General features: G+C 44.0%; 1 protein-coding gene across 1 annotated transcript; it reads left to right on the top strand.

Moving 5' to 3' along the window:
- Positions 1-35,713: 35,713 nt before the first annotated feature.
- Positions 35,714-65,610, top strand: LOC141156647 (pancreatic alpha-amylase-like). Its single transcript, XM_073642849.1, has 10 exons — positions 35,714-35,998; positions 52,502-52,648; positions 57,557-57,754; positions 58,147-58,377; positions 62,069-62,202; positions 62,281-62,403; positions 62,486-62,585; positions 63,614-63,735; positions 64,689-64,814; positions 65,378-65,610. Exons 1-10 carry the CDS (start codon positions 35,831-35,833, stop codon positions 65,565-65,567), a joined length of 1,539 nt encoding a protein of 512 aa, XP_073498950.1. The 5' UTR covers positions 35,714-35,830; the 3' UTR covers positions 65,568-65,610.
- The last annotated feature ends 6,479 nt before the right edge of the window (positions 65,611-72,089 follow it).

The raw sequence follows: 72,089 nt of genomic DNA, 5'->3' as shown, positions 1-72,089 counted from the left end.
TGTGGAAAAGCACATGTACACTGTGTTCCAAATTATTATGCAAAAAGTGTTTAGGAGTGATAAGGGAAGAATTTGTTTGTTTGTCAGTTAAAGTCATTGATGGTGATGTGTGTCAGGGCTCTTTATATCACTGTAAGCAATTGCAGACACCTGTGCTAATTAGTTTGGCAGGTGTGTCCAATGAAAGGCAAGACTACTTAAGAAGGCTGTCTCACATTATTAAGCAGCCTACATTTTCTGCCAAAATGGGAAAGAAAAAGGATGTGTCGGCTGCTGAGAAGCAACAAATTGTGGAGTGTTTAGGTCAAGGCATGACTACAATCAACATTGTGCGATGATCAGGATGAAGTGTCTTGGCAATCAAAAAGTATGTAGCTGATTCACAGTACACACGTGTGCGTGCTGATAAGGGCAAATTGAGGACTCTTTCCTGCAGGCAATTACGTCAGGTTAAAAGAGCAGCGGCAAAAAAGCCTTGTCATAGCAGCAGACAAGTTTTTGAAGCTGCTGGGGCATCCAACGTCCTCCGAACAACAAGATGCAGGGTCCTTCAGAGGTTTGCAGCTGTGCATACGCCATCCTGTCGACCTCCTCTATCCACTTCACACAAGCAGAAACGGCTCCAGTGGGCCAAACATTACATGAAGACTGATTTCAAAACTGTTTTGTTCACGGATGAGTGCCGTGCAGCGCTCGATGGTCCAGATGGATGGAGTGGAGGATGGCTGGTTGATGGACACCCCACGCAAACACGGCTACAGCACCAACAAGGAGGAGGTGGAGTAATGTTTTGGGCTGGAATCATGGGGAGAGAGATTGTCGGCCCCTTTAGGATCCCTGAAGGCGCTAAAGATGAACTCCATAATGTATGTGGATTTTCTCAAACAGCACTTCCTGCCATGGTTCAAGAAGAAGAACCGTGTATTTCACAGCAAGATCATTTTTTTGCATGATAATGCACCATCTCATGCTGCACATAAAACATCTGCATCTCTGGCTGATATGGGCATAAAAGGGGACAAACTTATGGTGTGACCCTCATGCTCCCCTGACCTCTACCCCATTCAGAACCTCTGGAGCATCATCAAAAGGAGTGTCTATGATGGCGGGAGGCAGTTCACATCTAAGCAACAGCTCTGGGAGGGTATTCTGTCCTCATGCAAAACAATTGAAGCAGAAACCATCCAAAACCTGACAAATTCAATGGACGAGAGAGTTCAGAAGCTCCTTTCGAACAAGGGGTCCTATGTGAAAATGTAACATCACCTAGAATAAAGTTTTGAGTTGAAAACTGTTTGATTTCAGTTTCTAATAACCTGCTAATGCTTATAATTTCAAAAATGACCATTTTTTTGGTCTTTAATAAAATGAAAAGGTTGATCGAAAAGTTTGGGGGATCTAAGAGTGTGGCAACCCAGTAGTCATGATTACTTCGAATTCTGACAATATGAGGGTCATGCTGCAGGTAGTGCAGCAAGAAGGCACTTATGTGTCTTGCGCATCTCGGAGCCCCAAAATTATTTTCCGGGCTAGATGCAGCTAAAAATTATTATTAATTTTAAATCTGGTGGAGCTTAGTATAGATGGCCTAATAGGATCAGTGCTGCACACTGCTACAAAGCCCAAATTATTTTCCAGTCAAGATACAGATAAACATGATTAGTAATTTGAAAGCTTAAAACGGTTGGTAGGGTGATTTTAACTAATCATCAAGCATTTACTCTCCCCAGGATGACACAGGGGTAGAAAAGTCGTTTCGGATCCATGATTTGTTCATCTTTATGAACGTGAGTCTGTCTACATTATCAGTGGAGAGCCACATGCGCTTATCTGTCAGCACACCACCAGCAGCGCTGAACACACGTTCAGACAGAACGCTGGCTGCGGGGCATGACAAGATCTCCAAGGCGTAAGTGGCTAGCTCCGGCCATTTATCCAGATTGGAAGCCCAAAAAGAGCAAGGGTCCAGTGACACAGTCATGGCTTCAATGTTTACTTGGAGATACTCCTGTACCATCGTCTCTAGGCGTTGACTATGTGTCAGACTTCTTGTCTCCTGTGGCCTTGCAAAGGATGGGCTAAAAAAGTGGTGAAATGATTCCGCAAAATTGATGTTACCAGCAGATACTGTGGTTCTGTTACGGTTTGAGTGCTGAACACTTGACGGTCCCACGGTTGGCAAGTTGGAACTGTGAGATTCACTACGTGCACCACTGGTGTTTTGTGGAAAAGCACATGTAAGATTCTGCAACAGTCTTTGCTGATACTCCTGCATGCGAGCATCCCTTTCTATGGCAGGAATAATTTGTGCAAATTTACTTTTGTACCGGGGATCTAACAGTGTGGCAACCCAGTAGTCAGGATTATTTCTAATTCTCACAATTCGAGGGTCATGTTGCAGGTAGTGCAGCAAGAAGGCACTCATGTGTGTTGCGCATCCAGGAGCACCAAGTCCCTGTTGTGTTGGTGGCGAGGTAACAATCATGCTTCCTTCCTCTGTCCTCTCCCCCCAACCTCGCACAACAGAAATGTGATCAAGGTCTCCCTCATCTGATGAGTCTTCCATCAGTTCGTCCTCCACTTCTTCCTGGGCTCCTGCACCTTCCTCACTAGTTTGGCTGCTACCATGCGCCCTGGTAAAACCATCTCCCCCACCCTTACATGCCTGCCGCCTTGGTGCTGCCGACCGTCTGGACCTTGCAGATGTTAGCCCTTCCGCATACAACTCCTCCTCCTCTACTTCCTCCACTTCCTCTTGTGCCACCACCTGACTCCGAATTCTGTTTAACATGTGCTCCAGCATGTAAATCACCGGAATAGTCATGCTGATAATGGCATCGTCAGCACTAAACATCTTCGTCGCCATTTCAAAACTGTGCAGAAGGGTGCATAGGTCCCTGATCTGAGACCACTCCTCAAGCGTGATTTGCCCCACCTCTGGATCTCGTTGGCCCAGGCTATACGTCAGAACGTATTGCACCAGGGCTTGTTGGTGCTGCCACAGTCGCTGCAACATGTGCAGAGTTGAATTCCACCGGGTAGGCACATCGCTTTTAGCCGGTGAAGTGGCAGGCCAACGACTTCTGTAGAGATGTAAGTCGCTGAGCTGCGGGATGCGAACGGCGGAAGTGAGCACACAGCGACCGTGCCCTCTGCAGAAGGCCATCTAGTCTGGGATAGTGGGCTAAAAATTGCTGGACAACCAGGTTCAACACCTGTGCCATACAAGGCACGTGTGTGACATTGCCCCGGCGAAGGGCCGCACCCAGGTTTGCAGCATTGTCGCACACGGCCTTCCCTGGTTTCAGGTCCAGTGGAGACAACCATTCATGAAATTGGTTCTCCAGAGCTGACCACAACTCCTCAGCTGTGTGACTCACATTTCCCAGACATTTCAAAGTAAAAACCGCCTGATGACGTTGAGCCCTACTGCCAGCATAGTAAGGAGGTGTGCGGGATCCCTTCTGCGCAGTTAGAAAGCTTGTGACATGACCAGACAGGCTTTGGGTGCAGGTGGAAGACCGAGAGGAGGTTGAGGAGGCAGAAGCAGTGGAGGAACTTTGACATAAAGAGGATTGACGCACAACTCGTGGGGACGGCAAGACTTGGACAGCAGCCCCTTGTCCTGCTGTCACCATAGTTACCCAATGCCCAGTCAGCGACATGTAACGCCCCTGTCCATGCCTACTCGTCCAAGTGTCTGTGGTGAAATGCACCCTGTCACACACAGAGTTTCTCAAAGAAGCGGTGATGTTGTGTGCGACATGCTGGTGGAGCGCAGGCACACCTTTCTTTGAGAAGTAGTGCCGACTGGGCATCTGGTACTGGGGCACTGCGACGGACATAAGGTCTCGAAAATCCTCTGTGTCCACCAGGCGGAAAGGCAGCATTTCTGTAGCCAAGAGCTTGCAGATGGTGAAATTCAACCTCTTAGCTTTCTCATGGCTAGGAGGAAATGGTCTTTTACTTGTCCACATCTGAGGGACCGAGGGCTGGCTATTGTGCTTAGACGGGGTTGATAAGGGTGTCCCCGGCAAACTGCCGGTCTGTGAGGAAGATGCAGGCGGACATGTTAGGTTGCCTTGATCCAAAGGTGGTGCTATCGATGTCGGACAGCGCTCAACACCAGCTGGTGTTACCACCTCCAAAGAAAATGATGACCTGCCAATCATGCTGGCTGTTGCGGGTAAAGAGGTGGCAGGTCTGCGCCCAAAACCAGGTGTGACTGCTGTCCCCCCAGTCACAGAGGATGAAGAGGCCGCGGATGCACAAGATATGGCAGACGGTGGTTGGCCCGACCGGCTAGGCCGCATTGTAGCACACTGAGCTTCCCACTGCAACTTATGCTTCATGTCCATGTGCCGATTCATGCATGAAGTACTCAAACTATGTATTTTTTGGCCTCTACTTAGCTTTTGCTGACAAATGTTACAGATAACACGAGTTGGGTCATCTTTATCGATCTGAAAAAATGCCCAGGCTATGCAAGGCTTAGCACCCATGCGACCTGAAGAGCCACCACGACTTGTGGTGAGAGGCAGAGTTGTGTTTGAGGATGCAGTTGTTGACGTGCTTCCAGTACTACGTCTCTGTCCAGGAAGGCGAAACCTGACCTCGTCGTCACTAGCATCTTCCTCCACCTCCTCTGCTGACCTCATCTCTTGGCTGACTGTGGGTTGACAGTAAGTGGGATCTCCAACCTCATCATCATCACCCTGTGCGTTATCACACCCGTCGTCCTCAGAGCCAACCTGTTCCTGCCCTGACAAAAAACTAAAGTTGTCGCTCCAATCAGGTATTTGAGTCTCATCATCATCTTCCTCATTGTCTCCACCAACAGGAGTTACAGTTTGGGAATGAGGGTCTGTTCTACCTCATACACAGACGGGCAGCTGGAGATTTGGGAGCTGTGAGGAAGCAAGTGCGATTTGGGTGACACCTTTGAGGACTGGAGTATTTGTGCTGTTTTTGTGCCTCATCTGGAATTTGTAGCGATTGGCGTGGCCGTAAGAAAGGGATCTTATCACATTTTCCGCTAAAAGAAGTAGACATTTTAGTTTGGCTGGAAGATGGTCTTTCTTCTGCAGATGTTACTGTTGCTTTAACACCTACCCCACGGACACAACCTTTTTTCCCCTTCCCAACACGCCTATTCCCCTTTCCACCAGCAGCAGGCCTTTTTCCACTCATTTTGGTGGTTAACTAATTCACAACTCTGGAGTTGTTTGCACAAAAAAACAATGGATGGGAACCGAGCAGAGCTGAGTGGCCAAATTGTGGTATTAGGCCAAAACTATTGGCTGGGTTAGATGCAGAAAAAAATTATATTCAATTTGCAACCTGATGGAGGTCAGTATAGATGGACTAATAGAACAAGTCCCACACACAGCTAGAAGCCCAAATATTTTTTCAGAGGTAGATGCAGAAAAAAATTGTATTCAGTTTGCAACCTGATGGAGGTCAGTATAAATGGACTAATAGAACAAGTCCTACACACAGCTAGAAGCCCAAATATTTTTTAAGAGGTAGATGCAGAAAAAAAATATATTCAGTTTGCAACCTGATGGAGGTCAGTATAGATGGACTAATAGAGAAAGTCCCACACACTGCTAGAAGGCCAAATATTTTTTCAGAGCTAGATGCAGACAAAAAATTATTTTTAATTTGCAATTTGATGGAGGTCAGTATAGATGGACTAATAGAGAAAGTCCCACACACTGCTAGAAGGCCAAATATTTTTTCAGAGCTAGATGCAGATATATATTATTTTTAATTTGCAACCTGATGAAGGTCAGTATAGATGGACTAATAGAGAAAGTCCCACACACTGCTAGAAGGCCAAATATTTTTTCAGAGCTAGATGTAGAAAAAAATTATATTCAGTTTGCAACCTGATGGAGGTCAGTATAGATGGACTAATAGAACAAGTCCCACACACAGTTAGAAGTCCAAATATTTTTTCAGAGGTAGATGCAGAAAAAAATTATATTCAGTTTGCAACCTGATGGAGGTCTTTATAGATGGATTAATAGAACAAGTCCCACACACAGCTGGAAGCCCAATATTTTTTCAGAGGTAGATGCAGAAAAAAAATATATTCAGTTTGCAACCTGATGGAGGCCAGTATAGATGGACTAATAGAGAAAGTCCCACACACTGCTAGAAGGCCAAATATTTTTTCAGAGCTAGATGCAGACAAAAAATTATTTTTAATTTGCAATTTGATGGAGGTCAGTATAGATGGACTAATAGAGAAAGTCCCACACACTGCTAGAAGGCCAAATATTTTTTCAGAGCTAGATGCAGATATAAATTAGTTTTAATTTGCAACCTGATGGAGGTCAGTATAGATGGACTAATAGAGAAAGTCCCACACACTGCTAGAAGGCCAAATATTTTTTCAGAGCTAGATGCAGAAAAAAGTTATATTCAGTTTGCAACCTGATGGAGGTCAGTATAGATGGACTAATAGAACAAGTCCCACACACAGCTAGAAGGCCAAATATTTTTTCAGAGGTAGATGCAGATAAAAATTATTTTTAATTTGCAGCCTGATGGAGTTCAGTATAGATGGACTAATAGAGAAAGTCCCACACACTGCTAGAAGGCCAAATATTTTTTCAGAGCTAGATGCAGACAAAAAATTATTTTGAATTTGCAACCTGATGGAGGTCAGTATAGATGGACTAATAGAGAAAATCCCACACACTGCTAGAAGGCCAAATATTTTTTCAGAGCTAGATGCAGACAAAAAATTATTTTTAATTTGCAACCTGATGGAGGTCAGTATATATGGACTAATAGAACAAGTCCCACACACAGCTAGAAGCCCAAATATTTTTTCAGAGGTAGATGCAGATAAAAATTATTTTTAATTTGCAACCTGATGGAGGTCAGTATAGATGGACTAATAGAGAAAGTCCCACACACTGCTAGAAGGCCAAATATTTTTTCAGAGCTAGATGCAGACAAAAAATTATTTTGAATTTGCAGCGTGATGGAGGTCAGTATAGATGGACTAATAGAGAAAGTCCCACACACTGCTAGAAGGCCAAATATTTTTTCAGAGCTAGATGCAGACAAAAAATTATTTTGAATTTGCAGCGTGATGGAGGTCAGTATAGATGGACTAATAGAACAAGTCCCACACACTGCTAGAAGGCCAAATATTTTTTCAGAGCTAGATGCAGAAAAAAATTATATTCAGTTTGCAACCTGATGGAGGTCAGTATAGATGGACTAATAGAACAAGTCCCACACATTGCTAGAAGCCCAAATATTTTTTCAGAGCTAGATGCAGAAAAAAATTATATTCAATTTGCAACCTGATGGAGGTCAGTATAGATGGACTAATAGAATGATGCTATGCCCAAAAGATTTTACTTCACTAGGTGCAGTAAAAAAATTGGTATTCTATACACAGGTGGTATATCTTGCAACACAGATAGGCTACTCCACTGACTAACACACTCTGCAATAGGCCAAAAAGGATTAGCTTTGCTAGATTCAGCCAAATGCTGTGAAAAAAACTTGCACAGCACTGGCATAGACCTGCCTGGTAAAAACTGATAGGAACTGATGTAACCTAGTCCTGAAAAGGACTGCAATTACAATTAGTCTTTACTCCCACAATCTATCTATTTAAGAGCACAGACCTGCCTGATAAAAGTCGTAGGAAATGCTGTAACCTAGTCCTTAAAAGGACTGCAATCACAACTATTCCCTACTCCCAAGCTATCTGTAGATTTGTGTGAAAATTGGCTTGAAATTAACAAGGTATAGCGCACACAGCAACAGCGGTGCCGTCTAACACGCAGCTGCAGCAGTGAGAAAATGGTGGCGACGGGGAAAATGGCTTGGTCTTATAGGGCAAGGACATGTGACATACACTGCCAATGACACATGCCCTTGCTTGTGTGAAAAAAAGCACTTCGCTCCGTGTGTGCGCTGCTGATAGGCTGACAGATTGCACCTCCCCACTGTAAATGCGGGAAAGAGAAAAAAAAATGGAGATCTTCATTATTCCTGCAGAGATCCATCCCCTGCCCCCCCCCCACCCCGCTGTATACTCAAACTGCGTATTAACATTAATTTTCATCATTACTGAGAAAAAATCCAGTTATGATTTTGGTGCACGAACAGTTATCGAACATAACCTCGAACAGCCGAATTTTTCTCAAATCGTTCGTGTTCGCCGAACGGCTCGAACACCGCCCAAAACAGCTCGAATTTGAGATTGGCGAACAGTTCGAGTCGAACAACGCTCATCTCTAGTAATGACTGTCACCCAACATTTTAACAACGCGAGCGTCACGGTTAAGGCAGCGTAACATAAAGTCAGCCATGTGTGCCAGACTGGTAACGGGCAAGACTTCCGTGTCCTCACCAAGATGACGACTGACCATGCTCTCCTCCTCCTCCTCCTCCCCCTCCCCCCTGTCCTCAGGCCACCCACGCTGTACCGACGGTATGACAGTTGTACAGGTACTACCGTCTACAGCGCATGATACCAGCTCCTGTTCTTCCTCCTCCTCCTCTACCTCATTGTCCCCCAATGCACATTGGGATGAGATGAGGCTGGGCTGTGTGTAATCGCCCGTTAAAGCTTCTTGATCCATCTCATCATACTCTGGCTGCAATGCCTCCTTTTTAATTCTCTGCAGAGAGCGTTGCAAAAGACAGACAAGTGGGATGCTGACGCTAATGATGGCATCATCGCCACTCACCATCTTGGTGGACTCCTCAAAGTTTGTCAGGTTGGTACATACATGTTATGTGTGGAGTCTGACCTGAATATCGACGGCCTTGTCGCAGCTGGTACTCCACAACTGCTCTCTTCTGCTCACAAATCCTTTGCAACATGTGGAGGCTAGAGTTCCAACGTGTGGGGACATCACACACCAGTCGATGTACCGGAAGCTGCAAACGGTGCTGCAACACAGCAAGAATGGTGGAAGCTGTAGCCGACTTGCAAAAATGAGCTGAAAGGCGGCGTACTTTGACGAGCAGATCTTGCAACTCGCGGTACGATTTAAGAAACTGCTGAACCATGAGGTTAAGCACATGAGCCAGGCATGGTACGTGTGTGATCTCGCCTCGCCTGAAAGCCGCCACCAGGTTACGGCCATTGTCACACACGACCATGCCTGGATGTAGGTTCAGCGGTCTCAGCCACGGATCTGCCTGCTCTTTCACAGCTGTCCACAACTCACAAGCAGTGTGAGGTTTATCACCTAAGCTTATGAGTTTCAGCACAGCCTGTTGCCGCTTGGCTGAGGCAGTACTACAGTGCTTCCAGCTTGTAACTGATGTGGTGATATCTGAGACGGAGGCTGAACATGAGGAGGAGGATGATGCACAGGAGCTGTACACTGTGGGGGCAACTCTGACTGACATAGGGCCCGCAATCCTTGGCGTGGGGAGGATGTTTTCCGTCCTAAGGTCCGACTGGGTCCCGGCTTCTACTATGTTTACCCAGTGTGCGGTCAGGGAGATGTACCGTACCTTACCACAAGCACTTGTCCACATGTCCGTTGTCAGGTGGACTCTCCCAGTAACTGCGTTTTTGAGGGCATGGCAGATGTTTTGGGACACGTACTTGTGTAGTGCAGGGATGGCACACCGGGCAAAATAGTGTCGGCTGGGGACCGAGTACCGAGGGATGGCCACCGCCATAAGGTTGCGGAAGGATTCCATCTCCACCAGCCTAAAAGGCAGCATTTCCAACGCAAGCAGTTGTGAAATGTGCAAATTTAGGACTGTGGCCTGTGGGGCGTTGGCTGCGAATTTGCGCTTTCGTTCAAAGCTCTGGGATATGGACAATTGAACGCTGCGGTGGGACGTGGACGTGGACGTTGATGCTGTTTCTTGAGAAACTGCATAACAAGTGAAGACTGCGAGGAGGGGGCATCTTTGCATGCAGTATGGACAGGGGATTGCCTTGCACGCTCAACAGGGGTTTCTATTATATGCACAACAGCGAAAGAAGCAGTGGTGACACCCGCTGACACTGGTCGTGGACCCTGGGGTTTGCCCCACAAAGTCGGGTGCTTTTCTGACATGTGCCTGATCATACTGGTGGTGGTCAGGCTGGTAGTTTTGTCACCCCTGCTGATGCTGGCCTGGCAGGTGGTACAAATGGCCTTTTTGAGGTTATCAGCAGAGTCTTTAAAAAAATTCCCGACTCTGAAAGATCTACCGGTTGTACTGGCAACATCCCTCGTGTTGGTGTTACGGGGAACTGTTGCCCGCCTTCTGTGTGCGGCCACCACACTGCTTCTTCCTGCCTCTTGGGGTACTGTGCCTCCCTCCCCCTGTGTGCTGCTGGCCTCGCTCTGCGTGTCCTCCTGCCACGTTGGGTCAGTTACTAGATCATCCACCAGCTCCTCCTCTTCCACTTGCGCACCACGATCCTCCTCCTCACTTCGTGGCAATTGTGTCTCGTCATTGTCCACCTCTTGTGACAAATTGCCAACGTCGCCTTCCTGTGGCCGTGGCTGTTCAAATATTTGGGCATCGCTACATGGGATCTCCTCTTCCACCACTTCAAGCGGAGCAGGCGAGGGGCACAAATATGGAAATGGACCAGTGAACAGCTCTTCAGAGTTTCCAAGTGTGGGATAAGTTGCTGTCTGACTACACTCGGAGTCGAGACTCACGGCTACTAACACTTGACCGTGTGGAAGACAGACCGGAGGTGGTGGTGCCCAGGTAACTGGAAGTATTATCTGCTATCCAATTTATAACCTGTTCACACTGATCAGTTCGCAATACTGGTGTTGTAGTGTGCTACCCTAGTAATTCGGTCAAGAAGTGGGAGCGAGAAGATGTGGCTGCTGGTTGTGGCACATTTTCACCTTGGCCACAGCCCCGTCCTCTACACGCATCATCACCAGAACGTCCAGTTCCACGTCCCTTGCCACGCGCCTTGCCCATTGTAAATGAAATACAATAGCTTACACTCGCACTATCAATGGAAAAAGGGTAATAAAAAGGAGATTAGAACCGTGGAAGAGGAAAACCACAGTTCTATTTCTCTGGCCTACACCAGACTCTTTTAAACAGATATATTGGTGTCTGACCAGTCAGGGAGGCACAATTACAGTTTTTTTTTTACGGCACAAAATGCCAAAAGCAGGATAATACAGAGATTTGACCCGTGGAACTGCAAAACCACAGTTCTATTTCTCTGGCCTACACCAGACTCTTTTAAACAGATATATTGGTGTCTGACCAGTCAGGGAGACACTATTACAGTTTTTTTTTACGGCAAAAAATGCCAAAAGCAGGATAATACAGAGATTTGACCCGTGGAACTGCAAAACCACAGTTCTATTCCTCTGGCCTACACCAGACTCTTTTAAACAGAGATATTGGTGTCTGACCAGTCAGGGAGACACTATTACAGTTTTTTTTTTACGGCAAAAAATGCCAAAAGCAGGATAATACAGAGATTTGACCCGTGGAACTGCAAAACCACAGTTCTATTTCTCTGGCCTACACCAGACTCTTTTAAACAGATATATTGGTGTCTGACCAGTCAGGGAGACACTATTACAGTTTTTTTTACGGCAAAAAATGCCAAAAGCAGGATAATGCAGAGATTTGACCCGTGGAACTGCAAAACCACAGTTCTATTTCTCTGGCCTACACCAGACTCTTTTAAACAGATATATTGGTGTCTGACCAGTCAGGGAGACACAATTACAGTTTTTTTTGACAGCAAAAAATGCCAAAAGCAGGATAATACAGAGATTTGACCCGGGGAACAGCAAAACCACAGTTCTATTTCTCTGGCCTACACCAGACTCTTTTAAACAGATATATTGGTGTCTGACCAGTCAGGGAGACACAATTACAGGTTTTTCTGACAGCAAAAAATGCCAAAAGCAAGATAATACAGAGATTTGACCCGTGGTACTGCAAAACCACAGTAATATTTCTCTGGCCTACACCAGACTCTTTTAAACAGATATAGTGGTGTCTGAACAGTCACAGACACACTCAACTTATTTTTTTGGGGGGGGGGGGGGAATACCAAAAGGTTTATAAGATGCAAATTTGTACAGTCTGACTGAGGAAAAAAGATAAATACAGGATTTAGATGAAAAAAATAAGAATTTTTCCTGGCCTCTGATACCGGGGAATCAGTCTAGCCATTTGACCAACAGGAGTACACCGGACTGTAATGCAGCGTTTGCTGGTATAACCACTGCGTCTCCTATACAGCCTGCCTGCCTGCTCTCTGGGATGGATATTAGTCCTGAGAAGGACTGTTTGTTTGATTTGGCAGGCTTTAGAGACCCTACACCCTACTTCACACTATATATCTCTTATATCTCTTCCTAACTCAGCAGCACTCTCCCTACATTGTCCGATCCCAAGATGGCAGCGCCCAGTTTTAAATACTCGAGGTGGCACTGTGCGGCCAGCCAATCACTGTAATGCCCACAAACAACATGGCTGCGGCATTCCAGTGACTGGCTGGCAATCCCTGCATGTTCATTGGCTCTGTTAAGAGCACCAAACGTGCAGGGCGGAGACCCGAGCTCCCGCCCGAGTAACCCGGAAATGCTCGGTGCTCGCCGAACATCCCGAGTAGTGAGATGCTCGGGTGAGTAGCGAGCAGTGTCGAGCATGCTCGCTCAACAGTAGATCTGACTGATCTTTCAAACTGGACCAATTTTTTTCAAGATGGCTTGTCAGCCAACTTGAGGCGACTGTGATGGCACTTCTGCCTATGGCAACTTTCTTCTCCCTCATGGCTTCGCAAGAGACTTTTTCTTCGTCTTCATGAAAACTTCCAAGTGGTGGGTGGGGGGCCTCTTCCATTTTTAGGGTTGGTCCTTATATTTGACTAGCCCTGGTCTTCAGCGCCAGCAGTTACTGCAGTTTCGCTGCAGGTCACATGAGTTGGTCCGTAACTGGTTATACGGAAGCGTTGCACCACTTGTCCAGCAACTGTCCTTACTTCCATGGATGGGTCTTTCTCTGCAACATGTCTGGGTTGTCCCTGGTCTTCTTCTTTCACTGGAACCGAGGACAACTGAGATGTTACCTGCATGGCTCTGTCAAGAGTATTTTTTGCCACTTTGGGACCCCTAAGGGGCCTCCTCAGCCTCCTTCAATTGAGCCTTTCCTTGGGCCACTTCTACCTCCTTCTGCTCCATATAACTGGCCCTGGGGACCCAGAAAAACCTCTTTGGGGCTTCTTCAGCCCATTTCTTACTGGATCTCTCTAGTTTTCTCTAGGGCCATCTCCTTTTTCCATTATTTCACATCACTGTCCTTAAAGGTGCGGACCAGCGCTGCTGCCTAACACTTTTTATGGCACCAACATTTGATGAATTCAACTACCTCTCCAACTCACCTGCTCAGAGTATTCCGCTGCCACCAATACAGTTCTTCTTAGACACTTCCTCCCTCTCTCTGCTTTCCTGCTTTCTTCATCCACTCACAACTTAAAGATCACCTTAACCAGAGGGTGTCCTTTCTTCTTCCTTCCTCGATCTCAACTAACTACTTCCTGTGTAACTAACCCTGAGATCCTCAATCCTCCACCCCGCTATGGACCGGCCCTACAGTTAACCCTGTAATACCCAACTAAACAAGAACTGCAGCCATGGGAAGATAACATTTGTGCCTTCAGTGGTCATTGCTAATCAAAGTTCACTGCAAAATCAAAACTATGATGTGCATCAACTCTTTAACCCCTTCACCCAAAGCCTGTTATCACCTTCCTTTCCAGGCCAATTTTTTTAATACTGATAAGTGTCACTTTATTAGATAATAACTCTGTAACTCTTCAACGGATCCTGATTATTCTGAGTTAGTTTTTTTGTGACTTTTTTTACTTCATGATAGTGGTAAAATTTCTTTGATATGACATGTTTATTTGTGAAAAAAATCAAGAAATTTGACAAAAATTGTGAAAATTTTGTAATTTTCACATTTTTAATCCTTATGCTCTTAAATCAAAGAGTCATGTTACAGAAAATAGTTCATTCATGTCTACTATACATCAGCACAATTTTGGAAGCATTTTTTTTGTTAGGAAATTATAAGGGTTAAAAATTGACCATCGATTTCTCATTTTTCCAGCAAAATTTTACAAAACCAGTTTTTTAAGGAACCACATCACATTTGAAGTGATTTTGAGGGGTCTATATGACAGAATATACTCAAAAGTGACACCATTCTAAAAACTACACCCCTTAAGGTGCTCAAAACCACATTCAAGAAGTGTATTAACCCTTCAGGTTCTTCACAGGAATTAATGGAATGTGGGAGAAAAAAATAAACATTTAACTTTTTTCACAAAAATTTTACTTTAGACCCCAACATTTTTGTGCAATTTCTCCTGAGCACATCGATACCCAATATGTGGGGGAAAACCACTGTTTGGGTGCACGGCAGGTCACGGATGGGAAGACCCCTCAGGGAACTTATCTAGATATGTGGTGAGCACCTTGAACCCCCAGGTGCTTCACAGAAGTTTATAACGTTGAGCCGTGAAAATAAAGAAATCACATTTTTCCACAAAAATGTTTTTTAGCCAAAAATTTTGCATTTTTACTAGGGTAACAGGAAAAATTGCACCATACAATGCATTTGGCAATTTCTCCTGAGTACGCAGATACCCCATATGTGGTCGAAAACTACTTTTGGGGCATAGTACAAAGTTCAGAAGGGAAGAAGAGCCATATTGGAGTTCAGATTTTGCTGGACTGGTTGAGGGTGCTATGTCACATTGGTAGAGCCCCTAAGGTGCCAGATCAGCTGAACCCCCCATAAGTGACTCCATTTTACAAACTACACTGCTCAATGAATATATCTAGAGGTGGAGTGATCAAATTGACACCAAATGTGTGTCACAGGATTTTATACCATTGGGCAGTGAAAAAAAAATAATTACATTTTTACCCCGAAAATTTTGTTTTAGCCCCAGATTTTAAATTTTCACACTCGGAAATGAGTAAAAATGGCACCCACAATTTCTGCTGAATGTATAAATACCCCATTTGTGGCTGTACAGTACTGCTTAGCCATACAGCGACACTTGGGAGGGATGGAGCGTTTTTTGTCTTCTGGAGTGCAGAGTTTCCTAGAATAGTATGTGGACTCCATATACAGAGCCCCTACATGATAGAAGAGCAGAATACCCCTCAAGTAACCCCATTTTGGAAATTATACCATTTGTGAAAGTATCTACAGGTGTAGTGACTAGAGATGAGCGTTGTTCTACTCGAACTGTTCGCCAATCTCAAATTCGAGCTGTTTTGGGCGGTGTTCGAGCCGTTCAGCGAACACGAACAATTTGAGAAAAATTCGGCTGTTCGAGGTTATGTTCGATAACTGTTCGTGCACCAAAATCATAACTGGATTTTTTCTCAGTAATGATGAAAATTAATGTTAATACGCAGTTTGAGTGTACAGCGGGGTGGGGGGAGCATTTGGCTGAATCTAGCAAAGCTAATCCTTTTTGGCCTATTGCAGAGTGTGTTAGTCAGTGGAGTAGCCTATCTGTGTTGCAAGATATACCACCTGTGTATAGAATACCAATTTTTTTACTGCACCTAGTGAAGTAAAATATTTTCGGCATAGCATCATTCTATTAGTCCATCTATACTGACCTCCATCAGGTTGCAAACTGAATCTAATTTTTTTCTGCATCTAGCTCTGAAAAAATATTTGGCCTTCTAGCAGTGTGTCGGACTTTCTCTATTAGTCCATCTATACTGACCTCCATCAGGTTGCAAATTCAAAATAATTTTTATCTGCATCTACAGTACCTCTGAAAAAATATTTGGGCTTCTAGCTGTGTGTGGGACTTGTTGTATTAGTCCATCTATACTGACCTCCATCAGGTTGCAAACTGAATATATTTTTTTCTGCATCTACCTCTGAAAAAATATTGGGCTTCTAGCTGTGTGTGGGACTTGTTGTATTAGTCCATCTATACTGACCTCCATCAGGTTGCAAACTGAATATATTTTTTTCTGCATCTACCTCTGAAAAAATATTGGGCTTCTAGCTGTGTGTGGGACTTGTTGTATTAGTCCATCTATACTGACCTCCATCAGGTTGCAAACTGAATATAATTTTTTTCTGCATCTAGCTCTGAAAAAATATTTGGCCTTCTAGTAGTGTGTCGGACTTTCTCTATTAGTCCATCTATACTGACCTCCATCAGGTTGCAAATTAAAAATAATTTTTATCTGCATCTACAGTACCTCTGAAAAAATATTTGGCCTTCTAGCAGTGTGTCGGACTTTCTCTATTAGTCCATCTATACTGACCTCCATCAGGTTGCAAATTCAAAATAATTTTTATCTGCATCCACAGTACCTCTGAAAAAATATTTGGCCTTCTAGCTGTGTGTGGGACTTGTTGTATTAGTCCATCTATACTGACCTCCATCAGGTTGCAAACTGAATATATTTTTTTCTGCATCTACCTCTGAAAAAATATTGGGCTTCTAGCTGTGTGTGGGACTTGTTGTATTAGTCCATCTATACTGACCTCCATCAGGTTGCAAACTGAATATATTTTTTTCTGCATCTACCTCTGAAAAAATATTGGGCTTCTAGCTGTGTGTGGGACTTGTTGTATTAGTCCATCTATACTGACCTCCATCAGGTTGCAAACTGAATATAATTTTTTTCTGCATCTAGCTCTGAAAAAATATTTGGCCTTCTAGCAGTGTGTCAGACTTTCTCTATTAGTCCATCTATACTGACCTCCATCAGGTTGCAAATTCAAAATAATTTTTATCTGCATCTACAGTACCTCTGAAAAAATATTTGGGCTTCTAGCTGTGTGTGGGACTTGTTGTATTAGTCCATCTATACTGACCTTCATCAGGTTGCAAACTGAATATATTTTTTTCTGCATCTACCTCTGAAAAAATATTGGGCTTCTAGCTGTGTGTGGGACTTGTTGTATTAGTCCATCTATACTGACCTCCATCAGGTTGAAAATTGAATATAATTTTTTTCTGCATCTAACCCAGCCAATAGTTTTGGCCTAATACCACAGTTTGGCCACTCAGCTCTGCTCGGTTACCATCCATTGTTTTTTTGTGCAAACAACTCCAGAGTTGTGAATTAGTTAACCACCAAAATGAGTGGAAAAAGGCCTGCTGCTGGTGGAAAGGGGAATAGGCGTGTTGGGAAGGGGAAAAAAGGTTGTGTCCGTGGGGTAGGTGTTAAAGCAACAGTAACATCTGCAGAAGAAAGACCATCTTCCAGCCAAACTAAAATGTCTACTTCTTTTAGCGGACAATGTGATAAGATCCCTTTCTTACGGCCACGCCAATCGCTACAAATTCCAGATGAGGCACAAAAACAGCAGGTGCTTCAACGGATATCAAGTGCTCCTTTAAGTGGGCTCTCCTCCACATCAACTTCAAAATCACAAATACTCCAGTCCTCAAAGGTGTCACCCAAATCGCACTTGCTTCCTCACAGCTCCCAAATCTCCAGCTGCCCGTCTGAGTATGAGGTAGAACAGATGGTTGAGTCTGCAGAGCTGTTTACTCATACTATAGCCTGGGAATCAGAGGTCGACTCCAGCGCTTCTGTGAATCCAGACGAGGAAATGATCTGCACTGATGCCCAGAATCTTTATGAGTCGGATCCAGGACCAGACGCAGAAGGTTCTGACCATAATGTAGACCCTCATTCCCAAACTGTAACTCCTGTTGGTGGAGACAATGAGGAAGACGATGATAAGACTCAAATACCTGATTGGAGCGACAACTTTAGTTTTTTGTCAGGGCAGGAACAGGTTGGCTCTGAGGACGACGGGTGTGATAACACACAGGGTGATGATGATGAGGTTGGAGATCCCACTTACTGTCAACCCACAGTCAGCCAAGAGATGAGGTCAGCAGAGGAGGTGGAGGAAGATGCTAGTGACGACGAGGTCAGGTTGCGCCTTCCTGGACAGAGACGTAGTACTGGAAGCACGTCAACAACTGCATCCTCAAACACAACTCTGCCTCTCACCACAAGTCGTGCTGGCTCTTCAGGTCGCATGGGTGCTAAGCCTTGCATAGCCTGGGCATTTTTTCAGATCGATAAATATGACCCAACTTGTGTAATCTGTAACATTTGTCAGCAAAAGCTAAGTAGAGGCCAAAAAATACATAGTTTGAGTACTTCATGCATGAACCGACACATGGACATGAAGCATAAGTTGCAGTGGGAAGCTCAGTGTGCTACAATGCGGCCTAGCCGGCCGGGCCAACCACCGTCTGCCATATCTTGTGCATCCGCGGCCTCTTCATCCTCTGTGACTGGGGGGACAGCAGTCACACCTGTTTTGGGGCGCAGACCTGCCACCTCTTTACCCGCAACAGCCAGCGTGATTGGCAGGTCATCATTTTCTTTGGAGGTGGTAACACCAGCTGGTGTTGAGCGCTGTCCGACATCGATAGCACCACCTTTGGATCAAGGCAACCTAACATGTCCGCCTGCATCTTCCTCACAGACCGGCAGTTTGCCGGGGACACCCTTATTAACCCCGTCTAAGCACAATAGCCAGCCCTCGGTCCCTCAGATGTGGACAAGTAAAAGACCATTTCCTCCTAGCCATGAGAAAGCTAAGAGGTTGAATTTCACCATCTGCAAGCTCTTGGCTACAGAAATGCTGCCTTTCCGCCTGGTGGACACAGAGGATTTTCGAGACCTTATGTCCGTCGCAGTGCCCCAGTACCAGATGCCCAGTCGGCACTACTTCTCAAAGAAAGGTGTGCCTGCGCTCCACCAGCATGTCGCACACAACATCACCGCTTCTTTGAGAAACTCTGTGTGTGACAGGGTGCATTTCACCACAGACACTTGGACGAGTAGGCATGGACAGGGGCGTTACATGTCGCTGACTGGGCACTGGGTAACTATGGTGACAGCAGGACAAGGGGCTGCTGTCCAAGTCTTGCCGTCCCCACGAGTTGTGCGTCAATCCTCTTTATGTCAAAGTTCCTCCACTGCTTCTGCCTCCTCAACCTCCTCTCGGTCTTCCACCTGCACCCAAAGCCTGTCTGGTCATGCCACAAGCTTTCTAACTGCGCAGAAGGGATCCTGCACACCTCCTTACTATGCTGGCAGTAGGGCTCAACGTCATCAGGCGGTTTTTACTTTGAAATGTCTGGGAAATGTCAGTCACACAGCTGAGGAGTTGTGGTCAGCTCTGGAGAACCAATTTCATGAATGGTTGTCTCCACTGGACCTGAAACCAGGGAAGGCCGTGTGCGACAATGCTGCAAACCTGGGTGCGGCCCTTCGCCGGGGCAATGTCACACACGTGCCTTGTATGGCTCACGTGTTGAACCTGGTTGTCCAGCAATTTTTAGCCCACTATCCCAGACTAGATGGCCTTCTGCAGAGGGCACGGTCGCTGTGTGCTCACTTCCGCCGTTCGCATCCCGCAGCTCAGCGACTTACATCTCTACAGAAGTCGTTGGGCCTGCCACTTCACCGGCAAAAATGCGATGTGCCTACCCGGTGGAATTCAACTCTGCACATGTTGCAGCGACTGTGGCAGCACCGACAAGCCCTGGTGCAATACGTTCTGACGTATAGCCTGGGCCAACGAGATTCAGAGGTGGGGCAAATCACGCTGGAGGAGTGGTCTCAGATCAGGGACCTATGCACCCTTCTGCACAGTTTTGAAATGGCGACGAAGATGTTTAGTGCTGACGATGCCATTATCAGCATGACTATTCCGGTGATTTACATGCTGGAGCACATGTTAAACAGAATTCGGAGTCAGGTGGTGGCACAAGAGGAGGTGGAGGAAGTAGAGGAGGAGGAGTTGTATGCGGAAGGGCTAACATCTGCAAGGTCCAGACGGTCAGCAGCACCAAGGCGGCAGGCATGTGAGGGTGGGGGAGATGGTTTTACCAGGGCGCATGGTAGCAGCCAAACTAGTGAGGAAGGTGCAGGAGCCCAGGAAGAAGTGGAGGACGAACTGATGGAAGACTCATCAGATGAGGGAGACCTTGATCACATTTCTGTTGTGCGAGGTTGGGGGGAGAGGACAGAGGAAGGAAGCATGATTGTTACCTCGCCACCAACACAACAGGGACTTGGTGCTCCTGGATGCGCAACACACATGAGTGCCTTCTTGCTGCACTACCTGCAACATGACCCTCGAATTGTGAGAATTAGAAATAATCCTGACTACTGGGTTGCCACACTGTTAGATCCCCGGTACAAAAGTAAATTTGCAGAAATTATTCCTGCCATAGAAAGGGATGCACGCATGCAGGAGTATCAGCAGAGACTGTTGCAGAATCTTACATGTGCTTTTCCACAAAATACCAGTGGTGCACGTAGTGAATCTCACAGTTCCAACTTGCCAACCGTGGGACCGTCAAGTGTTCACCACTCAAACCGTAACAGAACCACAGTATCTGCTGGTAACATCAATTTTGCGGAATCATTTCACCACTTTTTTAGCCCATCCTTTGCAAGGCCACAGGAGACAAGAAGTCTGACACATAGTCAACGCCTAGAGACGATGGTACAGGAGTATCTCCAAGTAAACATTGAAGCCACGACTGTGTCACTGGACCCTTGCTCTTTTTGGGCTTCCAATCTGGATAAATGGCCGGAGCTAGCCACTTACGCCTTGGAGATCTTGTCATGCCCCGCAGCCAGCGTTCTGTCTGAACGTGTGTTCAGCGCTGCTGGTGGTGTGCTGACAGATAAGCGCACGCGGCTCTCCACTGATAATGTAGACAGACTCACGTTCATAAAGATGAACAAATCATGGATCCGAAACGACTTTTCTACCCCTGTGTCATCCTGGGGAGAGTAAAAGCTTGATGATTGGTTAAAATCACCCTACCAACCGTTTTAAGCTTTCAAATTACTAATCATGTTTATCTGTATCTTGACTGGAAAATAATTTGGGCTTTGTAGCAGTGTGCAGCACTGATCCTATTAGGCCATCTTAAATAAGCTCCACCAGATTTAAAATTAAAAATAATTTTTAGCTGCATCTAGCCCGGAAAATAATTTTGGGGCTCCGAGATGCGCAAGACACATAAGTGCCTTCTTGCTGCACTACCTGCAGCATGACCCTCATATTGTCAGAATTCGAAGTAATCATGACTACTGGGTTGCCACACTCTTAGATCCCCCAAACTTTTCGATCAACCTTTTCATTTTAATAAAGACCAAAAAAATGGTCATTTTTGAAATTATAAGCATTAGCAGGTTGTTAGAAACTGAAATCAAACAGTTTTCAACTCAAAACTTTATTGTAGGTGATGTTACATTTTCACATAGGACCCCTTGTTCGAAAGGAGCTTCTGAACTCTCTCGTCCATTGAATTTGTCAGGTTTTGGATGGTTTCTGCTTCAATTGTTTTGCATGAGGACAGAATACCCTCCCAGAGCTGTTGCTTAGATGTGAACTGCCTCCCGCCATCATAGACACTCCTTTTAATGATGCTCCAAAGGTTCTGAATGGTGTAGAGGTCAGGGGAGCATGGGGGTCACACCATAAGTTTGTCCCCTTTTATGCCCATATCAGCCAGAGATGCAGATGTTTTATGTGCAGCATGAGATGGTGCATTATCATGCAGAAAAATGATCTTGCTGTGAAATACACGGTTCTTCTTCTTGAACCATGGCAGGAAGTGCTGTTTGAGAAAATCCACATACATTATGGAGTTCATCTTTAGCGCCTTCAGGGATCCTAAGGGGGCCGACAATCTCTCTCCCCATGATTCCAGCCCAAAACATTACTCCACCTCCTCCTTGTTGGCGCTGTAGCCGTGTTTGCGTGGGGTGTCCATCAACCAGCCATCCTCCACTCCATCCATCTGGACCATCGAGCGCTGCACGGGACTCATCCGTGAACAAAACAGTTTTGAAATCAGTCTTCATGTAATGTTTGGCCCACTGGAGCCGTTTCTGCTTGTGTGAAGTGGATAGAGGAGGTCGACAGGATGGCATATGCACAGCTGCAAACCTCTGAAGGACCCTGCATCTTGTTGTTCGGGGGACGTTGGAGGCACCAGCAGCTTCAAAAACTTGTCTGCTGCTATGACAAGGCTTTCTTGCCGCTGCTCTTTTAACCTGACGTAATTGCCTGTAGGAAAGAGTCCTCAATTTGCCCTTATCAGCACGCACACGTGTGTACTGTGAATCAGCTACATACTTCTTGATTGCCAAGACACTTCATCCTGATCATCGCACAATGTTGATTGTAGTCATGCCTTGACCTAAACACTCCACAATTTGTTGCTTCTCAGCAGCCGACACATCCTTTTTCTTTCCCATTTTGGCAGAAAATGTAGGCTGCTTAATAATGTGAGAGAGCCTTCTTAAGTAGTCTTGCCTTTCATTGGACACACCTGCCAAACTAATTAGCACAGGTGTCTGCAATTGCTTACAGTGATATAAAGAGCCCTGACACACATCACCATCAATGAGTTTAACTGACAAACAAACAAATTCTTCCCTTATCACTCCTAAACACTTTTTGCATAATAATTTGGAACGCAGTGTACATGTGCTTTTCCACAAAACACCAGTGGTTCACGTAGTGAATCTTACAGTTCTAACTTGCCAACCGTGGTCTGTATGGAATTGTTCAATAAAGGGCCCAAAATTAAGATAACATAGATGGGAGAGGTCTCTATGAATAGGAATTCCTAAGTATTTGATACCCTGTGAGGGCCAGGCAAAGGGAAAGTTGGACTGGATGGAATCCTATATGGATTTGGGGAGGGAGACATCGAGGGCCTCAGACTTCGCTGCATTGATTTTAAAATTTTACCATGTAACAAAGTGATCTATTTCAGCCATAACAGCAGGGATGGATATATGTGATTGAGTGATATATACTAGGACATCATCAGCAAATAGAGAGCACTTGTACTCGGTGCCTCCCACCTCAATCCACCTAATATTGGGGTTATGGCGAATTGATGAGAGCAGGTGCTCCGTCACTAGGATGTATAAGAGAGGGGACAGAGGACATCCCTGCCTTGTCCCATTGGTGATTGTGAAAGGTGATGAAAATGTTCTGACGCACCCCCTGGGCCTTGGTACACCGGGAGCCGGACCCTTTTTGGTGGATGCTGGTGGTTGTAGTCTTCGTGGCGGCGACCCGGTTCCGTGGCTCAGGGCGGTCAAACCAGTGGCGGAACTATTTATGTGGTTTTGATGTTTAAATGTCCGACTACGCCACCCGTGGATTGCGGTCAGAGTGAACCGCCGCTACAGGGCAGACCGCTGAGGCTGGTGTTGTGGGTGCAGCAGAGCGTAGCATAACTCCCCACGGGAGGAGTATAGCCTCAGGGCAGTGTATGCGGAGGATGGGGGTGATGGTGCAGGGCAGCAGCAGTAACGACACGGAGTCAGTGATGCAGTCCAGGGCCTTTACTCACAGTTCTTATTATCCAGACCACGTCTCCAGGTAACGGCTGCCCACTTCGTACTGTGCTCACCAGGTGAGGGGCTCAGACAACTCCCAGATAACTTTGGAGCACTTCATAGGACCCCCTTTGTGTGTCCTTTGTCTGGCCTTTCTTACCAACACTTCTGTCCGGCTGCCTCGGGCCTCCTCTTGGTAAACTTGGCGCCAGTTTCCCTGACCCTATGTGGTGCCTTCCTAGCGGGTGTAGCGAGGGGCTGCGCCACATAAAATGTCAGAGCCTCCGGTTTCTAGCTGAGGGTCGTTTCCTGCCTCCACTAGTTCGGGGACCGGTCTCCCCCTTTGGCCTGACCCCTCCACGCAGGTGGATTCGGGCGTGCGGTGGCGACTCGCCCGTCCGCACCCCTGGGATCCCTTCATTCCTCGTTCCTGGAGCCTTCTCCGCTCCTCTTCCTTCCTTCTCCCTCTTCCAGGCCTGGGCCTCTGTTACTAGGCCCGCCTCCGGAGCAGAGCTCATGCAGAGCCCCTGCTCCCTGCCACTTCTGCTCAGACTTCTCTGCACTGAACTAAGATGGTGCCCACCTTTTATACTCCCTTCTCAATGCACCCAGGAACTGCTTCCTCCCTGCTCCTGCACTACAGGGTTCCCCTTCCTCAGTGTTCCCTCCCCCCACTCCAGCCAGGGACAGGGACTGTCGTGCCCATCTCAGGGGCATATTGGTTGCCCTGCCCCACGGCAATGTGGTGTAATGCATGCAGGTGTGGGGGCCTGATCCACACTCCATCCTTACCTGAGAGTGAGATATCACACCTCTGGGTGAGGTGCAATACGTCTGTAGCAACCGAGCCCTCAGGGTGCTACAGTTCCATTTATCTTCAGCCTAGGTGACGTATTGCGATACAGGGCTGTGATTTTGGCTATAAAAGGGTCCCCTAGACCCCTACCCCAAGCTTTTTAAGAGAATCATATATGGCGTGCCAGGAGACTCTATGGAATGCTTTCTCAGCATCCAACGAGAGTATCTAATTACAAATTTTTAACTGCATCTAGCCCAGGAAATACTTTGTGCCTAGTAGCAGTGTCTGCTAGTCAGCGGATTATCCCGGCTGTTAAGCAAGCTACACCACCTGTAGTTTAGACACTTAATTTTTTCAAAGGAAATGCTTCGGGACCATGGGATACTTAGTGAAGAGCATCAGGAGGCACCCCAAGGCATAGGGGCTGGGACTGGCAGTAGGATGCCTTGCGGTGGACAGCCGAGCTCGATCCTTATAAAAGCTTTTTAACTGCAGCAGCTTTAGTGGACGCTACTGGAGCTGGAATTACCGCGGCTGCTGGCATGAGACTTGCCCTCCAATAGATCCTTGTAAATGGATTTAAAGTGTATTCATTCAAATTAGAGAGACAATTTAAATTAAAAAGCTTAGAGCTGCCTCCACCACAGGGGGGCTCGCTCGACCCACCAGCGGACAGGCACCAGTATTGGGAGAGGGGGGCTGGCCGTCAGGGTTCACCGCGGCTCTGGCACAAACCCGGCGACACGGAGGTGGCACGGGCAGGAGCGGACTGGCCGTGTCGGCTTCTCACTTTTTGGATTTTAGAAGGGCATGACATGCCTATATCTGTGTCTCCCCCTCCTTTTACTCCTCCACCTCTTTTATTTTCGCATGACTATATGTACTTGTCACTTTTCCATGTGTTTGTTATGTCTTCTGAGCAGTTTGTCAGCTTTTGGACACCTTTGAAGGTGTTTTCTATGTGTTTCTATGTGTTTTTGTTTGCCTGCCATTGGTTTTAACGGTGTTCGAAGGTGTTCGACGAACAGTTCGACGAACAGTTCGGCGAACACACGGGTGTTCGACGAACCGAACCGAACTCGAACACTACGGGGGGTGGCTCAACACTAGTAGTGACTAGTGATGAGCGAGTATGCTCGTTACTCAAGATTTACGAGCATGCTCGGGTATTTTGCGAGTATCTTCCGAGAGCTCGGGTGTTATGTTTGAGTCACGCCATGCACATGATTTGCGACTATATGACAGCTTTAATACATGTGAGGAATGCCTGTTTCTTAGGCATTCCTCACATGCATTAAAGCTGTCAAACAGTCGCAAATCATGTGCACGGCGTGGCTAAAACATAACACCCGAGCACGCTGAAGATTCTCAGTGAGTACCCGAGCATGCTCGCCAAAAGAGTTAACAGAACATACTCGCTCATCACTAGTAGTGACGATTTTGACTCCATGGTTGTTTTCTAGACACAAGCAGCAGTGGATGTTGCTAAGTGGAGATTGCAAACTGCCGTTGTAGTGACCAGTATGTTATGCCCAGCTCGTTCTTCTTGATACAGGCACCCGTAAATTAGGCAGGCTCTCATCGCTACAGAAATGCCAAACATGTGGATGCTAACTGCGGTTTAGGCACACTGGAGCTCAGAAGGGAGGGTGCATTTGGATTTGGGAGCTCCGAATTCGCTGCATTTCATTTAGAGGGCGAGGAGCCATTTTGATTTTCCAGAGACTTTGCGCTACCAGTTAGCAAATGATGAACCTGAGTGGGGACTTGCTGTTTTTGTGAATGGAGTTGAAGCTTATATTGGGAGCATTTTACATAACATTTTGGATCACGTTTGTCCTGCTCTCTATGCTGAGCACTTATATGCTGCAGGACTCTGAAGGACCCTGCTACCATCTTGGGACCAGGGGTCACCATGGAGACCATCAACACAATGCGATCGCATCACGTTGTATTGATGGAATCACAGACTGAGTTCACTACCTCTGTGATGCCCCGCGATGTCGCTGTCACTATTGACAGCAGCATCAGAGGGGTTAAACGCCCGCGATGGGTGTTGGCACTGATCGTGGGCTTTGCTGCGGGGTGTCAGCTCTCACATAGAGCTGACACCCGCATGTGATCGCGGTGACACTCAGCGTTAGCCAGCACGATCACTGCGCCATACATATACTGCTCTTTGCGGGAACGCAGTTCACATAGAGCAGTACATGTACGGCACATGTTGGGAAGGGGTTAATTATTACAACCCCTGGCAAAAATTATGGAATTACTGGGCTCGGAGGATGTTCATTCAGTTGTTTAATGTTGTTGAAAAAAAGCAGATCACAGACATGGCACAAAACTAAAGTCATTTCAAATGGCAACTTTAGGGCTTTAAGAAACACTAAAAGAAATCAAGATTAAAAATGTGGTACTCAGTAAGGGTAATTTTTTTCAGACCAAGCAGAGGGAAAAAATTATGGAATCACTCAATTATGAGGAAAAAATTATGGAATCATGAAAAACAAACACACAAAAGAACACTACAATACATCACTAGTATTTTATTGCACCACCTCTGGCTTTCATAACAACTTACAGCCTCTGAGGCATGGACTTAATGAGTGACAAACAGTACTCTTCATCAATCTGGCTCCAACTTTCTCTGATTGCTGTTGCCAGTTCAGCTTTGCAGGTTGGAGCCTTGTCATGGAGCATTTTCTTCAACTTCCACCAAAGATTTTCAATTGGATTGAGATCCAGACTATTTGCAGGCCATGACATTGACCTTATGTGTCTTCTTTCAAGGAATGTTTTCACAGTTTTTGCTCTATGGCAGGATGCATTATCATATTGAAAAATGATGCCATCATCCCCAAACATCCTTTCAATTGATGGGATAAGAAAACTATCCAAAATATCAATGTAAACTTGGGCATTTATTGAAGATGTAATGACAGCCATCTCCCCAGTGCCTTTATCTTACATGCAGCCCCATATCATCAATGACGGTGGAAATTTGCATGTTCGCTTCATGCAGTCATCTTTATAAATCTCATTGGAACGGCACCAAACAAAAGTTCCAGCATCATCACCTTGTCAAATGCAGATTCGCGATTCATCACTGAATATGACTTTCATCCAGTCATCCACAGTCAACGATTGCTTTTCCTTAGCCCATTGTAACCTTGTTTTTTTCTGTTTAGGTGTTAATGATGGCTTATGTCTAGCTTTTCTGTATGTAAATCCCAGTTCCTTTAGGCGGTTTCTTACAGTTCGGTCACAGACATTGACTCTAGTTTCCTCCCATTCGTTCCTCATTTGTTTTGTTGTGCATTTCCTGTTTTGGAAACATATTGCTTTAAGTTACCGGTGTTGACGCATTGATGGCTTCCTTGGTCTACCAGTATGTTTGCCTTTAACAACCTTCCCATGTTACCACAAAAAGCTAGCTAATCAAGCAATAATACCAATTGTTTATGTGACAATCACAAATACAAAACCTAAAATTAGACACATCAACCAGAAAAATATGTAATTCAAATAAGTAAATTTATTAGTAAACAAGAATAAAACACAAAATAAGACAATCGGGGAAAAGACAATTACAGACAAATCGGAGAACACATAGGGGTATGTGAATATGGCTACATCCGTAATAGGCTAATGTAGATGATTGGTAGCAATGTGTGTATATATATGAAAATATAAATAATATGATGACAGATGATATATGACACTTGAAGTACATATAAATATATAAATGTGTAAATAAGTAAAGTGCACAGTGCTATAAATACATAAGTAAATCAGTATATCATAACTGTGATCAAAATATCAGACAAACCATGATGGTCAGTCTATCAATCGCTGAAAAGGATAAAAGGAGCAGCCAACGTCACAAAAAAATATATAAATAAATATATGAATAAATAACATAGAGATCCATATACAGTACAGACCAAAAGTTTGGACACACCTTCTCATTTAAAGAGTTTTCTGTATGACTATGAAAATTGTACATTCACACTGAAGGCATCAAAACTATGAATTAACACATGTGGAATTATATACTTAACAAAAAAGTGTGAAACAACTGAAAATATGTCTTATATTCTAGGTTCTTCAAAGTAGCCACCTTTTGCTTTGATGACTGCTTTGCACACTCTTGGCATTCTCTTGATGAGCTTCAAGAGGTAGCCACCGGAAATGGTCTTCCAACAATCTTGAAGGAGTTCCCAGAGATGCTTAGCACTTGTTGGCCCTTTTGCCTTCACTCTGCGGTTCAGCTCACAAGACCATCTCGATTGTGTTCAGGTCTGGTGACTGTGGAGGCCAGGTCATCTGTCGTAGCACCCCATCACTCTCTTTCTTGGTCAAATAGCCCTTACACAGCCTGGAGGTGTGTTTGGGGTCATTGTCCTGTTGAAAAATAAATGATGGTCCAACTAAACGCAAACCGGATGGAATAGCATGCCGCTTGGTTTTCTGTGGTAGACAATGCTGGCTCAGTATGCCTTCAATTTTGATTAAATCCCCAACAGTGTCACCAGCAAAGCACCCCCACACCATCACACCTCCTCCTCCATGCTTCACGGTGGGAACCAGGCAAGTAGAGTCCATCAGTTCATCTTTTCTGCGTCGCACAAAGACACAGTGGTTGGAACCAAAGATCTCAAATTTGGACTCATCAGACCAAAGCACAGATTTCCACTGGTCTAATGTCCATTCCTTGTGTTCTTTAGCCCAAACAAATCTTTTCTGCTTGTTGCCTGTCCTTAGCAGTGGTTTCCTAGCAGCTATTTTACCATGAAGGCCTGCTGCACAAAGTCTCCTCTTAACAGTTGTTGAAGAGATGTGTCTGCTGTTGGAACTCTGTGTGGCATTGACCTGGTCTCTAATCTGAGCTGCTGTTAACCTGCGATTTCTGAGGCTGGTGACTTGGATAAAATTATCCTCAGAAGCAGAGGTGACTCTTGGTCTTCCTTTCCTGGGGCGGTCCTCATGTGAGCCAGTTTCTTTGTAGCGCTTGATGGTTTTTGCAACTGCACTTGGGGACACTTTCAAAGTTTGCCCAATTTTTCGGACTGACTGACCTCCATTTCTTAAAGTAATGATGGCCACTCGTTTTTCTTTACTTAGCTGCTTTTTTCTTGCCATAATACAAATTCTAACAGTCTATTCAGTCGGACTATCAGCTGTGTATCCACCAGACTTCTGCACAACACAACTGATGATCCCAACCCCATTTATAAGGCAAGAAATCCCACTTAATAAACCTGACAGGGCACACCTGTGAAGTGAAAACCATTTCCGCTGACTACCTCTTGAAGCTCATCAAGAGAATGCCAAGAGTGTGCAAAGCAGTCATCAAAGCAAAAGATGGCTACTTTGAAGAACCTAGAATATAAGACATATTTTTAGTTGTTTCACACTTTTTTGTTAAGTATATAATTCCACATGTGTTAATTCATAGTTTTGATGCCTTCAGTGTGAATGTACAATTTTCAAAGTCATGAAAATACAGAAAAATCTTTAAATGAGAAGGTGTGTCCAAACTTTTGGTCTGTACTGTATTCATGTATACTAACCCCAGAAGAATCGTGTCTCACATCCGACGCGCGTTTCACTGTTGCTTTGTCAGGGATATGATTAGGCCGAATGTTTGTAGATATATATACACATAGAGTGGGTAGCTCATTAGTAAAGGCAGGTGGTGTGGAAGAGGAAGCTGTGCCTACCATGCATGGTAAATCCGGTGCGACCTCCTCTCGCTCTACCCTAACATCGAATTATTCGTCCAATTGGTGAGTGACGAAATTAAACGGATACCGACGTCATTTCCGTTTGATAATTGTACTCGAGAGGAGAGGAAGGCGATCAAAGAACTACGACTTCTTTCAGATACAATTATTAAACCTTCAGACAAGGGGGGCAAGATAGTGTTGCTCCCCTTGTCAAAATATGAGAAAGAAGTGAAACGCCATTTAAATGACCAAACGACCTACAAAAAATTAACATTTAATCCTTTATCTAAATTTCAGGTCTCCCTTGAGACTATCCTCAATGATGCAGTTGAGAATGGGGTCCTGACCAAACAGGAAATGTCCTATCTTTTCAAAAAGGATCCCCAAATTTCAACTTTTTGCATCCTTCCAAAGACTCATAAAGACCTCATCAATCCTCCAGGTAGGCCCATTGTGTCTGGAGTTGACAATTTCTGTGAATCAGTCTGTAGGTTGATTGACCACACTTTACGACCTATTGTGGAAACCCTACTGTCATATTTGAAGGACACTTCAGACCTTCTGAAAAGGTTGGAGGGGATTCAGGTGGACGAGAATGTGACTTTGGTCACGTGATGTCGAATCCCTATATACATCAATTCGCCACATTGATGGGACTAGGGCAGTAACAGCTTTTTTGGAGATGTCAGATATGGACAAAGACTTTAGTGACTTCATTATCACGTTGTTAGAATTTGTTCTGAGGCATAACTTTTTTATCTTCAAAGACGCCTTCTTCCTACAGCTCCAGGGAACAGCTATGGGGGCAGCTTGTGTCCCTTCATATGCTAATTTGTTCCTGGGGCTGTGGGAGAGAGAGATATTTATGACCAACCCAATCCCCAAAATTGACAGGGTCTTATATTGGGGCCGATTCATTGACGACGTCTTTTTTCTGTGGCAGGGATCCAGTGAGGACCTTACATCATTCATGACTGCTCTTAATGACAACGATCTTAATATCAAACTTACCTCCAAGTGTGGACAACATCATATGGACTTCCTGGATGTCTTGTTAGACATCGATCGGGATGGTTTCATCCAAACAGACGTATATCGTAAACCGACTTCAGTGAATTCCATGTTATGTGCTGCATCTTCACACCCCAGGAATCTTGTGGACAGTATTCCAACTGGGCAATTTCTTAGAATACGCCGTATCTGCTCAAGCGATGCTAAATTTGAGACTCAAGCTAATTTATTGAAAACTCTTTCCGTGATAGAGGCTACAGTGAGAAAACAATTCAACGTAGCTACCGACGGGCAAAATTTTCTAAGAGAAAGGACCTACTATATAAGAAACGAATGCCAGAATCATCCGACATGGTGAGATTTATTTCTACTTTTAATGCCAGGAGCTCTGAAATTTGGGCTGCACTGAGTAAACACTGGCGAATCTTGGAACTTGACCAATCCCTAACACCTTATGTCTCTAAAAAACCTACGATTACCTATCGAAGATCATAAAATTTACGTGATATACTAGTACATAGCCATTTAACATGGAATAAGAAATATCTTTTTGACTCCAAGGGCCCACAATGGGGCTGTCGGCCATGTGGGGGATGTATAGCCTGCCCCAATATTCAATCAACGAAGACATTCATGAATGCGGACAATTCAAGGACTTTCAAGATTACCCATATGGTGTCCTGTAACACAGTTGGCGTTATATATAGTGCCAGGTGTCCATGCAACAAGATCTACATTGGAATGACAACGAGGGAAATACGTAGGAGGACACGTGAACATGTTCTTGACATAATGGCAGCTAGTGAAAATGACAATTTTGATGAATTGAAGACTATTCCTCGTCATTTTAAGAAATTCCACAATTGTGATTCCTCGGCATTGAAGGTAAGTGGGATCGATCGTGTTTATCCAGGCATTCGGGGTGGGAATTGGAAAAAAATGTTGGCACAAAAGGAAGTGAAATGGATTACCATTTTAAATTCCATATCCCCCCTTGGCCTTAATGAATCCTATAGTTTTGCTCCTTTTCTCTGATGAGTCTCGGTGCGCTTTGAATATATATATATATATATATATATATATATATATATATATATATATATAATATTTTTTTTTCTTTTTTGTTGTCTTATGCTGCTTGTTTGTTTTAAATGGTGTTGTTTTTATGTGTTTTTAATTGATTTCTTTTATTCTAGTTTCCTTGTGTTGTCCAAATGTTTTTTCTGGCGTTTATCTATGGAGGCTGCTAATCCATTGCATGTTCCAGCTTGGAGATCGAAGAACCCTTTATATTGATGCATATTTATATTTTGTTATATTTGACTGCTGGTATATTCTTCACTTGTCCTATTCTTTTTATCTGTTTTCAATTTCTTCTTTTATTATTATTCACATATATTTATGCATTTTTCTTTCATGCTGTTATATGATTTTCATTTTTCTTTTATTCTTTTCACCTTTCCCCTCTCATATTATATTATCTATTTATTCCTTTTGTCATTTGGAGGGATCTTCCTCCTACATTGCTTCATTTATGTGGCTTTTCTCCACACTCTTTGTTTAGTATACTCACTGTTACACTGTTTTTTCTGTTCACATCCGTTCGGGACATCCCCCATTCACAGCGTCATTGAGGTTGACGTCACTTCCGGTTCCTTTCTCTGCGGTCCACGCATCCTTACAGAACCAGCAGCACGTATCCGGATTCCCGCTCACACTGAGACTCACTGATCTACACGCCCCCAATGCATTCACAGCGTCATTGAAGTTGACGCCACTTCCGGTTCCTCTCCCTGCGGTCCATGCTGACGCGCACACCGGTTTTACCTCTTTCTGGGTAGCCGCGCTCCATGGAGACGCGTCTGCCTGGGAGGAGGTCGCACCGGATTTACCATGCATGGTAGGCACAGCTTCCTCTTCCACACCACCTGCCTTTACTAATGAGCTACCCACTCTATGTGTACGAGTATATATATCTACACACATTCGGCCTAATCATATCCCTGACAAAGCAACAGTGAAACGCGCGTCGGATGTGAGACACGATACTTCTGGGATTAGTAAACATGCATATATGGATCTCTATGTTATTTATTCATATATTTATTTATATATTTTTTTGTGACGTTGGCTGCTCCTTTTATCCTTTTCAGCGATTGATAGCCTAACCATCATGGTTTGTTTGATATTTTGATCACAGTTATGATATACTGATTTACTTATGTATTTATAGCACTGTGCACTTTACCTATTTACACATTTATATATTTATATATTTATATGTATTTCAAGTGTCATATATCATCTGTCATAATATTGTTTATATTTTCATATATATACACACATTGCTACCAATCATCTACATTAGCCTATTACGGATGTAGCCATATTCACATACCCCTATGTGTTCTCCGATTTGTCTGTAATTGTCTTTTCCCCGATTGTCTTAATTTGTGTTTTATTCTTGTTTACTAATAAATTTACTAATTTGAATTACATATTTTTCTGGTTGATCTGTCTAGTTTTAGGTTTTGAACCTTCCGATGTTGTTTGTATTTTGTCCAGATTTTAAAAACAGCTGACTGTGAACAACCAACATCTTTTGCAACATTGCGTGATGATTTACCTTCTTTTAAGAGTTTGATAATCCTCTCCTTTGTTTCAATTGTCATCTCTCGTGTTGGAACCATGATTCATGTCAGTCCACTTTGTGCAACAGCTTTCCAAGGTGTGATCACTCCTTTTTAGATGCAGACTAATGAGCAGATCTAATTTGATGCAGGTGTTAGTTTTGGAAATGAAAATTTACAGGGTGATTCCATAATTTTTTCCTCAGAATTGAGTGATTCCATAATTTTTTCCCTCTGCTTGGTCTAAAAAAAATTACCCTTACTGAGTACCACATTTTTAATCTTGATTTCTTTTAGTGTTTTTTAAAGCCCTAAAGTTGCCATTTGAAATGACTTTAGTTTTGTGCCATGTCTGTGATCTGCTTTTTTTCAACAACATTAAACAACTAAATGAACATCCTCTGAGCCCGGTGATTCCATAATTTTTGCCAGGGGTTGTATTATTAATATTATTATTTGTTTTATAAAATTGTGGCCTTGAATCTCTGTTGCAAGATGGCACCTAAACAGCTGCTTTCTTCCTGACCTTCAGGGTTTCCAACTGCCTGTAAAATGATATACAGTCTGTATAAAAAGGAATGTGGACTCCAGGCTGGAGCAAAAATAATAGCACAAAAGGAATTAAAGTCTGAAATATGGCCTTGTTTCTGCACCACTCTATTAGCACAAAAAAATTAGATTTTGAAATGAGGACTCCTGTCTGGAGCAAAAATAATAGCACAAAAAGAATTAAAGGCTGAAATGTGGCCTGGTTTCTGTACCACGCTATTAGCACAAAGAATTGATATGCTGGAAGGTCAATTTCACAACCATGCAGGATCCTATCTACAGTATCTAAACTAGCTGACTGACAATCAACTGCCTAGATAACTATCTGACTCTCCTGTAGCAGTAGCAAGAGCAGCCTCTCTGAGCTGTTACACTGACAAAAATGGTGCCAAAACAACATGTCCGCTCTTCATATGGAGAGTGACATATGACTTTGACATCCAATGACACAAGCCCTTGTGTCTGGACGTTGTGGTTGGTTTCCATGCCCTGATTAGCAGCGGGAACACATTAAGTTAAGGAAAAATTCAAATTAAGAATAATAGTTCCCTGCTCCTCTGACCTCTCTCCACTCACTCCCCTCATCAAGCACATCCCTCCCGCTCATCATACAGCACCACTATCCAAGCTAAAGTCCTTAAAAAAGCATTAGTGAAAACTCGATCATTTACTGAACATTGGCCAAATTTTGCTGATTTTCAGGAAACTGCTCGGGGGGTCTGAACATAAATCCGAATGTGCCATGTTCATGTTGACTTTGAGATTGCTGAATGTTTTCCGAACAAGCTTGAACATTTCTATTTGCAATGTGGCTACACTTGGTTATTGTTATGCACTTCGCAGAGGGACCCAGCAAGACCGGCACCAAACCAGCAAAAGCGCACTCACAGACACACTTGGCACAAGCTGCCCAGCTATGCATGCCCTTGAGGGCTGGGAATACTCTTCACCCAGCTCCCAGTAAATGGAAGGGGAACTTTGGCACAGCCCTTCTCAGACCCGCTGTCGCTGGACAGCTGGCGTCTTGCTACACAGCTGGTGCTTAGTCAAGGACCAGGTGAGTACCTCTGCAAGAATCTCAGGAAGTGAAACCAGAACAGAAAATGAGAAAACACCTGAAAAGATAGCAAAACCTGATGCTAGCGCCACTCACCACCAAGCACATAGGGAACTGCAAGCTGCAATAAACAGCAAAGGACTGAGCAGGGAGCAGGCATAAATAGCCCATTTAATGATCAGGTGTTTAATACCTTCCAATAATCCCCAGACAGACACTCCTGGCTAGCTTCAGCAGCAGACTGAACATAATCCCACCACTGCTCAGTACCATATACAAGAGCGTCCTGCATCCTCACACATCCCACAGCACAAAAATGCGATGCTTGCGACTGGAGTAGAATAGCAACAGACCTGCTCCATTCCCAGGTGAGAGCACAGAACCACGATTCGTAACATTTATGTCCTTAGTTACATCCAGTCTTTATATTTATTTCATACATGACAGCGTTTTTTTCTATTCATGCTCATAATTAACTATTACTGTACTGAAGCATTTACTTTCCTCCCTCCGCACAACCTTTGTTACTAAGTACAGAGCTGCAGAAGCTGGAGCATGCTGGGCATCAGTTACTCATCTGACGGCTCTGAGCAGAGGTCACATCATAGTCTCCTGCTATAAATAGACAGCGGACAGGACACTAGGCCACATGACGGCTCAATATGACACTGCTGCTGCTACTGCTGCTGCTCGGGACTTGCACCTGTCAATTCAATCCCAATGTGGCCTGCGATAGGACATCTATTGTCCACTTGTTTGAATGGCGCTGGGATGACATTGCTGAAGAATGTGAACGCTATCTTGGACCAAATGGTTTTGGGGGTGTCCAGGTATGGTTATTTTTCTGTGTCTGCTACAGCTGTTATTTTTGTCCTTCCTGTAGCAGTATTGTAAGGTATTGTATTCTTGCCTTTTTCAGATTTTATGTGCCAAAAATTGCACATAACTATACAAGGTTAAGGCTGTCATACAGCCATTAGGTCTCAAGGAGTTATGATGGCAAAAACATATAAAAATTCATTATTCATCAATATATCAAATATATAATTATTTGTTATATCAATGCATCAAAATTTTTTTTTCTGTCAAGAAAATTCACATTAGTCTCAGTTTCACAGTAGGTCAGAGGACCCCAATTCTATCCAATAGCTAGGGAATTATGGCATATTTTGTGACATATCAGTTCATATTTAACAATTCAGCATGGAAAAAGCCATATTGACACGCAGTTTTACCAAAAAATATCAGTTTTCAAATTAATTCTTAATGTCCATTTAATAAACTCTAACATATCTGCAACCCTCCTGGCTGCTTGTGGCTGATTACTGCCAACAGTGGAAGCATAATGTTAGTCATGCTGCTTACTGAAAGTCATGTAAATCCTACTTCACACTTCTGACTCACTGTGACTGTTATAGGGAATCTGTCACAAGGTTTCTGTTACCCCATCTGAGATCAAATAATGTAGTGGCAGATTCCAGCGATGTGCCACTTACTAGGCTGCTTGCTGTCATTTTGATCCAATCACAGTTTTCTCTGCTGCTGATTCACCAGTTCTCTTAATGCAATGTACACAGAAAGCTGCCAATCAGTGGTGTGGGTGGGGAGTTAATGAATATGCTTGACTACCTGGCAGCAGGTTTACTAGTCCTCTAGTAATAATCTCATGCTGATAAAACAGTGATTGTATCAAAACTACACTAAGCAGCCCAGTAAGTGACACATCGCTGGAATCCAGGTCTCTATCTCTACAATATGCTGCTCTCAGAGTAGGTGTCAAAATCTGGTGACAGATTCCCTTGAGTAGAGCTATGTTGCCATTTGTGCTGTCATTCATATACACTGTGTGTCGAATTATTGAGCAAGCGAGTATTTGGATCAAATCATTTTTGTGCAGAATTTCCAACTCCAAACGGTATAAATTTGAGTGCTTATTGGATGAGGCAGATCAGGTGATGTGTATTTGTGTAATGAGGCCGATGCAGCCTAAGGATATCAAGTTCCTTTCTCAAGGTGTGCAGAATTATTAGGAAACTTGTTTTTCTCAGGCAAAATGGACCAAAAAAAGATTTGAAGGGGATCTGTCACCACATTTGAGCTATCTAAACTATTAATATGGGCATACAGGTTATATATAAACTGCTGAAAAAAAGTCCTACCTGTATGCATCATATCACATGCCTTGTTGCTAATAAATTATGTTTTATCACTTTATATAAATGACCTCTTCCAGGCTCTGGGGAGGACGCTGCCTGGAAGATAACTCTGCCTCCAGAGCTTATTTCACATGAAGGGGAGTTACTAGTGTGATGTGTAATGGTTACCAGTGTTACCAGTGTGATGTGTAGTGGTTACCAGTGTTACCAGTGTGATGTGTAATGGTTACCAGTGTTACCAGTGTGATGTGTAGTGGTTACCAGTGTTACCAGTGTGATGTGTAATGGTTACCAGTGTTACCAGTGTGATGTGTAATGGTTACCAGTGTTACCAGTGTGATGTGTAGTGGTTACCAGTGTTACCAGTGTGATGTGTAATGGTTACCAGTGTTACCAGTGTGATGTGTAATGGCCGTTCTCTGCTCTCCTGATCTCATTGCAGAGCTGTATGTGATTATACCTGATAAATCTGTATGTTCTTCTCAGCTTCAACTTCTAGCTCACAGGCAGAAAGAGCTGCTATGTTATTACAAGGCAGCAGAGCTAAGAGAGCTGCAAAAAAACGTATTTGCAAGTAAACAAATTTAATTTCTCCTTGTCTGTGTTAGTTACTTATCTGACACTTGTAACTGTGCCTTTTATTTAAAATAATCTCTGGATGTGGAGTTATCTTCAAGGCAGCATCCTCCCTATAGCCTGGAAGAGGTCATTTACAGTGGGGAAAAAAAGTATTTAGTCAGCCTCCAATTGTGCAAGTTGTCCCACTTAAAAAGATGAGAGAGGCCTGTAATTGACATCATAGGTAGACCTCAACTATGACAGACAAAATGAGAAAACAAATCCTGAAAATCACATTGTCTGATTTGGAAAGATTTTTTTTTTCAAATTTTGGTGGAAAATAAGTATTTGGTCACCTACAAAAGTTAATCTCAATACTTTGTTATAAATCCTTTGTTGGCAATGACAGAGGTCAAATGTTTTCTGTAATTCTTCACAAGGTTGGCACACACTGTTGCTGGTATGTTGGCCCATTCCTCCATGCAGACCTCTTCTAGAGCAGTGATATTTTGGGGCTGTCGCTGGGCAACGCAGACTTTCAACTACCTCCAATGGTTTTCTATAGGGTTTAGATATGGAGACTAGCTAGGCCACTCCAGGACCTTGAAATGCTTCTTACGAAGTCACTCCTTCGCTGCCCTGGCAGTGTGCATGGGATAATTGTCATGCTGAAAGACGCAGCCACGTTTCATCTTCAATGCCCTTGCTGATGGAAGGTGGTTGGCACTCAAAATCTCACGATGCATGGCCCCATTCATTCTTTCATGTACATGGATCAGTCGTCCGGGTCCTTTGGCAGAGAAACAGCCCCAAAGCATGATGTTGCTACCTCCATGCTTCACAGTAGATATGGTGTTCTTTGGATGCAACTCAGCATTCTTTCTCCTCCAAACACGATGAGTTTTGTTTCTACCAAACAGTTCTACTTTGGTTTCATCTGACCATATGACATTCTCCCAATACTCTTCTGCATCATCCAAATGCTCTCTAGCAAACTTCAGACAGGCCTGGACATGTAATGGCTTAAGCAGGGGGACACGTCTGGCATTGCAGGATCTGAGTCCTTGGTGGTGTAGTATGTTACTGATGGTAGCCTGTGTAACGTTGGTCCCAGCTCTCTGCAGGTCATTCACTAGGGCCCCCTGTGTGGTTCTGGGATTTTTGCTCACCGTTCTTGAGATCATTTTGACCCCACGGGGTGACACCTTGTGTGAAGCCTCATATCGAGGGAGATTATCAGTGGTCTTGTATGTCATCCATTTTCTAAGCATTGCTCACACAGTTTATTTCTTCACACCAAGCTGCTTGCCTATTGCAGATGCAGTCTTCCTAGCCTGGTGCAGGGCTACAATTTTGTTTCTGGTGTCCTTTGACAGCTTTTTGGTCTTCACCATAGTGGAGTTTGGAGTGTGACTGTTTGAGGGTGCGGACAGGTGTCTTTTATACTGATAACAAGTTCAAACAGGTGCCAGTACTACAGGTAATAAGTGGAGGACAGAGGAGCGTCTTAAAGAAGAAGTTACAGGTCTGTGAGAGCCAGAAATCTTGCTTCTTTGTAGGTGACCCAATACTTATTTTCCACCAAAATTTGAAAAAAAATTCTTTCCAAATCAGACAATGTGATTTTCAGAATTTGTTTTCTCACTTTGTCTCTCATAATTGAGGTCTACCTATGATGTCAATTAAAAACCTCTCTCATCTTTTTAAGTGGAAGAACTTGTACAATTAGTGGCTGACTAAATACTTTTTTTCCCCACTGTACATATAAGAAAAACATGGATTTCTCTGCAATAAGACATCAGATTGAGTCAGGACCGCATATTCCTCACCCTGAATCTCCTTGCTCCCACCATGCTGAGTGCCCGGAGACAACTGATCCCACAATTGGACACTCAGAAGAGCTGTTCACTTTTCTATTTGTAGATTCGGGCCACTCGCCCGGCCAACTTCAAGTGAGTCAAGAGGAGAACGCGTGTAGCGATGCCTAAATATTTGAGCAGCCATGGTCACATGAAGGCAACGGTGGGAAAGGGCAATTACTGTCGCAAGAGGTGGATGATGATGATGAGACACAATTGCCAGAAAGTCAGGAGGAAGACCAGGGAGGGGAAGTGGAAGACAAGGTGGTGGATGATATAGTAACTGACCCAAACTGGCAGGGAGACATGCAGAGCGAGGACAGCCGCACACAGGGCGAGGGAGGCATAGCCTAACAATAGGCAGGAAGAAGCAGTGTGGTGGCCGCAGACACAAGGCGGTAAAACATTCCCCGTAACACCAACACGACGGAAGTTGCCAGTACAACTCTTAGGTCTTCCCGAGTCTGGTTGTTTTTTAAAGACTCTGCAGATAACCTCAAAAAGGCCATTTGTACCACATACCAGGCCAGCATCAGCAGGGGTAGCAAAACTAGCAGCCTGACCACCACCAGCATGATCAGGCACATGGCAGCAAAGCACACTACTAAGTGGGCTGAACCCCAAGGGTCCAGAAACAGTGTTTGCAGGGGACACCACTGCTTCTTCCGCTGTTGTGCGTGCACGCCAATCCCTTGTCCATGGCACATGCGAAGATGCCTCCTGCCTGCCCTGCACGCGTTGGTGCACACTCTCAACTAGCACCATCAGCAAGCACGTCCACTTCCTTGTCCCAGCGCAGCATTCAGTTGTTCCTACCCCAGTCCATGGAATGCAAGCGCAAATACGCAGCCAACGGCCTGCAGGCCACACTACTAAATTCACACATTTCGCGACTGCTTGCGCTTGAAAGGCTTGTTGCCTTTTAGGCTCATGGAGAAAGAAGCTTTCCGCAACCTGATGGTGGCGGCCATCCCTCGGTACTTGGTCCCCAGCTGCCACTATTTCTTCCTGTGTGCTGTCCCCGCATTACACGTGCACGTGTCCCAAAACATTAGCCGTGCTCTCAACAACGCAGTTACTGGGAAAGTCCACCTAACCACGGAAACGTGGATAAATGCTTGTGTGCAGGGACAGTACATCTCGCTGACAGCACACTGGGTTAATATAGTGGAAGCCGGGACCTAGTTGGACCTTGGACGGAACACGTCCTCCCGACGCCGAGGATTGTGGGCCCTGCGTCAATCAGGGTTGACCCCACATTCTACAGCTCCTGCACCTCCTCTTCCTTCTCTTCAGGCTCCAAAATGAGCACATCAGTCAGAAGCTGGAAGCTCAGCGGCAACAGGCTGTGCAGAAGCTAACTCGCTTAGGTGACAAACTGCACACCACTGAAGAGTTGTGAAAAGCTCTGAAAGAGCAGGAAGATCTGTGGCTGACACCGCAGAACCTACAGCCAGGCATGGTCGTGTGTGACAATGGCTGGAACCTGGTAGCGGCTCTGAAGCGAGGCGAGCTCACACACGTGCCATGCCCGGCCCATGTGCTTAACCTCGTGGTTCTGCGGTTTCTCAAAACCTACCCAGATCTGTCGCATCTGCTTCTCAAAGTACACCGCGTGTGTGTCCATTTTAGAAAGTTAACTAGAGCTCCTACCGCCTTTGCCGTGCTTCAGCAGCATTTGCAGCTTCCAGCTCACCCACTGGTGTGCAATGTCCCCATGCGTTGGAACTCTACATTGCAGATGTTGGGAAGGATTTGTGAGCTGAAGAGGGCAGTTGTTGACTATCAGCATCAACACGGCCGTCGGTATTCAGGTCAGACTCCACACATAAGACCTCAGGTGTGGACATGGATGTCAGACACCTGTACCATACTCCAAAACTTTGAGGAGTCCACCAAGATGGTGAGCGGTGATGACGCCATAATTAGCATCACCATCCTGCTTCTCTGTCTTCTGAAACACTCTCTGCTCACAATTAAAGAGGATGCATTGCAGGTGGAGCACGATGAGATGGAGCAAGGAACCATACAGGATGATTCCAGACAGCCCCGCTTCATCTCATCCCAATGTGGATTGGGTGACACTGAGGAGGAGGAGGAAGAACAGGAGCTAGTTTCCTGCACTATAGATGGTGCTACCTGCACAACTGTCATACCGTCTGTTCAGAGTGGATGGCCTGAGGACAGGGTGGAGGAGGAAGAGGAGGATGAGGAGGAGAACATGGTCAGTCGTCCTCTTGGTGAGAACACGGAAGTCTTGCCTGTTTGCAGTTTGGCACACATGGCTGAGTTTATGTTACGCTGACTTTCCTGTGACCCTCGCGTTGCCCAAATTTTGGGTAACAGTGATTACTGGTTGGTAACACTTCTAGACCCATGCTACAAGGAGAACTTTCTGTCTCTCATTCTCTTGCCGGGCAGGCCTAATAAAATTGGACAGTACTAGAATGCCCTTATTGCAGAATTCTTAAAAAAAATTCCCATCTGAAAACGCTGGCGGCAGTGGTCAGGGTTCCTTGGACAACCAAGGAGTACAGGCGAGAGAGACACAAATGCAATCCAGCAGAGGCACGGGAACACTGTCAAAGTTCTAGGACAGTTTTCTCAGACCCTCCCATCGCACAGGCCCTGATGTGCGGTGCACTCTCCCAAGGAGGGAAAAGTTTCGGAAAATGCTGAGGGAGTACCTTGCCGACCATACCAACATCCTCCGTGATTCCTCTGTGCCTTATAATTATAATTATTGGCTATCCAAGCTGGACACATGGCATGAACTGGCTCTCTACGCCTTGGAAGTCCAGACCTACCCTGCTGCTTGCGTTTTGTCAGAACGGGTTTTTAGTGCCCCTGGTGGAATTATAACTGAAAATGCTGACAGGCTAACTCATAAAAATGAACAAGGGCTGGATTGGGCCACACTTCTCAACACCACCGAATGATAGCAGCGTAGCATAAACTCAAATAAAGTGTCTTTTTTTTGGGAGGTCTAACTCCATTCGCATACACCTCTATCTTCACACCCAGACATAGGTATAAGCTTCCTGGTTTTGTCTATTTGCTCTTTTCCTCCTCATTCTCCTCATCCTCATCCTCCACCACCATATCACCACAATATCTACCATATCACCATATCTACGTCTCTTCCAAGGGGCATTGGAATTCCTCCAAATTTTTGGCAGCTTTTGCATTCACTGCATAGGCAAACAGCATGGGAGACCCACTTCCTAAAAATGGGAACATTGTTTTAAGGAAGCCCTCTGACCTCTACATCTCTTGCAAGGGACATTGGAGTTCTTCCAAATTTTTGGCAGCTGTTTCATTCATTGCATAGGCAAACAGTATGGGATACCCATTCCTTTTTAATAGGAACATGTTATTACTGTGACCCAGCTCTACGTGTCTTTAAATTGTTATTGAGGTATTTCCTAAATTTTGGTAGCCGTTGGACTCACTGCATACCCTATAACTTTATAGCAGACCCGCTCCTTTCTAATGGGAAAATGTCATTACTGTGGCCCATCTCTATATGTCTTTGGTATTGGGGTTTTTCCCAAATTTTAGCAGCCCTTGCAGTCACTGCATGGGCATTACCACTATAGGAGACCCACTCCTTTATAATGGGAACATTTTTTTACTGAGGCCCTCATCTATGTCTCTTCAAAGGGGTATTGGGGTGCGTCCAAAGCTTTTGGCAGACCTTGCAGTCACTGCATATGTGTAGCGTCGGCGTCCCTGCCTCCTGCTAGGCAGGGACGCTGTTCCCCTCACCTCTCCACTCCGTGCCCGGCGTCCTCCTCCCGCTCTGCTGGCAGTGCGCGCTGCTTCCCGGCCACTGTGCTTAGGGCGTGTGCACGCTCCCCCTCTCTTAAAGGGGCCGCGTGCGCCGTCCTAAAGAGTCCCCGGCCAATGGCCGGAGGACCTCACCATGTATAAGGCACCTCCTCCAAACTGGAGGTGCCCGAGCAATGTTGTTGCAAAGCCTTCACTCTGCTTCTGCCCTCAGGTCCCATTACCAGTTACCTGCCAGTCACCTGCCAGATTCCTGCTTGATACCTGCCTGATATCCGTTTACCTGCTTGCAAGCCTGCGGTCAGACGGTCTGCCTTCCGACACCTGTCAGTCTGTCTATGGACCAGCCTGCCCGCTCACCTGGGAGCGCTCATCTGCTACCTGCCTGCTAGCCTACCTGGAGGCTCCGCTGTCACTTGCCGTGACCACCTGCCTGTCCAGAGACTCTTGCCTGCTCACCTGGGAGCGCTCACCTGCTACCTGTCTGCTAGCCTACCTGGAGGCTCTGCCGTCACTTGCCGTGACCACCTGCCCGTCCAGAGACTCTTGCCCGCTCACCTGGGAGCGCTCACCTGCTACCTGCCTGCTAGCCTACCTGGAGGCTCTGCCGTCACTTGCCGTGACCACCTGCCTGTCCAAAGACTCTCGCCTGCTCACCTGGGAGCGCTCACCAGCCACCTGCCTGCTGTCCTTCTACCCAGAGACTGTCCCTGTCACTTGCCGTGAGTACCCGTCCTTCTACTCAGAGACTGTCCCTGTCACTTGCTGTGACTACCTGCCCTTCTACCCAGAGACGGTCCCTGTCACTTGCCGTGACTACCTGCCCTTCTACCCAGAGACTGTCCCTGTCACTTGCCGTGACTACCTGCCCGTCTTCCCCGGGAGCCACCCGCTTCCTTTCAAGGACCACCCCTTGTATAGTTGCTCAGAGGTTCCGCCTCCCAGACCCGTTACAGTTTGCTCGGGCCATGGAACCCGGTGGCACCCAAGCTCCCTCGCTCTCGGACCTATGTCATGAACTGTCCCGTCAGAGGTCCCAACAGGAGTCCATCCTGAGTCTTCTGCGGAATGTCAACTCTCGCCTGGACACACTGACTCCTCCACCAGCAACCACCGCTAGTGTCATGACTCGCAGCCCGGCAGCGCCGCTGCCCACCAATACCATGGCATCCTGCCCCGGACCCCGGCTTTCTGCACCTCCTCACTTCGGAGGCGACCCCGCTCAAGCTCGGGGCTTCAAAAACCAGTGCACCCTGCACTTTGAACTCCTGTCCCACCAGTTTATCTCCGACCGGGCCAAAGTAGCCTTCATCATGTCCCATCTCACGGGGGAGGCACTGGCTTGGCTAAATCCTCTATGGGAGAGAGGAGACCCCCTGCTGTCCAACCTGCCAGCCTTTCTCACGGCTTTCCGGAAAGTCTTCGACGAACCCGGACGGAAGACCTCATCCGCATCATCTCTGCTACGCCTCCATCAAGGAAATCTCACCATGGGCCAATATGCCATACGGTTCCGTACCCTTGCTTCGGAGCTGGCCTGGGATAACGACGCCCTGGTGTCTGTCTTTTGGGAGGGTCTGTCCGGCCGTATTAAAGATGAACCCGCCGTTCGGGACATACCTACCACTCTCGACGACTTAATAACTCTTGCCACCCGGATTGACATCCGGTTCCAGGAACGCACCAAAGAGGTCACCCGTGAGAGGAGGTTTCCACGTCTAGCCCCTACCTTTAAGAAACCTGTCCCTTCTCCCGCTACTCCCCAGGCGCACTCACCCGAGCCTATGCAGGTCGACCAGACCAAGATGGTCAAAACCCGTCAAGAGTTACGCCGTGCCGAGGGGAGCTGCTTCTACTGTGGCAGTAAGGAGCACCGGAACCGTTCCTGCCCGGAGAGGTCGGAAAACACCTGTGTCTGGGATCGCTCAGAGAGCTCGTCCTAGACAAGAGTAAACCCTCTCCATCTCTGTTGCTGTCGGTCTCTATCATCTGCGGGGAGAACCGTTATTTTGAACTAGCCCAACTTGACTCTGGAGCTGCCGGAAATCCCATTTCTCAGTCTCTGGTAGAGAAATACCGCATTCCCACCAAACCTCTAGCTGTACCCTTATCTGTCGCTGCCGTGGATGGGGGCCTCTTACCACATCCCATCCAACTCATCACCGAATCCATAACCCTGCAGGTGGGAATGCTGCACTCTGAGAGCATCTTCTTTCATGTTCTGCCTGGACTCTCTCACGCCCTATTGCTAGGCCTACCTTGGCTTCAGAAACATGCACCCGTGCTTGATTGGCAGACCGGAGAAGTCCTTCGCTGGGTACAGGACTGCCATAAGACTTGTTTAGTTCCCATCCATCCTGTCCGTCCTTCTCCTACTCCAGCCAATCTACCTGGTCTTCCGGCTCCTTATTGGTCGTATGCGGACGTCTTTAATAAAAAGGAGGCAGAGACATTACCCCCTCATAGACCATACGACTGCCCAATCGACCTGATGCCCGGCGCTACTCCTCCCCGTGGGCGCAATTACCCTTTGTCTGAGGGGGGCTAGAATCTTCACCAAGCTGGACCTCCATGGGGCGTATAACCTGGTCCGTATCCGTCAGGGGGATGAATGGAAGACGGCATTCAACACCCGGGACGGCCACTATGAATACCTGGTAATGCCCTTCGGTCTCTGTAACGCTCCCGCCGTCTTTCAAGAGTTGGTCAATGACATCTTCCGGGACCTTCTCTACTCCTGCGTAGTGGTGTACCTGGACGACATCTTGGTCTTCTCTCCGGATCTCCCCACACACCGGAGGGATGTTTGTCAGGTTCTGCTCAGGCTCAGGCAGAACCACCTCTACGCTAAATATGAGAAGTGCCTCTTTGAGCAGACCTCGCTTCCGTTTCTGGGCTACATAATTTCTCAGACCGGCCTACGAATGGATCCTGAGAAACTGTCTGCCATCGAGAAGTGGCCTCGACCAGAGGGGTTGAAGGCTATTCAGCGGTTCCTGGGCTTCGCCAACTACTACCGCCTCTTCATACCGCACTTCTCTTCCCGGACTGCCCCAATCTCTGCGCTCACCCGTAAGGGCACTAATCCCAGAGAATGGCCGCCCGAAGCTGAGGAAGCCTTTCTTTCCTTAAAACAGGCTTTCTCTTCCACCCCGGTGCTGCAACAAGCAATTCTTCCAGGAAGTTGACGCCTCCTCCTCTGGAGCCGGAGCGGTACTTACCCAAAAATCGTCTTCCGGGAGAATGGTAACTTGCGGCTTCTTCTCCAAACTCTTCTCCTCTTCCGAGCGCAACTATTCTATAGGAGACCGAGAATTATTGGCCATTAAGCTGGCATTGGAGGAGTGGCGTTACCAGCTCGAGGGGGCTCTTCACCCGGTAATAATTTACACGGACCACAAGAACTTGGCTTAGCTCCAGAGTGCCCAGAGACTTAACCCGCGCCAAGCCCGGTGGTCCTTGTTTTTTGCTCGCTTTGATTTTGTTCTTCATTTTCGCCCGGCTGACAAAAACATCAAAGCTGACGCCTTGTCCCGATCCTTCCTGGTGTCTGATCTTGAGGAGGAACCTAAACACATCATCGATCCCGCCAGAGTAATGCAGGTGGCCCCCGTGAGTCTAAATCGTCTCCCTCCCGGTAAGACGTTCGTAACGGTACCTGATCGGGAGAAGATCCTATACTGGGGTCACTCGTCTAAGCTTGCTGGCCATGCCGGTCAGAAAAAGACCCTCCAGTTTATCACCCGGCACTACTGGTGGCCTACCCTGCACAAGGACGTAATAGACTTTGTTTCTGCCTGTGTGTCCTGCGCCCGCAACAAGGTTCCGATACACCTGCCAGCCGGTCGCCTCCTTCCTCTTCCAGTACCTGCTGCCCCCTGGCAGCATATAGCTATGGACTTCATAACAGATCTCCCTGTCTCTGCCGGTTGTACGGTCATTTGGGTGGTCGCTGACCGCTTTTCCAAAATGGCTCATTTCATTCCCCTGCCAGGCCTCCCGTCTGCACCCGAGCTGGCTAAAGACTTTATCCGCCACATCTTCCGTCTTCATGGCCTGCCCCTCCACATCGTGTCGGATCGTGGGGTTCAGTTCACCTCACGCTTCTGGAGAGCCACATGTAAGCTGCTAGACGTCACCCTGGACTTCTCCTCCGCATTCCACCCACAGTCCAATGGTCAAGTGGAGCGGATCAATCAGATCCTGACCAGTTACCTCCGGCACTTCGTTAATGCCCACCATTCAGACTGGGTGGATCTCCTGCCATGGGCCGAATTCTCTTACAATAATCACGAGAGCGAATCTTCCTCCAGATCCCCGTTTTTTGTAGTCTTCGGTCAGCATCCTCGGATCCCATTTCCCGTCTCCACCTCGGTGGACAATCCGGCTGCGGAATCTCTCGTTAGCAAATTTTCCTCCATTTGGGAGAGTACCCGATCTGCACTCCTTCAGTCGTCCGAGCGGATGAAAAAACACGTTGACAAAAAACGCCTGGATCCTCCACAATTCCGTCCTGGTGATAAAGTCTGGCTCTCGTCCAAGTATGTCCGGCTCAAGATTCCTTCCTACAAGTTAGGGCCTCGGTTCATCGGCCCACTAGAAGTTATCAAACAAATCAACCCAGTGGCCTATAAATTGAAACTCCCGGCCAACTTGCGGATCCCTAACTCCTTCCATGTATCTCTCCTCAAACCCGTGGTACTTAACTCTTTTTCCAAGTCTACAGGTACGCCTCCTGCTCCGGTTTCCGCTGAAAACGAGTTTGAGGTAGAGAACATTCTGGCCACCAAAAGGGTAAGAGGAAAAACCTTTTTTCTGGTAGATTGGAAGGGGTTTGGTCCTGAGGAGAGAACGTGGGAGCCCCGGGAGAACATCCATGCCCCTCTCATCCTTGATAAATTTCTGTCTGGCCTAAAAAAGGGGGGGCCTAAAGGGGGGGTACTGTAGCGTCGGCGTCCCTGCCTCCTGCTAGGCAGGGACGCTGTTCCCCTCACCTCTCCACTCCGTGCCCGGCGTCCTCCTCCCGCTCTGCTGGCAGCGCGTGCTGCTTCCCGGCCACTGTGCTTAGGGCGCGCGCGCGTGCGCTCCCCCTCTCTTAAAGGGGCCGCGCGCGCCGTCCTAAAGAGTCCCCGGCCAATGGCCGGAGGACCTCACCATATATAAGGCACCTCCTCCAAAATGAAGGTGCCCGAGCAATGTTGTTGCAAAGCCTTCACTCTGCTTCAGCCCTCAGGTCCCGTTGCCAGTTACCTGCCAGTCACCTGCCAGATTCCTGCTTGATACCTGCCTGATATCCGATTACCTGCTTGCAAGCCTGCGGTCCGACGGTCTGCCTTCCGACTCCTGTCAGTTTATCTATGGACCAGCCTGCCCGCTCACCTGGGAGCGCTCATCTGCTACCTGCCTGCTAGCCTACCTGGAGGCTCCGCTGTCACTTGCCGTGACCACCTGCCTGTCCAGAGACTCTTGCCTGCTCACCTGGGAGCGCTCACCTGCTACCTGTCTGCTAGCCTACCTGGAGGCTCTGCCGTCACTTGCCGTGACCACCTGCCCGTCCAGAGACTCTTGCCCACTCACCTGGGAGCGCTCACCTGCTACCTGCCTGCTAGCCTACCTGGAGGCTCTGCCGTCACTTGCCGTGACCACCTGCCTGTCCAAAGACTCTTGCCCGCTCACCTGGGAGCGCTCACCAGCCACCTGCCTGCTGTCCTTCTACCCAGAGACTGTCCCTGTCACTTGCCGTGAGTACCCGTCCTTCTACTCAGAGACTGTCCCTGTCACTTGCCGTGACTACCTGCCCTTCTACCCAGAGACTGTCCCTGTCACTTGCCGTGACTACCTGCCCGTCTTCCCTGGGAGCCACCCACTTCCTTACAAGGACCGCCCCCCTTGTATAGTTGCTCAGAGGTTCCGCCTCCCAGACCCGTTACAATATGCAATAAGAGTATAGGAGACACACTCTTTACTAATGGGAGCAACAATGCATAGCCAACTGCTGGACCTTTAAGAATAGTAAGGGCCGCCTGATGGTCCTATAAAAATAGTGTTTGTGACTTTTGGAGTCCCTCCTTCATAAATGAAACAGGATGTGTCTGATGATGTGTCACACACCACATGGCCAAATAAGGTAGTAAAATGTTAAAATGACATTTCCTGGTGAATGCATTTTTCACCATTGAAAGCAATGCAAAAGTGCAAAAAACGCATAAAAAATGATACGTGTGAACATAGCCCAAGGTGTGGAGGAGCATTTTTGTTTTTGGTTATTTATTTTGCCTTATATACAAGTCATTACCCTTGAAAGGATGTTCCTTAACATTTTTCCCAGGAAAATCCATTTTGGTTTTGTTTTTGTATGTTTTATTGTGAGTCCGTAAAAGTGGCGTAATACCTCTGACAACGTTGTTGACAGCAGTGACCTGGGAGTCAGAGATGCCTAATAATTGTGCACACAGTATATGAGACACAGATATGTTTTGCCAGTTATGCACTAGTATTCTTTTGTGACTAGCTAAGAGTGGACATATCCATATTATATTTGAACATTATTGTAGTATATTCAATTCACAAAAGCTTATACAATATTGCTTCAGTGTTAGGATAACCTAGTTATACATTTTGTTTTATCAGTGAATAAATGTATTCCATTAAACTAATTATACTGTGAGAGCACAGTGACAGTGCTCAGGAGCTAGTTCAAATGAATAAAGGAAGAGGGGAGGATAGATGGTGGTATATCTCTTTAAATAATATTGTAGAATGTTGTGGTTCTTGGTTGTAGAGTGGTTCCCGGGGAAAGGAATGCTGTTGTATAAAGATAGCAGTTTAACAACTTTACTCACGGGGAGGCAACAAACTGGATGGTTACAGAGTCTTTCATGAGGCAATGTGCTTGATGGTTACGAGTTCTTATGAGGCATCAACCCTGATGGCATTAACAGTATTACAAGAGGAAACCATTTACTTGAACAAACGTAGACAATTTCTAGAAAAAGCAGTGGGATGACTCCTATACCAGTTTTCTGGCAATATCTTCAGCAGCACCTCCTCAAAAGGGTATAGTTCCTGTGCTGCACAGCACCTACTCACAGTCTTGTCACCATTTTTGGCCATCAAATCAATACTATGATGCAATTTGTTTGCATGTGCAGACTTATCTAATTTTTTATTATTATTTCTACATTATGAAGTATTGCATAAGTTTTGAAACAATTACACAGTGGACTGTGTACTTTTGGCAAATAATTCAGGAATATTGTAAACAATGCATCACTAATTAAAGACGCACTGCCATCAAAATTTTTATCCTCAATATATTGCAATCATCATATTATACAGCACTTCTGTTTTCCATTAGGTCTATGACATCACATGATTAAAAATGGATTAGCTGAATCCTTCTAAGCTCTATATAGAAACAGAAACTTTACCTTCTGTGGGATGTCACGGCAGTCGGCTCCCGGGCCCGTCCTCTGGGTCACTCTTTAAAAGGGGTTTTAGTGTTTTTGTTAACAGTCTGTCTCGTGACGCCACCTGTGGTTTCTGGTAATAGTTACCAGCGCTGCTGCAGACCTCCGGGGGTGATGGGATGACAGCTGGGATGTTTCTGCTCCCCACAGGTGGAGCGGGCCCCCGGGGCAGAGTTGATAGATGGGAATGCTGGGCATTGTAGTGCAGGCACGGTAGCGTGATGGAAATAACTGACAGAGACAGTGGGGTGCAGTCATCCGAGTTTACTCACAGTTCTTTTTAGGTTCCTCGGGTAAACTGTCCAGGTGTCAGCCTCCTGCGTCGCACTGCTTTTGCCAGGCAGGGGTTCAGCAGTCCCCCAGGCCATTCAAGGGTACTTGGCGGGACCCCCTTTCGTTATGTTCTTTTCCTCAGCCGACTTCCCGCTCTGGGTCTTCTCCCTCCTGCCCTGTGCCTCGCAACTAAGTCCCAAGATGGTGTCCTTGGAACCTTCAGGGCAACCTAGAGTTCCTTGGTCCTAAATGGCTACCTTTCGTGGCCACTCGGATGCGAGTGTGGTGACTGCACCATAAAGGTCAGAAGCCTCCGGTTTTCTGGTCGAGACTTGAAGTAACACGACTAGTCCAGGGACCGGTTCCCTTCGTCACGGCCTGATCCCTCTGACTCTGGACAGATTCGGGCGTACGGGTGCCATCCTGCACTCTCCGTACCCCCTGGGATCCCTTCAGCCAATAGAGCCTTTCTCCTCTGCTCCCCTACTGTTCCTCTCTCACTAGGCCCACAACGGAGCAGAGCTCCTGAAGAGACTCTGCGCCTCTCCTCTCTACTTGCTGATCAACTGCACCTCCTCTCCCCTCTCTAAGATGGCTTCCTATATATATCTATTCTTCACGTGCTCCCCTGTTCTACGTCCTCCACCCACACCCACTACTGCTTCCCCCTCACTCTGGTCCCCCCCACTCCAGCCAGGGACAGGGCTCAGCAGAACACAGCGCATCTTGCCCTTCCAGCCAGCCTGGAGTAGTGTAGTGTTGAATGCAGGTGTTGGGGTCCCGGGCAGTACCCTTTCATTACCTGAGAGTGAGGCACCGCTAGATGTAGTACCTCTGTGGCGACTGAACCCTCAGGGGCGCCACACTTACTTTGAAGTTCCCTGCCAGAATGGCTACACAATCCTTATTACATTTTTTCCCAACTGGTATTGAAGTGAACATTTTATTAGTCCAACTTCATCAAGTATGACCGATTTATTTATTAACATATGTAATTTTTAATGTGACATTAGGTTACAATTATTCTTTTAACTATAGTGCATTTCTAATTTGTCTTTTAGCGATCTCTTGATAACATTTGAAGATTCAATATGTATAAGAAGTTTCTTAACATTCATGTTTAGGCAGTTTTCTTTGATTTGCAATTATTGTGGACACTTCTTATGGAGTGCTTGTCAGTTGAAATATATGTTCTAAAATTGTTCACCTGTAACCTCTTTCTTCTGCAGATTTCACCTCCAAATGAGAATTTGATCGTCACAAACCCCTACAGACCATGGTGGGAAAGGTACCAGCCAATCAGCTATAAGATCTGCACCCGATCTGGTGATGAAGAGCAATTTAGGGACATGGTGACCAGATGTAACAATGTTGGGGTATATAGCCTTCTCATTTCCAGTGTATAAGTGTATAATTGTTAAAGGGAATCTGACAATAGGAATTCGCACCACAGTTTATTTTTATGTGCTTGTAGATATTTCAAGGAGAAGTTTAACAAAACCTTTACATGATCCTATATTACTGAGAAATCATTTTTTCAATTGATATGCAAATTGCTATGGTAGATCTGAAGCCTCTGTCACTCCAGCTCTATCCCTCCCCCAGTGCTGCCTCCTCCTGCTTGATTCACAGCCTCTATGCTTTGTGACTTCAGGCAAAGGAGCCGTCAGTCAAGCTAGATAGCCATGGATTAGAATTTAAAAGACTCCAAGTTTCTTACAATGTGTAGTAGAGATTAATTAATTGGCAGATGGCCTGTGTTTGTAGATTGAGCAAAAGTATCTCTTGTAGAATAAGATTTTCGGCTTTGTTTTTTTATACATTCATTGCTTTTGTGCATGAACAGATTTCTTAAAGTGCCACCAGTTATAACTAATAAGTCATGATGCAATATTTACATTAGCTTTATTGATACATTGGCTTTCGGTGATACCAAACTTTTACATTTTTATTATATTTTATTGGTAAAAGAAATTCAGAAGATCACTTTTTCTTGCATTTCTGGAAGGAGGCGCAGTGACCGAAAAAAGGCAAATCATGTGTTTCAATTATATTGTTCTTTTTTATTTCTGAGTTTGCTTTATGATTCATTTATATTTTCGTAGATCGGACACGATGATACAGAAAAAATGCTTCTTCTTTATTTTTGAATTGTGAAAGGGGGTGATTTAAAATGTTATATTTTTTATTTTTTTAATATTTTAAAACATCTTTGTCTATTTTTACTCTATTTTTTGGTTCCCTTTGGGAGTTTTCAGCTACGACTATTTGCTCATTTGTACTTAAATCTGCAATATTACAGTATTACAACATATATTGTAGTCGGAATAACAATATCCCATGAAGCCCAGTCTGAGTACAAAGATGGTTGTGGCATAGTCATAAAAAGGCCCCCGGCTGCAATGGAAACCCATCTTTGAAATGACCACTTAAGCGCTGTTGCTATAAGAGTCAGGTGCTGACTGTATAATACAGTTGCCACTTGCCTTATATGGAATTTTTTAAGTGAAATGGGCATGTTTTGGTGATAGATCCTCCTTGGAGGTTAGGGTCACAAGCCCGTACATTTTCTCATTAGAGAAAATCAGGCTGATTATGCTACTCACACTCTGATCAGAGTTTTTGATCATAGTGTGATCCAATTTTATAAGATGAGGAGAAGATGAAAAAACACATTTATCCATCTTCTCCATTCTGTCAATCCATGAAAATTAGACTGCACTCAAATGTCATCCCAGTGCGGTCCAATTTTTTCCACGGACTTATTGACTTGCATGGCGATCAGAATATCAGACGCAAATCATGTCCGAGAAAAAAATGTGCATGGTCCCATAGAATAACATTAGTTTCGAGTGCAATCCAATTTGTTGGAGAGAGGTTTCCAGAAAGTGAAAAACCCCTTTAACTTTGCTATTTTAGCAGAATGCTCCTCCTTTCTGAGCAACTCAACACTAGTGCTGCACACTTCTACAACGGACACTATGGGCCAAATTTATTATATAGAATTTTTTTTTGTATTGTGATATTTGCTGATGTTTTTTGAGCAAAATTCACCAAAATGCTGTGCATGATTCATGGATTTTGTGCAAAGTAAAAATTGGTCTTTTTTAGTCTTTAATCTGTTTTAGGGCAAAAAGTTACACATTCCTCTAAAATGTCTCAACATTTGCGCCAAAGCTTAAATAGCTAAAAACATTCCAGGGGAGATTGTAATAGATTTGCATAAAAAATTGCGACTCTTCAAACATTTGTAAACGATGATTCAAGACAAAACATCTGGAAATCCAAAATTTTGCCCACAGTGACAAGCAAAAAAATAAATAAATAGAACAAACATGGTAAAAAAATTTAGAATTTTAAAAAATGGAAAAATGTTTATGGATTAAAGAAAAATAACACAAAATGCCAAAAGCACAACATAAAAAAGGTGCAAATGCAATAGTGAATCAAGCCATAAGGGTATTTAATTTGTGAGCCCCATTGAGGACAGTGATGATGATGTCTGTAAAGTGCTGCGGAATATGATGATGCTACGTAAACAAGCATAATAAATAATAATTAATAAGGGTACTTTTTTACGTATTATGGAGTGGACAATATATGTCTTCTACACCAAAATCCATGTAAGCCTGTGTGCACACATTGCATTTTTGCTGTTTTTTGCTGCGTTTTTTCAGTGCAGTTTTGTTACAAAACCTACATGGTTTTCTGATGCCAGCAAAGTGATTAAGAACCCTGAAGTCCTGTGCACACGTTGCTTATTTGCTACTTGCAGATTTGGTGCAGATTTAAATCTGCAGCATGACAATTCTTTCAGCGTTTTTGCTGCAAATTTCACCCATATTGAGTGGGGAAAAATTCTGAAACAAAAACTAAAGTAAAAAATGCATATTTTTGCTGCTGCATTTTTCCTGCCAAGAGATGCAGAAGTAGTGCAGAAATTTCTACACCAAATACTTAACATGTGCACATTCCCTAAATACGCACCCTAAACTAGCTAGATTGTTTTCAGTGCGTAAAACCACATTGCTGACAATATGTCCATGTTGCTGACACAGCTTCCAAATGTACATGGTCGGCACACATGGACGGATAAAGCGATCAGGACAATTCACATGGACATATCAGTGCAACACTGCAGTTTATGGGTTGATCCAGACATCTGCTTTTTTACCTCTTAAGTGAGAAAAACGGAAGAATTTTTTATCAGTGAGCTGGATCAGATTTTCATCAGTGTGTCTGTTTTACCATCTGTAATTTTCTCTCTAACCCCAAAAATGTAAAAAAACCCTCTAAACAGATTATCCTACTGTTACAGTATTAAAAATGGACAACACAGAGAATGCACTCATATAAAATCTATGATTTTCATGGACCCATGAACTCTTATGGGTGATTTTGATCTGTGACCTGGATCAAAAACGGACAAGTCACTGTGATCATTTTGAGGTCACACAGTCCGCGAAAAAACACGTACATGTGAACAACTCCATAGGCTATAATGGGCACATGTTCTATTCACAGAACATGTACGGTACATGAAAAATGGATGACTGAATGAGTCCTAATAGATGAAAGCTGTTTTTATGCCAACAAAGCCAGTTTTTGCTAAATGCTTTTATTGAACAATGGATTAATCTCTATGTCATGGTACCCCGAATCTCAAGGGTTCCACCTTTCTTAGTCACTGTCACCGCTTCCTGACTCACTAGGATTAATGGCTAGTTCAGATGAACATATAGTACAGACGTATGCTAAGTAAAAATCGGACAGCACAGTGACCAATTTAACTCAATAGTGCTGTTTATATAAAAAAAAATTCAAATGGAACAAGTGTCCATGTAACAAAAATTGCAACATGCACTATTCGCTTCCGATTCTCGGATGAGACTCACCCATTCAAGTTAAAAAAAAAATGTCGGTGTGCATCTACTTTTATGGATACATTTCAATATTAACCTAGGAAATTGCATTTGATCATGTAATTTTTGAATATAAATGTATGAAAATAGATCACACACAGACATCACATGAATCTCACATGGACGCAAAAAACGCACACACGGATGGCACACAGATGACGATTGAATGAAAATCAGATGAAAGTGAGATGACACTCAGCTGAACTTTGCGACTTTTCTTTATGAAACTCGGATTATTTTTCATATGCTCATCTGTCCCCAGCCATAGTCTTAGTAGGTAATTTTTTCCAAATGTTTCTTTCCTAATCCCCCCTACAATTGCTTCAGATGCTGACATGAGCAGCACTAGCCAATCAGAGAACAGGGGGAAGGTCTCAGACTTCTAAGGTACAAAGTCATCTGAGAAGCTCTCTATTTTATTACAAGACCAACAGGAGCTGATAACTGAGGATCAATGGCAGAAAGGACACAAAAGAAAGGAACCAGGTATTACTCTATATACCTGGTCATAAATCACATTTTTTTAAATAAAGGCTAACGCAGACTTGCTGCAGAATTTTATCGTAAATGCACTGGAAGCCTAAGGTTGGTTGCGCATTAGGACCTTTTATATTTCTTGTGATTTCGTTCAGCTTGTGTTTATCATGAGCTGTGGCCATCGCCAAACACGGGCTGCTAGTAATGGTAGAACATAAATCAGCAACTTGTATGAGTATCAGAAAGTATATATATTGTATAACTTTCACTATAATTTCACAATACTCAATATCAAGGACCATAGTAGGGGGTTATACCCCATAATAGCATAGATCATATAAAAAAAGCGGTGTAGAAAAAACACATACTTTTAAGAAAAAATATTTATAGAGATAAAATAAACTTTATTGAAACTATTAAAATAAGTACATAGAAAGTTAACCAAAAATTGGCACCACATGCCAGCAAAGGCTCAATAAATATATTATACAATATATTTGGTACAAGTGGATTAAAAAAATCAAACAGAGTAACCATATAATACAGTCTATAGGAACATAGTTAATGAGTGATATAATTGAATAGTATTTAGTAACCAATATAATCAGTATCCTATAGAGCAATAAACTCTCAGTCAAGGCATGATATAAAAAATAATAAATCAAAGGTATGTATTAGTACATGGCATAAATAATAATATTACCAGAGCTGGCGTGTGGTACCAGAAACCCCAACGCGCGTTTCGGTACCAAAGTCTTCTTCCAGGGGAGTGATTCTAAAAAGCTAATTATGGTAGCCTGCATTCTTCTAGTACAACATGAGCCTTTTCTAAATGTTATGTTACATTAAATCTGTAAGATGACATCTTTTCTTGATATATCATAGGTTTATATTTATGTAGATGCTATCATTAACCACATGTGTGGAGCAGGAGTGGGAAGAGGGAATTTTTCCACGTGCGGAAGTCCATACAATGCAGATGAGAGAAGCTTCCCTGGTGTGCCTTACTCGCGTCATGACTTTAATGAAAATAAGTGTAAAACTGGAAGTGGCAACATTGAGAACTATGGAGATGCAGACCAGGTACAATACTGATAACCTGGAACTATTAAAATGTTAAGTAAACGTTTTAAACCAGACTAAGCTAAAGCATTTCATATAGTAATGGCTATGATAAGACTACACTTCTCAGAGTGCATTCACACATCCAAATGACAGTGTGCTGCCTAATTTTATATTTGATAGCAAACTGACCGACTCAATACATCCTTATTTTATATCCTCAATGTCATTTTAGGATAGGACAAGCTTTGAGTTTCACAGATTTCATTCTTGGATCCTTTACGATTACGGATGTGTGAAAGGATCTGTGAGACTACAAGTCTGAGTGCTGTCTGATAAAAAAATCGGACAGCACCCGGACATTACAAGTGTGAAAGAATCTTAATCATTTACCCACAATTTTCTCAATACAGGTCAGAGATTGTCGTCTTGTGAGCCTTCTGGATTTGGCATTAGAAAAGGAATCTGTCCGTACTACTATTACAGACTATTTGAACATGCTCATTGATATCGGTGTGGCTGGCTTTAGACTTGATGCTGCTAAACACATGTGGCCGGGGGATATTCAAGCCATTATCAGCAGACTAAGCAACCTGAACACTGAGTGGTTCCCCAATGGGACTCGTCCATTTATTTTCCAGGAGGTAAAAAATGTTCTTGTGACCAAAATTTTTAGCAAAGTCTTACATGATTGGTGCAGTAACTAATAATCACAATGTATCAATAATATAAATGAAGATTTTAAAAACACTTTATGCACTTTTATACATTCATGCAAAATGTAAATATGTCCTTTAGATGGCACTGCCATCTGCTGCTGCTACAGATCTCTAATATAGACTCTCTTTTTTTCCAATCTGTTGCGCTGTATTCCATAGTAGTATTCATAGAATCTACCCACACTTGGTTCCAGGCTTGCTTGGTCTTCACTGGAGTGAAAGTTACAGTGTGGAGAAAAAAATTACAGAGAACCTCATGTATTATATTTAAATAGAGTGTAATGCAGGCTAAGCATTTAGACAAATGGCCACCTTGAGGGTTCGTTCCCATATTCAGGATTTGCTGTGGTTTTGATGCTGTGTATTTATGCAGCGTCAAAACCACAGCGACCAGATGTTACAGCATAGTGGATGAGATTTCTAGAAATCTCATGTCCACTATGCGTCTCTGTGCACCTGTGGGTCCGCACCTGTGGGTCCGCATGTGGATTTTCCCCATAGACTAACATCAATGAGGAAAATCTGCATGTGAAAAAAAAAATGTGAGTCCGCTCATTTGCATAATGAGGGCGGAAGTTGTGCGGATGTTCTGCAGCATCTGGGCCGCAGTGGGTCCTGATCGTGGGAACGTAGCCTAAGGGCAGGGACACACTGCCGTATTTCTTGTCCGAGGATCGCATGGTAAACCTCATACTGGCCGGCACCTCTCCTGACCTGAGCTTGACAGCTGCATAGAAATCCATCGCTGTCACGCTCAGGTCAGGAGAGGTGCTGGCCAGTCCATTCAGTGCGATGCAATGATCGCATGAGAAATACGGCAGTGTGTCCCTGCCTTTAGAGCGAAAAACAGGTTCTGATCCCTTCTTTGATATTTGGACCTAACTCTGCTTTGGATGTAACCTATCAGGAATGAATAGTGTCTGTGGTTCCTACAAACCACAAAAGCCCTATGAGATCCATGCTACTCTGGTGATAAGGGATTCGCAGGGACACTACTGAGTTATAGACCTGGAAGGTCTTGAAGTGCCGTGTCTTGTTTGTAGGAACCACAGACACTTGTTTCTCTTTTGTCCCTTGTTGATTTGCCTGATCCTTGGATTAGGTAGTGGCAAATGCATAGCAGAACACTCTAAGCTGAGCAATAATCATTGGGTCAATAGATATTTTAGTCTTGAGGTTGAGGTAATACACTGTTTAGTCAGTTTTTTCTGGAAATCCCAAAGCGAATGATTGGACTTGTGGCTGAGCATCCAAACTGCTGCTCCATTTTGTATCAAGGATATAAATTTAATATACTGCCGATTGGTATGGTTCCCGCTGATTCATAAGTGATCACTGGACAACTTATTTTAATTAAATATTCTATTAATAATGTTACATTACTCTTACCTTTTATATAGAGAATCATGACTATGATACCATGGTTTACCATGATTTACTTCTACGCATCTCCACGTTATCTTTATTTTAACAAATGTGTTGAGTACATGATTCTGTGGCACTAACTAATATACTCATTTTACAGGTTTTCCTCCTGCACTTGATAGTACAGCCTTCCGTGCAGACTGCAAAGCTCTCCACTTCCTAAAATGGCTTCTTGTAGAGGAGCATGAGACCAGACCTGTCCGTCAGCCTTCTCCAACTGATAAACAGATTTCCCACGTGAAGTGATTTTCAAGTAGATGTGGCTGATGGACAGATCTGTTCATATACTCCAACATTTAAGAATGAGAGAACTGTGCAGAGAGAGCTATGGGGGTAAAGCTATAATACTTATAATTTAGTCAATGCCACAAAATCATGTTCCCAAGACATTTGTTAAAATAAAGTGGCAAAACTCATAGGTTTTCTTTAACTCTAATATTGTGTTTTGCAGGTATCAATTTTAAAATTGAAATTTCAGTATACTAGAAAAAGTTATATAAATATTCACATTAAAGATTATATTTGAAGTAATTAAAAAAGCTCAAAAAGTGTATATTTTATGTGTACAGTCATGGCCAAAAGTATTGAGAATGAGACAAATAGTAATTTTTCCAAAGTTTACTGCTTCATTTTTTGTAATGGCAATTTGCATATACTCCTGAATGTCAAAGAGTGATCAGCTTAACAGCAATTACTGTACTTGCAAAGTCAATATTTGCCCAGAAAATGAACTTTAACCCCCAAAACACATTTCAACATCATTGCAGTCCTGCCTTAAAAGGAGAAGCTAACATCGTTTTAGTGATTGATCCATTAACACAGGTGTGGGTGTTGATGAGGACAGGGCTGGCGATCAATCAGTCATGATTAAGTAAGAATGACATCACTGGACACTTTAAAAGGAGGCTGGTTCTTGGTATCATTGTTTCTCTTCAGTTAACCATGGTTATCTCTAAAGAAACACGTGCAGCCATCATTGCATTGCACAAAAATGGCCTAACAGGGAAGAGTATCGCAGCTACAAAGATTGCACCTCAGTCAACAATCTATCGCATCATCAAGAACTTCAAGGAGAGAGCTTCCATTGTTGTCAAAAAGGCTCCAGGGTGCTCAAGAAAGACCAGCAAGCGCCAGGACCGTATCTTTAAACTGTTTCAGCTGCGGGATCGGACTACCAGCAGTGCCGAGCTTGCTCAGGAATGGCAGCAGGCTGGTGTGAGTGCTTCTGCACGCACTGTGAGGCGGAGACTCTTTGAGCAAGGGCTGGTTTCAAGGAGGGCAGCAAAGAAGCCACTTCTCTCCAGAAAAAACATCAGGGACCGACTGATATTCTGCAAAAGGTACAGGGAGTGGACTGCTGAGGACTGGGGCAAAGTCATTTTCTCTGATGAATCCCCTTTTTGATTGTTTGGGACATCTGGAAAACAGCTTATTCAGAGAAGAAGAGGTGAGCGCTACCACCAGTCTTGTCTCATGCCAACTGTAAAGCATCCTGAAACCATTCATGTGTGGGGTTGCTTCTCAGCCAAGGGAATCGGCTCACTCACAGTCTTGCCTAAAAGCACAGCCATGAATAAAGAATGGTACCAGAATGTCCTCCAAGAGCAACTTCTCCCAACCGTCCAAGAGCAGTTTGGCGCCCAACAATGCCTTTTCCAGCATGATGGAGCACCTTGCCATAAAGCAAAGGTGATAACTAAATGGCTCATGGAACAAAACATAGAGATTTTGGGTCCATGGCCTGGAAACTCCCCAAATCTTAATCCCATTGAGAACTTGTGGTCAATCATCAAGAGACGGGTGGACAAACAAAAACCAACAAATTCTGGCAAAATGCAAGCATTGATTATGCAAGAATGGACTGCTATCAGTCAGGATTTGGTCCAAAAGTTAATTGAGAGCATGCCAGGGAGAATTACAGAGGTCTTGAAGAAGAAGGGGCAACACTGCAAATATTGACTTGCTGCATTAACTCATTCTAACTGTCAATATAACCTATTGGTACTCATAATATGATTGCAATTATTTTTCTGTATGTGATATAAACATCAGACAAACACTAATAAAAACCAGAGGCCAGCAGATCATGTGAAAATATAATTTTGGTGTCATTCTCAAAACTTTTGGCCATGACTGTAGATTGAGACTGGGATGTAAATGAGAATGTGATTCATATCATGTTTTCCTTTAGGTGATTGATCTAGGTGGAGAAGGAACTTCGGTCAAAGAGTATCTTGGCATTGGTCGAGTAACGGAATTTAAATATGGGGCCAAACTTGGAAAAGTCATTCGTAAGTGGGAAGGAGAAAAGATGGCATATCTCAAGTAAGTTTAAAAGAGGATTGTAATAGATAGCCACAATGTACAGTTTAAGATTGCACTTACCACGGTATTATCTTTCAGAAATTGGGGAGAAGGCTGGGCTTTTATGCCAACTGATAGGGCTTTAGTTTTTGTTGACAATCACGATAACCAAAGAGGCCATGGTGCTGGAGGAGACTCTATTCTCACCTTCTTTGATGCACGGTAAGGATGGATATCTTTCAGAACATTTTAGAAGATTTACAGAGGTCTTTTTCAATACCCTTAACATTATTAATCTTTACAGTTTGTACAAAATGGCAGTGGGCTTCATGTTGGCACATCCATATGGATTTACCCGTGTCATGTCGAGTTTTAGTTGGCCTAGGAACTATGTAAATGGGAAGGTAAGATGAAAATTTAAAAGAAGAAGAATAATTCTATTGATTGTGATTTGCAGCAGAATTGGTTGATAACGAGGGTATTGGTAACTATTAGGACACGTTCACACGTTCAGTATTTAGTCAGTATTTTACATCAGTTTTTGTAAGCCAAAATCAGGGAACTCAGAGGAAAAGTATAAGGCCATGGCCCCACTATCAGTATTTGATCAGTATTTGGTCAGTATTTTTTCTCAGGAGTGGGATCCAAAACCAGGAGAGGAACAACCAGGGAAAAGGTATAATAGAAACAAGTCACCAATTCTGCATTTATCACCCACTCCTGGTTTTGGCTCCCACTCCTGAGAAAAAATACTGACCAAATACAGATAGTGGGGCCGTGGCCTAATAGAAACACTCGCACCACTTCTGTATTTATCACCCACTCCTTATTTTGGCTTATAAATACTTAACATGAGAATTGGACTCAACATTTCTGGGCTGTGGCCCATAGCAAATTTAATCTAGATTAACTTGTTTATATGTCCTCTATACAATATATTGTACTATATGTTTCTTTCTATTTCTGCTGTGCATACAGCATGGTGTAAATCTACAATCTGCATACTGACCCTGAATGCTTTATTGCTCTTTGCAAGACCTAAGCTATGTTCATCCAGGCTACCAATGTAAAAAAACACAAATATTTTATATTCTTACATCTTATAATGCACATCATTTCCACTCCTAATGTCAGTTAGCGTCCATACGTGAGTTCTTAAAACCAGTTATCACCAAAACTTTGGGCTTGGTGGACATACGTCTTTTTTTTAACCATAATATCTAGATCCATGTTACATCATATAACTGTGCCAGACAATTGCTGTCCACATTGATGAAGCAATGTCAAAAGCAAGAAACGTATACTTATTAATGGCGGCAATGTACTTTAAAATAAATTAAAATAAAAAAGCAGTCTGACGTATTAAAATATATAAAATAGTGCAGTCAGCAGTGAGTTCATCGAAGATCTATAATGTATATTATGATTCCAGGATATCAATGACTGGATTGGACCTCCAAGCTACAATAATGGCTCCATTAAGGTTGTCCCTATCAATGAAGATACCACTTGTGGAAATGGCTGGGTGTGTGAACACAGATGGAGACAGATAAGGTAAGTTACAATTCACAGACAGTGTGATTGAACATTTGTTTTTAGTTCAATATTAGATTAGTGGAGGATTGTCTCCGGGCACCCCCAGTAATAAGCTTCTTCAAGTAGCCATGACACTCTTGCAAATGTCTTGGCACCTTCATCTATACTTTTAGCATCTTTAATTGCTGCTTTGCCTAATGTTACAGCTTTTGTCTAATTCAAGTGAAATGGACTGATCTGCTATATTGCTACTAAAAGCAGGTGTGCTGTATGGAGCCATGTTATCATCCCTTTCAACAGTTGATATGCATGTGTACCTGGAGATGAACCCCAACTGATCTGATATTGATGACCTCTCCTAGGTGGGTTAACAAAAGTGGAAGTGTGCCATGTGATTAACGACACAATTCTACACATGCATTTTACTGTGATTGTTAGTTTTGCAGTGCTTAGGCCCCGATTCATCAAAGTGTTTATGATAGTTGGTGTAAAACAGTTTGAAAAGTCACATCATTTTGCTCACCAGTTTTGGCCAGCTTCACCAAAATGGACAGAGCATGGGAGAAGCAGGGGCAGGACAGGGTGCTGTTATAACCTCCCATCAAATTCATCAATAGCAGCGGCGTTTCTTCTGCCAGAACTGTTACTTCAGTGCTTGACTGGAGTAACATTTCTGGCGAGATGCACGGAGGCACACGCCACTGTTGAGATGTGCGAAATTAATGAATCAGGGTCATTATTTTTATTTTTTATTCACTTTGTGGTCAGTAACCCCATCTTGAAATTGAGGCAAAACACATTCATTGTGCTACATGGTAATTGGCTGCGTGCTGCACTTTTGTTTTGTTTTTAATTAATTGATTGTAATATATGCATGTAAACATCTACTGTATATCTCTATGTTGATTTCAAATAGCTAAAATAATATTTTATATTCACATTATTTGACATTCATCTTTATTATTTTGTAGGAATATGGTCATCTTCAGGAATGTGGCTAATGGTCAAGCTCTCACCAATTGGTGGGACAATGGAGAAAATCAGGTCGCTTTCGGGCGTGGAAACATTGGTTTTATTGTATTTAACAATGATAACTGGTGAGTGAAATTAGTTAAGCAGATTTAGATCTATTTATTGCACACTATGCTCTTCCACTGGAAAATGGCTTAAATGGGAACATATCATTTTCCCCTCCCACCCGGACTGTCCCCAACCACTACTATAGTGTATGCATGCCGATTTCTGTATTCTGATCAGGTCTGTTTTGTGACTTGTCTATGTGTCTATCTTTTAAAAATGTATTTTTAATCTGCTGCCTTTGCATATGCTAATGAGGCAGAACTACCCCAGTAAGATGTTTGTTCCACAAGCTAATCCTGTTTTGCCTTTTATAGTCATGCTCAAGGAGGTCACTTCTTATTCCCGTCTTGATAGGACTGCTGAAAATCTTGTAAATGTCCTACTGAGGACCAACTGTGATGGAAATTTTATGTAGGCTGTCAATCCTGACCAGAGGAATGTGATTAGAGGATCTGAGGCAGGACTAGCCCAGGGGAAGAGACTCTTTGTCAGAACTAGTCCTGCCTCATTACTATATGATAAAAAATAACAGTTTAAAATGTCACATACATTATAATAAATGGAGTAAACATTATTTTAGGAACATGGATGTCACCCTGAAAACTGGACTTCCTGCTGGCACCTATTGCGATGTAATCTCTGGTGAGAAGAAATTTGCCCAATGTACTGGCAAGCAGATCACAGTGAGCAGCGCTGGCAAAGCAAATTTCAAAATCAGCAATTTAGCTGAAGACCCATTTGTTGCCATTCATATTAATGCCAAACTGTAAAACTCAGCTATTTCTAACACCAAATAAACAAATATGCCTAATACTTTTTAGCAGCTTTTTCTGTGAAGTAAAATACTGGATAGGAAGAAAATCGATATAAGGTTCACTTTTCTTCTAATAGGAACAAAGAATTATTATATTTAGTCACAATACATGCAGAATTGTAATATTGCTCTGGTTTGAACAAGAATCTAAGTATGGTTATATTTTTGCTTGATAACTAATGTGGTGAAGTGGGCATAATACACCACAAAGCTCCACAGCCCTTATATTTTTCAGAATGTGTGGGGTCCGAGTGGCTGGATCACACATGATGATCAAACTTAAAAAGTTATAGATTGATATTAATAGATAGATATTGTTGAATAGAGCTTGTATAAACAAGCATTTATTCAAGCTACTGTTTACAAAAATTTGCGATTTTAGATCAACTATCACGGTTGTCTTGCTTGTAAGCACTGCACTGAAGCGGCCCAGAATTGGGAGGTAACAGCGCTCTCAAGTAATCCTGCCCAGATTCAAAACAGTGCTTACAAGCTCAACAGAAAAGAGCATGTAAGTACTGCACATGCTTCAGTCATTTTGAATTTTTATTTATCTGATCCGTAACTTAAAGGGGTTGTCCAGTCTAAATTGATAAGTTTGCAATCACTCTGCGTGACTGCAGGCTTATATATCCCCCCAGCACACGCACTGTGCACTGTGAGGATTTGCCAGTTTCAGAGCAAGGAGTGGTAGGTACGTATGCTCCAGGACAGAGCCCATCCATTGGGTGTGGCCTTGCTCCATACACTTGAATGGAGCAAGGTCGCGACCCATCTAGTGACGCAGCTGTCCAGTGGGCGCGGGCATCCTGTGGGCACAGCTTCGCTCAATACAAGTGTATGGAGCAAGGCCACGCACACTAGACGGGCTCTGCCCCGGAGTATTCATAAAGCATACGTACCCGCCAGTCCCGGTTCAGAAACCAGCGAATCCTCGCAGTGCACAGTGCACGTGCTGATTGGATTCATAAATCTGCAGTTTAGACCAGACAATCCCTCTAATCCTTAAAACTGTCATTTTTTTTTCACTTGCAGATTTGGCCTTTGAAAAAAAATGCTCATCTGAACAGTCCAATTGAATTATATTGTTCCTAGTGCTGTCTATGTGATATTTATTTTTTCATGGTCAGCATTTGGACCAAAAACACAGTCATGTAAACTTGGCCTTATAGTGTTGGGCAGAAACACTGACATCCACCGCAGTGAATTTGCCACCAATTCTTGATTGTTCCAGGGGTCACAATCTAGTGAGTCAACTGGCAAATTCCTTGCAAAAGGATTTCAGAGACGTGATCTAGTTCAGTCAATGTGAAACCAATTGTGTCAAGGAAGTTTTTAGGGAGTTCCATAACATAACACTGCACATGTAGCTAATGTGAAAATCCTCTTGGAATTATGAGGATGTGTCAGTGATAACTATAGTAATATATTGGCCTTGATGTACAGGAAAAGCTAAAACAACTACATTTATATGGAAAGTTGACTGCAAGCAGATTTTCTGGTGTATTAAGTTCTTATATATAACTTGCCATGTATCAGAGACAGAAGAAAAAAATAAGCTGCTTAGGAGTTAGATAAATCCAAACCGAGACCTACCCTAACATGTTTTCTCTGTTACTATAAAGCCGCATTAATTTGTTAAATATACAGAAGAAGATTTCTATTTTCACTTTAGCAGCTTCAAAATATATTTTGTACTCCTTTCAATTTTTGTTATAAAACCTGTGAGAACGAAGAGAAGACCATGTTGCTGATCATTACTGGTCATTGTAATGCCCAGGACAATCCCAGCTGTAGAGCCAAGAGGCACAAACTTCTATTGTCCGCTCTGGAAAGATATTTGGCTACTTTGAAGAACCTTGATTATAAGACATATTTTCAGTTGTTTCACACTTTTTTGTTGAGTATATAATTCCACATGTGTTAATTCATAGCTTTGATGCCTTCAGTGTGAATGTACAATTTTCATAGTCATGAAAATACAGAAAAATCTTTAAATGAGAAGGTGTGTCCAAACTTTTGGTCTGTACTGTATATGAGGGGTTGCTTTTCTGCAAGTGGTAGATTTCACTGGTACCATTTTGAGATACATACGGTACTTCGATTTGATCGCTTTATATTGCATTTTTTTGCTCGGTAGTGTGACCTATATATGTCAATTTTTTATTTCCATATGGCATTTTCTACACAGGATAAACAATTTTATATTTTGATAGATCGGAGACTTGAACCTGAGATCAATCTCTAGAACTTTATTATTGCAGTACATATTTCTAATTACAGTCTCTCATGAGGCCCAGACACAGCAGTAGATATATCAACAAATTCCTTCTGGAACTTCCAATACTTTTTTTCACAAAAAAAAATGATGATTCTTCACATCAAAAGTTACCAATAAACTCACCATGCCTAGGAATTACTATAAAACATTTTAGGTCAGAGCGTTCAGCCAAGCATCCTCCATTTTCTGTTTATCTGGATCAATTAGTGAAGCAGAATACTTAGACATATTGAGAGCTGGCGTTGGAGGTAAAGGGGGTGATAGGAGACAAACTGGGCAATTGCCTAAAGCACCTATCCCTAAAGGGCACCCAGCCTTCAGAAGCCAGAAACTGTGCTGATAATGAGAGCTCTGCATTTAAGTGCAGTTTCTGAGGTTAGAGGCGTAGAAAGACTTTTGGTGATATCATGGTCATGTGACCAAAGGTCTTTTACCTGTGAGAGTCTAGAGAAGTGGAAAAAGACTGTATACAGTGGGGAAAACAAATATTTAACGTACTGCCGATTTTGCAATATTTCCCACCTACAAAGAATGAAGAGGTCTGTATTTTTTATCGTAGGTACACTTAAACTGTGAGAGACAAAATATTGAAAAAAAAAAACAGAAAATCACATTGTATGATTTTTACATAATTCATTTGCATTTATTGTATGAAATAAGTATTTAATATAATAGAAAAACAGAACTTAATATTTGGTACAGAAACCTTTCTTTGCAATTACAGAGGTCAGATGTTTCCTGTTGTTCTTGACTAAGTCTGCACACACTGCAGCAGGGATTTTGGCCCACTCCTCCATACAGATATTCTCCAGATCTCTCAAGTTTCGGGCTGTTGCTGGGCAGCATTCATTTTCAGCTCCCTCCAGAGATTTTCTATTGGGTTCAGGTCTGGAGACTGGCTAAGCCACTCCAGGACCACGAAATGTTTCTTACGGAGCCACTTCTTAGCTGCCTTGGCTGTGTGTTTCGGGCCATTGTCATGCTGGAAGACCCAGCCACGATTCATCTTCATTGCTTTTACTGAGGGAAGGAGGTTGTTTTTCCAAAATCTCGCTATACAGGACATCCTCCCTTCAATACGGTGCAGTCGTCCTGTCCCCTTTGCAGAAAAGCACACCCAAAGTATCATGTTTCCACCACCATGCTTCATGGTTGGGACGGTGCTCTTTGGGTTGTACTCATCCTTCTTCCTCCAAACACGGCGAGTGGAGTTGATTCCAAAAATTCTATTTTGGTCTCATCTGATCACATGACCTTCTCCCATGCATCCTCTGAATCATCCAGATGGTCATTGGCGAACTTCCAAGGGGCCTGGATATGTGCTGGCGTGACCTTGTGTGCCCTGCAGGATTTTAATCCATGATGGTATAGTGTGTTACTAATAGTAATATTTGGAACATTGGTGATGAGGGCGATTGACAGTCATCTTGTGTTTCTCCCATTTTCTAATAGTTGCGCCAACAGTTGTTGCCTTCTCACCAAGCTGCTTGCCTACTGTCCTGTAGTCTATCCCAGCCTTTTGCAGTTCGACAATTTTGTTTCTAGTGTCCTTAGACAGCTCTTTGGTCTTGGCCATGGTGGAGAGGTTGGAGTGTGATTTATTGAGTGTGTGGACAGGTGTCTTTTATACAGGTAACGAGTTCAAATAGGTGCCATTAATACAGATAATAAGTGAAGAGTAGGAGGGCTTCTAAATGAAAAACTAACAGATTTGCGAGAGACAGAATTCTTGCTGGTTGATAGGTGATCAAATATTTATTTCATGCAATAAAATTAAATTTAATTATTTAACCCCTTAGTGACCCATTGACGTCTTTTTACTGACCTGCGATATAAGAGACTAGTATTCCCCGACATGTGACTATCCTATAACTGTCACCTGTACACTAAAACTAACAACTTGCTGCATCAGCCACTATCAGTGTTGGCACCGACCATGAGCAATAGTGACAACAGAATCTAAATAGCACCCCCTGAGGAAGCACATGAGCGAAAGCGCATTTGGAGTCTGGGCAGAGGGTCCAATACTAGTACCTAACCATGGGTAAATATCTTCTGACTTAATGCTTGACTTAGTAACTATTTGTGGAACTATTTCTATCTGAAGTACCAGTAGAGAATTAGTGAGACACCTTGATTTTTGTTTTTTTCTGCCCTCTGTGATATTATGTGGCATTGAGCACTTGATATATTGCTGATGGAACTCTATATGTTATCCCTAATAGGCTAGAGTAAGCACACTTATGTGTGCGCTACTGACACATGATAATCCTACTATTTAAGTTCTTATAGTGGATCCTTATTTGCCCAAAGACTGGGTTTCAACACTGTCTGATTTCACAGTTATGTTTTGTATGTACGTCATGAAATATGTAATTTTTAATATATTGGAATAAAGTATCATGTTTTAATTTTCTAACTCAGTGTTCTCTGTAGTAATAGAATCTAAATAGTTTACAGAGTGTGGGGGCTCTCTCTTTAACCTCATCGGCACCCGGAGATCTTGATTGTGTGGTCCTGATGTTTGTCTTTGCAGTTCAAGCCCAAATAACGGCCTTAGAGCCTGCCGGCTCTAGTGGCCTGTTCAGAAGTTATCAAAATTTAGGAGGTAAAAATAAACTTTTTCATTCTTTTCATGCCACTTTCCATTATTTCTTGAAAAGAACCAGAAGGGTTAACTACCTGAAAGCAGTTTTAAATACGTTGAGGGGTGCAGTTTTTAAAACGGCATGACTTTTGGGTGGTTTCCAACATATAGGACCCCCAAAGTCACTTCAAAACTGAACTGGTCCCTATAAATATACTAATATTGTAAATTTCCTTGAAAAAAATAAAAATTAGTGTTACATTTTTAGGGTATGTGCACACGATGCAGAAATGAAGCAGAAAATTTCTGCATCATTTCTGCATCTCCCTGGCAGAAAAAGCGCATGCAGATTGTGCATGCGTTTTTCCTGCGGAATACATGCGGATTCACATGCGTTTCCGCATGTGGATTGACAAGCGCTTTCCAGGCGATTTTAGCATCACTTGGAAAGTGCTTGACAACTAGGTCACACTATATAAATCCATGCAAACAGCATGGATTTATATAGTGTGACCCGAGAGAGTGTATATACTTACCTGCGATGGCCCGCGCTGTCCTGCTCACTTCGTTCTCCCGGCTGCCGGCAACTTTGAATTGAAAGACCTGCCGACGCCAGCGTCACGTGACCCGTCACATGACTCTGACGTCAGCGCAGGTCCTACAACTCACTGCAAGTGCCGGGAACCAAGCAGGAGCGCTGCGCGGGCCGACAGAAGGTAAGAATACATTTATTTTTTATTTTATTCTTTTTTTTACAGCTTTTTTAATGGTACCTGGGTGTGGATGAGACTCTCCTCTCCTCCACACCTGGGTACCATCCGCATATTAGAACGCGCCAATAATGCAAGTACAAATGCAGTCTTGCGGAATTGGCGCGTTCTAATGCAAGTCAATGGCGGTGAAAACGCCGCGTTTCCGCAAAATTAATTGACATGCTGCGGACTTTTGAGCGCAGCGTTTACGCTGCGGAAAAATCCGCATCATGGGCACAGCACATGCGGATTTCTATTGGGGAACATTGCTGCCCTTCTACCATGCGTTTTTCATGCGTTTCTGTTGCATTTACGCAACTGCAAAAACGCCGCGGAAACGCATTAAATACGCATCGTGTGAACTCAGCCTTAAACCTTCTAAAATGTTAGCAAAATCAAACAACGCTTTACAAATGGTGCTGATGTAAAGAAGATATGAGGGAAATGTTATTCATTAATGTTTTTGTGTGATATGACTATTGGGATTAAAGGGATAGTCATTCAAAGTTTGAAAATTGCAATTTTTAAAACATTTTTTCAAATTTTTGATATTTTTATAAATAAACACAAAACATATTAACCAAAATGTACAATTACTATAAAGTATCATGTGTCACAAAAAAAAATCTCAAAATCAATCGGATATGATGAAGCATTCCAGAATTATTACCACATAAAGTGAAACTGGTCAGATTTAAAAAAATTGGTCGGGTCACTAAGGGGTTAAAAATCATAAACTGTGATTTTCTGTTTTTTCATTTTTAGATTCTGTCTCTCACAGGTGAAGTGTACCTACGATAAAAATTACAGACCTCTCCATTCTTTGTAGGTGGGACAACTTACAAAATCGGCAGTGTA

This window comes from Phyllobates terribilis, unplaced genomic scaffold, assembly GCF_046119375.1.
Source record: "Phyllobates terribilis strain yellow unplaced genomic scaffold, ASM4611937v1 Scaffold_8__6_contigs__length_399053987, whole genome shotgun sequence".
NCBI classification, from domain to species: Eukaryota; Metazoa; Chordata; class Amphibia; order Anura; family Dendrobatidae; genus Phyllobates; species Phyllobates terribilis.
Note: the sequence above shows the minus strand (reverse complement) of the source record. Positions and strands in the feature narration are given on the sequence as shown.

What these genes read in the sequence shown, in the direction of transcription:
- LOC141156647 (XM_073642849.1), top strand. Translation starts at nt 35,831, where the DNA reads ATGACACTGCTGCTGCTACTGCTGCTGCTCGGGACTTGCACCTGTCAA. An exon ending in ACTATGGAGATGCAGACCAG is followed by an intron (nt 57,755 to 58,146) that starts GTACAATACTGA and finishes TTCTCAATACAG; the next exon opens with GTCAGAGATTGTCGTCTTGT. An exon ending in GTCCATTTATTTTCCAGGAG is followed by an intron (nt 58,378 to 62,068) that starts GTAAAAAATGTT and finishes GTTTTCCTTTAG; the next exon opens with GTGATTGATCTAGGTGGAGA.